Below are 71,113 nucleotides of genomic sequence, written 5' to 3'. Positions count from 1 at the left end.
AAATTCTTACTCTAACTGGGATATAAACAAGTCAATTCATAAGTTAAAATGCTTACTACGATAAGCCCTCAACCATCAGGAAAATTCTAAGTCAACGAAGTTCTTCGTTATATTTCAATTATAATATAATTTTTTGTTTTTTTATTAAAATAATTTAAAATATAAACAAAATACATTCACATATTAATCGATTATAATATGTGTGTGTGTATATATATATATATAATATTATCGTATTATTCAATTAATCTTTGTTGGAGTTCTTACTAGGTCATTTTCTCTTTTCTTATTGCCATTAACTATATATATTATGTCTTGATAAATTTGTTATTTGAATGGTGCAGCCCAATGATTGAGGCATTTTCCTCATATCCTCACGTCTTGGGTTTAAACCCCACCAATACTGGTTATTGATTTAATTTATTTTCTATTCATTTAATTGGTGACATGTGTCACCATTTGATTTGATGGAAAATTTATTAAATTAAATAAAACTATTAAGAAAAAATCCAATCACTGTCACCATTTGACTGAGGATTAAATTTATTAAATTAATTAAAAGTTAGAACCAAATTAATAGAATGTGTAAGTAATGAAGACTAAATGTATAACTATACAAATTTTATTAAATGTCATATCATCTTCTTTGTTAATATTTAACGGCATGTGGCTTGATTGACAAAATTTAAATAATTAGGTGAGCTGATTGATAAAATTGAGAAATTATTGGTTAAAGGGGTAAATAGTTAGGTGGTCAATGGTATAATTTACCCTAAAAAAATAGTGTGAATTATTTCACGAAGGAGTCCCATGTTCCTTGGATTGTAACCAAAGTAGTAGCATCTGGTCTCAGAAACTTGTTGTCAGATGAAACCACTAGATATGTTGGTATTACATGTTATCCAGGTTTAACTTTCTCAAAATTTCCACTGTTTATCCATACGAAATCTTGTCCTAATAACTCGATGCCGTATATTCAACATAAACTTCAAGTCATCTCAACATTTATCCAATATCCATCTGCATACAAATTTGAATTACTCCTCTGCAACACCAATTAGGCATACCAGACACAGGATAACTTCAATTACCTGAGTACTGGCAGAAGAGACCACTCGAATTCAATATGACAAACTAATTAAGAGATGTTGGGGCATTTTTGTAACTCCAGAAGTCTCATGTGTCCGCTCTATCCTCTCATGCCCTTTAATTCACCGCAACTCTTTTTTTACCGTCTTCTCTGTCTCTCGTTTTATCCTCTCATATATATATATATATATACTGCCCTGCAACTTCATTCATATTATATCAATCTTATAACTTGGCAGTTCCAGAGGAGAAACAATGGCCAACCTTAATCTAACCTATTTAAACATTCTGTTCTTCATATTCTTCCTTGCAGCACATGCAATTCAAGGTCAAGATCACCCCTTTATAATAAATGTTGCATTTTTTTTCTTGCTTATGGTACCAATTTTGCAGGATCTAAAACAACTCAAGTAATACTTCCTTGCCAACAAAGCGTCTCTTTCTCGCATCCATGGGAGTTGCAGGTAATGATTACAAAATCCCAGCATTTTGATTTCACTTTCCAGACTTTTTTCTAAACTGCAACATTTCTTAAAACAAAAAAGGGTAGCAATGAACCGAAGATGGATAGACATTCAAGGAGATTGATGATTGGATCCACATCGCCTACCTGCACTTACAATAAATGTAGAGGATGCAAATACAAATGTCGAGCCGAACAAGTTCCGATCGAAGGGAACAACACGATCAACAGTGCATACCGCTACAAATGTGTTTGCCATAGACCATAATTCAAGTTTGAAGGGACAAGAAGAAAGACATTGCACATCAAGAATTTTCCTGCTAGTTGTTTGTCTTGCAAGATAAGAATCTTGTTGGCTTGTGTGTTTCGAAAAGTTGTAGTAATCTAAGTTCATGTAAGAGGAAATGAAGATGCATTTTTGCCTTAATTTTCTTGTTCCATTTTTGTGCAACCAAGCTTTTGAGGAGTTTGTTCAAGTAGAAGATGATGGTCTGCGTCTGCAAGTCGGAACATGTGGCGGCGGACCTGTGCCTCTGGTTAGTACATTTAGCTGCACATTCATGAATCACCTTCTCCTCCATCATCTCTAATTGTAATAAACGTGACGTGATCGAAAATGCTTATCAAAGAGGACTTGAATCAGGAAATTCTGGTTCTGAGGTTAAATTTTTTTTAAAAATGAAACAGTAAAAAATTTAATACTATTTAATTTTAAAATTTGACAGCTTAATGTATAATATCATCGTATACAAGATTGTCACAAAACAATTAAAATAATAACAGCTAAAAAGAATCAAATAAATTTTAATAATTAACTCATTCCTTTTCATAGTTATTGATAATGTTTGTTTTAATTTTTTTTTAAAAATGAAACAGTAAAAAATTTAATACTATTTAATTTTAAAATTTGACAGCTTAATGTATAATATCATCGTATACAAGATTGTCACAAAACAATTAAAATAATAACAGCTAAAAAGAATCAAATAAATTTTAATAATTAACTCATTCCTTTTCATAGTTATTGATAATGTTTGTTTTAATATGTTTAAAGTTAAAAATAATTAAACATAAAATTTGATATAAAAAACATAAACCCTAAACTCTCTCCAAAATGAATTGTAGAGCCTCTACATTTGTCTTTACGGTTTTGAACGTCTCCTAGTATAATTGGACTGTGTGGAAACCGTGAAGTTAATTCTTACCTCGAGTGTAGACTTCAGTCCTTTCCCATTAATAAAAGTCATTTTTTCTATTCAAATCAAGTTTGATTTATGGAGTTTCTTTGGATCCCACGAGAATGTAACACGGTGGTTGACTGATTAGTGAAGTCCGCTTTTGATCACTATCGAGTTTCATTGCTTAATTATGTACCGTCTGACATCCAACTTGTTTCAAGAGATATATCAAGACCTCTATAATGTAGAACTGTTCGTACTTAAATCATTGACTTGAGATCACCTTCTAATTCAAAAGAATACAACTAATCTTTTTGCTATTATAAGAATGTAATATGTAAAATATAAGAAAAAAATCACACTAACAATTAAAATATGTAAATAAATATTAAATTTCTTGTCAATATTAATAAATAAATTTAAGCTTATAAAAGATACAATTATAATTTTTTAAAAAAATCTAATGCAAAGTCGATATCTTAAATCATTCCAACATAAAGCTTAATATTGCATACAATAGTAATTTATCATAAGAAAATCACAACTATATATTTCTAAAGATTAATCAAAAACACCCATATAGTAAATTTCAATCCGAGTAATATTTAAAGACTAGAATTTAAAAATTGTAGTCATATATTTTAATTCAAGTAATGAGTTTTAATAATTTTATTAAAGATTTATAAAAGTTTGAAAGACAACATCATCCTTACAATAATATTTTATGTACTTTGTAAATAATGATAAATATTATAATTTTTTAATTGAATTAATAATCAAATAATTGTTGATATCAAGCTCAGTTAAAGAATTAAATAATAGTAGATATCAACCGAGCTTCACCTAACAATTTTCGGTGTCAACAATTATACAAATTGAAAGCGTTGAACTTTGCCTTTTCAATGGAAGAAGATGAAGATCCAGGGTAATGGCCTTCCTAAACATCCAAAAACAGTTTGTTTATATTTATTTAAAATAATTTAAACTGAGTTTATTTGGATATGATCAGATCTATTTATATCTATTATTTATTCGAATTTATTTGGTTAGATTTTTTAACATTTATTTTTGTATGGTCCTTAATGATATGAAGTTGATTATAGAAAAATAATTATTATATGTTTAATTTACGGTTAAGGTTATAAAAAAATAACAACTAAAAATTATATTAAAAATAACAAATAAATAAAAATATTTGAAGTATTTATATAAGAAAGTAGTTGTTTAAATAAACGAATTAATAAATGAAATAGATAAATTTATTGATGAACGTACATAGGAGAACATATTTTTATTTGAAATCATTTGATTAATTGAATATGTATTTGACATAATAAAATATAAGCCAACTGTCGTAACCGGTTTTTTTCTGAGTACGAATTTTTACTTGGCGGGAAAAGTAAAATGAATAAATAAATGATTTTGATTTTAAAAATGTTTTGGGAGTCGTCATTGACCATTTTGGGTTAGGTAGGTCAAATACTTAAAAACAATCTTTTAAAATAGTTTTTAAAAACAAAAAAAATAAATTGATGTGCGAAAAAATTTAGTAAAAAAGGATTTGTGTCGGTTACGTTTAGGGAATGATTAGCACCCCTATAACGCACAAATTAGTACTCATTAATTATAAATTGTCTATATTGGAAATTTAAGAAAAAAATATTTAATTCATAATCTGGTTATTTCAAATTTATTACTATAATTTAGAAAATAATTATATATTTATATCATAATATAATATTAATAAGATATTTTTACTTAAATATCAGAAATAAACATCTAGTTTTCTTAAGACAACACATTTCTTAATATTAAAAAAAAATAAATATTAAAAACATGATTAAAATAATTTATAAAATAAAAGCAAATATGTATTTTTTTTATAACATGATATTTTTTTAAATACCAGAAAATCTAGTTATTTTAAGACTGCTCTTTCTTAATATAATAATAATAAATATTAATTTATAAAATTAATCAAATAATATATATTAATATGACTAAAATAAAATAAAATATAATTAAACATATTATTAAACATATTGAAATTTAAAGAATAACATTAAATTAAAATAACTAAAGTGACTAAAAAAAAAAATTAAAACTATAGTATTAAAATAAAAAGTAAAACTTATAGTTAAAAATAAATGAAAGTAAAATTAGTGATTAAATTAACATGTTAAAATTAAATGCCCTAATTCGTAATATTATAAGATCTAAGTGATAATGTAATTTATCCTTAATTAAATAATGTTTATTTAAAATTATAGAGGCTAAACATGCTATTTTACCTATATATATAAGTATTATTAATTTAGTGACTGAAATAACATATATAAAATTTGAGCATCAAATTAAAATAAAATATTAATTAATAAATTATAGGGGCTAAATCGGTTATTCACCCTAAAATATATATAATTATTTTAAGGATTAAATTATAATAAACTAAAATTCGAATACCAAATTATAATAAATAAAAACATGCTTTAAGGATCAAATTGCAAAGTTTTAAAATTACAATGGCTACAGGTACAGTTAACTCGTACGCAAAATTACACAAAGACCCTCATTATACCCTATTATAACCGGCCTTAAGGCCTTATTTTTCATTTCTTCTCTTCTTATTCTCTCTCTAAATGAGAGATGAGAACTCTCCCCCTTCTCTCTAGGATTCCCTCACCAGAGGGAATCTGATCGCCGGTGGTCGAAAAACACAAAACTTTCCCGAATGATAGATCTGACTATCCTAAGGTCGATTCTAACCTTTGTTTCCCCTAAATATCCTTAGATTTTCGTAGATATAAAGAAATATCTTCGGTATTTCGGCTTCAACGGTGGCACATATGGGCGCGTGGGAACTCTGGTGGTGTCGCAGCTTTCGGTAAGGTTTCTCTTAATTTTTGTCTCAATATTTTGGTGGTTTTTAGTTGTTGTGTTGCTCTATCTTTCTTGTAGGTTCGGTCGATGGCTTTTATAGCCATCATCGGTGCTTGCCTCGAACCGGGTAAAAGGGGTGAAGTTTGGCGAGTCACCAAACTATAGTGGTGACTCATTGTAGCCTTTAATGTGGACGGTCGGCGTTGAAGATTCTGGAGGCTTTGGAGAACGTCGTGGCAGCGGCTGGAACAACGTGGAGCGCTGGCGACCGCGTGGCCCTAGGGTATCATAACCCTAGGGTTTCTTGCTGGAGCCATCTAGACCGTTGGATCTAAGCCAGATCCAACGGTGGAAAGGAGCGACGGTTGGGCATGAGATAAAAACCCTAAATAAGTTTAGAGTTTTTGTTGGGCCGGTCTGGGTTGGGCTCTTGTAACTGGGCCGATCTGGTTTAGGCCTATAATAATAATAATAATAATAGTAATAAATAAAATAATAAAATTAAAAATAAAAAACCCCAAATAGAAAAAAACTAGTGTCTTCAACTGCCCCTCTTTGCTCATTCTTGTGTTAACGAGAATAGGGCAAAAACGAAAAGACAATAAGTTTTTTTTTTCATTTGACTTCACTTGATTAGGATGGAAATGTTGAACAAATTCTTCTCATTATGAACTTCATATTCTTCTTTGGGATTAGTTCTTCTCATTATGAACTTTTCTACTGGGGATGATAATTTATCTCCTTCTGTGATATAATCTAGCAAAAAGTTGAACAAATTCTTCTCATTATGAACTTCTTCTTCTTCTTTTTTCAGATGATTTCTTCTCATTATGAACTCCTTCTAGAAATGTTGATCTTCGAAAGAGGGGTTGTTAATTCGCATATTGGAATTAAGGCAATGTTGAACAAATTCTTCTCATTATGGATTTTCTTCTCCCTCTTCAGATTCTTCTTATTATGAACTCTCTCTGGAAATGATGCTAATCTATCTTCTTCTGTGATAGCGTCGAGCAAAAGGTTGAACAAGTTCTTCTCATTATGAACTTCTTCTTCCTCTTCCTCTTCAGATAAGTTCTTCTCATTATGAACTTTCTCTGGAAAAGTGTATGCTGATCTATCTCTTTCTGTGATAGATTCTAGCTAAAGGTTGAACAAGTTCTTCTCATTATGAACTTCTTCTTCCTCTTCAGATAAGTTCTTCTCATTATGAACTTTCTCTGAAAAGTGTATGATGATCTATCTCCTTCTATGATAGAGTCGAACAAAAGGTTGACCAAGTTCTTCTCATTATGAACTTCTTCTTCTTCTTCAGATGGGTTCTTCTCATTATGAACTTCCTTTGGAAATGTTGATCCATCGAGTGACGGAAATTTTTGTTTCTAGTGAAACTGTCTCAAGCGAGACGAATCTTATTTTAAGAAAAACAATCTCAAGTGAGATAAATTGTTGTTTCGAGTAAAATTGTCTCAAGCGAGACAAATTTTGTTTTAAGAAAAACAATCTCAAGTAAGATACATTACTATTTGAAAACATTCTGCACTGAAGGTCTTATGGATGGCCCGTAGGACTTATAAATTTGGGAAATAGTTTACTAAGTAAGAAACTTTGGAAATCGTTTTCTTACTATTCAACAATTTCATTTTCAGAAAAGATTAAATGAGAAACTTTGGAAATTGTTTTCTCATTTTTTGAAATAACTTGTTAGTTGGGTAATATACCCCACTTCAAAATAATACTTCTTTTGTGGATTGCATCCATCTATTTTTCAGATGTTTGCGTGATTCCTACATTTTAGGTTTTGAATTTTACCTTCTTATTGTAAGGTATTTTTCATCATGAATCTTCTTTTTCATACGAAGATCTAAAAAAAACCTTATGTTTGAATATAATCAAATGTATCAATGTAATGCATTTTCTTTTATGCAAATGATGTTCTTATGAATGCATAAATATTGATGCAATCTTTATGTGACTTCAAAGTGGCCAACTCGGTCTTCCTTCACTTAATCATTCCTTTACAGGGTTTTCTTCATATATCAGTGTAGCAACATATGCTATCAAGCTTGTATTTCTGAAGAACCATCTGATCAACTCGTATCTTTATGTCTTATTTGTTTCATTAAAGTCTCAGAAGAAATGTTTCATTTATGGAAGTCTTGTCGTAATCAGAATTATGACCTTGATGCCCCATTTTGTCTTTGATAAAATCGGCTTTCTTCGTCTAAATGTGCGTAGAAATACAATAAAGATTTCATCTTTGAAAAGAGAATCTATCATCTTTGAAGAGAAACTATCATCTTTGAAGAATGTAGATGTAGATATGCCCAACTTAGTAGGGATTAATTAGGAGAGTAGAGTATGTTCTGATTTAACTCTTGAAATACATCACAAGGAGGATTTATCCTAATTCCTTTCATGTCTCCACATCTAATTGGATCTCGAACAAAGCCATTCAGACCATATCATGTCGAGATGCTTAACAACAACATGTCGTTCAACCTTAGTTGGCTCCACTAGTTTCTTGTTGTTAAAATATCAGCTTCCTTCTGTGGAAAAAAATCATATCTTACTTCTAACCTTTGGGTTGAAGAAGTCAAACTTCATTTTGGGTCTAAAAATTGAAACCATATGATCGTAACATTGGTTCAGCACCATAATCACTGGTTCGTAAAAAATTTGACAACACATTCATCATTTCTTGTGGCTTCTGCCCAGATGTTCGTAAAGCATTTGACAATATATTCGTCATTTCCTGTGACTTATGCACAGATTTCTGATCAGGGAAGCTCTTTCATAGTGTCCAGAGCTTTTGTATGATGTTACAAAGACATTAATCGCAAAAGTCAGTGTTAATACAAGTGAGATGCTGGTGTATTTCATGTCCAAAAAGTTGGTCAAATTCACAAAATATGCTAGTGTTGAATTGAATAAGAGACACTAACTGATCTTGATATCATCTCGGGCAAGGGCAAAGTGTGATATCGATCACGTTTTCTTCCATAATGAGCGTTGTAGGAAGTAGAAACATATCAGCTATAGGAGCCATGTATGGAAGGAGGTTCATGGAATTCTTGTTGATAAACCAAATAGATGAAAACTCAGTTCACCTTGACTGGCAATGATAACTTCAGTAACAACGGGAATAAGAGTAACATATCAGCCTCTTTCTTCAATGTCATCAAGTAAGCGAAAGTTGATGTGAAAAAATGACTTCGTAACCTCAACAACATGATTAAAATAACTGCTAAGAATCTCAAAGAAATATTTCCAATCATCACCGACACACAGAATACAAAATTCAAAGCCAAGATTTTAAAGAACTGAACCCTGGATCGAATGGTCTACATGGGGACCATCTTTATTCATGTAACTGTGATGTAGCTTAACAAAGAACACGTTGTCATGTGACACATGGATAAGAAGATTGGGTATTTAAAACCATACTTGCTGAGTAAATATTTGTTCAACACCATGACCCTAATACAACTGTCTGATGAACGAAGTAATTATGTATAGTCAGCTCCACTGTCACTGTTTCACCATTTTCATTCATCATACCTTTATGTTTTATTGTAAATATTTACTCAAATCAATGATCTTTCCATAAGATGATATGGACGCTCAACATGCCCCAACATTTGTTGATGTGTACGTTCAAAATGTGTCAACATTCCTATTTTTGATTGAAATGGGCTTTCAACATGCCCCAACATTTGCTTATACAAACGTTCAAAATGCGTCAATATTTCTGATTATGATTGAAATGGGCTTTCAGCATGCCCCAACATTTTCTTTTTTGTTGATGTGAGCATTCAAAATGCCCCATATGAATTATTTTTGTTTGAATTAGGCATTCAAAATGCCCCAACATTCTATTTCTCGTTGAAATGGGCCTTCAAGATGTCCCACATGGATCTTTCTGAATTAGGCCTTCAAAAATACCCCAATATTCTAAACTGTAAGGCTTACTCTCAATGTTTGTTTGATTTGAATTTCCTGATCCCCACGAGGTCCAATTTTGCTAATGCCCCATTGAGGGTACTCGTGATCTGTACAAAAATCTGTTAATCTTGGATGCTCTCATTCTGGTGTCACTAAACAGTAGTGTTGTCAAGTAACTTAAAGATTTTTCATGTTGTTGCCACAAACATTTAATAAGTAATCACTCATTCTGACAGAAATGTCTGAGATATGTGGCTCTTCTTAATGAGGTGACTATTTTCTGGATCTGGAGAGATCTAGTCAGATAGAGTGGTATAAATCACTTGGTAATCCATTCCAGGTCGACACAGTGGCTTATCATCTTTTGGTCTTCAAAGACATGTTCCCCAGGGGTATCAATGTCCTGTCTATTTTCTCTGGGATCTGTGCTGCAGAGGTTTCCTTTTACCGGCTTGTCATACCTTTTAAAGCAGATGTGCAAGAACTGAATGGTGATCGGTTGGATTAATTGATGAGTAGATTTGGCGGATTCGACCTTGTTGTCGGTGGCATCCTGTGTAACAACCTTACTGGAAGAAATAAACATCATCAGGATGAACTACAAGATTTGTGTTAGTGTCTTTTCTTGCAATGACCGCTACAACGATTGACTCTTCTGTTGCTCCAAAATATATCCCACTTTTCCCAAACCATGGAAAGGTTTAGTAGACGGTAAAACTGGTTATCTCTACTTTTGGAATCCTGTAACCAATGTTACCTCATATGAAAGGCCTACAAGTGTAGAATATGTTCCAATATCTTACTATGTGCCTATAAGTTCTCAATTTCAAGTTTAGCAATCTTCTGAAGGACATAATGGATATAATCTTGTCAAGGAAAATTATCAGCATGGAAAAAGCAGCAATGATGTATCAAAACTTGAGCCAGTATCACGGTATAACCAGAGTGCAGGTGGTGGACTTGTTCATTCTTATAATACACCTTAATGGGACTTATATCTCTGTGATGTAATCTTCTAAGGGACATGGATTGGTGACTGAGAAAAGTAATTTGTCTGGTGATGCTTACCGCCATCAGTATAAGATAAGTGTCCCTTTTAAATAGGATAATATTTCTTAATGAGTTGCTAATAATGTCACATGAGAGGATTACAAGTTCAATTCTCCAGATTTTTCTGGACTCTCAGACCCCTTGCCTTCAAGAAAGTGAAATGCTTCATCATTCTGGCCTCGCTCATTCTTTTTCTTCAATAGAGGTAGAATAGGAAACAATTTATTTTAAGGACATTCCTCATTTGAGACTGTCCTGTTTGAAAATGTTTTTCCTCCTTTCTTTATCGAAGAATGAAAGAATTTTGTAAAGTATTACTCCTTACAGGTTCACAATAGAATAAAATCATAAAACATGAGTTTAATAAATATCAAATAAATAAATTACACTTTTAAATCAAAAAATCGTAGTCCTATGGAAAGTGTCAAAATTATTTATTGATTTAAGGTGTAGGTCGATTCTGGTAAAGTAAGGTCTATCAGGTTGATCCAACATATATGTCACTTTGAGCTTCCACTAACTTGAAGAAGTAGTTGCTATGCTCATCTCATAGAGATACTTATTGATTCCAAAATTTCAGGAACGTCTTTGGGATGTGCGGTGCTTCATCAAGAGCTTAAGATCGTCTCTTATGTTGTTGTTTCACCATTCGATATTCGAGTCGTCTTTTTAGGTTTTCGACTCAAAACCTCCTTTGGTTTCAAGATGTTATTTAGAAATTTTACGTCTTGAACCCCCTTTTATCATTTTTCATATCATGCATTTAAAGTTTTAAAAAAAACCAATTTTGTAAATAAAAATCAATCCTGAGAAGCGGAATGAAATCTGAAGATAGTCTCTTTCACATAGAAATCCATGTATGATTTGAATGGACTTTTCAGATACGTAACGTAGGCCAGAGCTCATGGTTGTGAAAGAAAGGGATAAAAATGCCCAAACAAGTATTTAAGGGTAATTGAACCAATGATCAATTCATTCTGATGCCTTCAATTTTGCCTTGCTTGACTTGGATTTGCTTTGCTTGCTAGTCTTTCATCATTTCTTTTTATGGATCCCTCTAGACTGCCAATTTTTTAGTTCATTTTCATTTTCTTATATTTTCAGCATTTCTTGCGCTTCTTGTTGAATATGAATCTTTGAACTAATTGCACTTGATCAATCTTATAGCTTGAGGCTCAATGAGTCACCCATCTTGATTCAAATATTTTTTTCTTCTTTCATTTTCTCTTTTTTTTCATTTTTCATTTTTTCTTTTTTCATCGTTTTTTTTTCTTTTTAGATGAATTTCTACCCCCCCCAATGTGGGGGTGATCCTTGGTTAAGGTTGAATCAGGAAAAAATATTAGAGGCTCAAAAGGGGACAACAATGGATTTTTTCTCCTTTTGCGAAGGGATAAATGAAAGAAAACGTTCATCATTTCATACACATAAACCTTTGTAAAAAGAGGTATCCCAGGGGGATGAATATTCAAGATTAATATTTATTTACATGAAAACAATGTAATTAATGCATGATATTTATCTAAATCAATCTTTTCTTCTTCTTCTTTGAGTATGCCTCAATCACTCGAAATTGTCTTCGATAAGTTGGTCCATGATGCCTCATCTCGTCTCTTCTTGCAGGAAGATCCATGGATAATTGAAAGTTTGGTTCTTTGGAGGTCTTTTGGTTTTACCAGTATGCTGGTTTTGTATCTGAAAGGACAAATGTGATTTTGAAGTCGTATATAGTGGAAAGTATTATTATAAACAAATCAATTCTACCTGAGAAGGTAAATATGTATTTGATGTCTCAAAGCAGTAGAGACATTATTTCAAAGTCTCAGAGATTTGTGGGGTCAAGATTTGGTTTTGGTAAGGAAAAATAGGTCATTTCTGTATTTCTGCTTTGGACGGGATATTGTTGAAAAACATTTTGATGTTTCGATATAACAAATTAAGTTAAATGAATTTTAAGATTTTACAAATGATTTTTCTAAAGAATATTCAATTTATTAATCGAATATCAAATTATTACTCCAAATCTTTCAAGATCAATTTCAAACTTTACTAAATGTGTAAAATTGTTTTATACTTAAACTATTTTAAACAATTTTCACAAAGTATTTTGAACCAAAATCAAGCCTAAAATCAATTTTTCAAAGTGATGCACGATGCACCATGGATTAAATTGACATCGAATGCATTTTATGCATCGATGCACATACCATGCATCGATGCACTCAGTGCTTTTGATGCATCGATGCACAAACCATGCATCGATGCACTCTGGCTATTTTGAAACATCGAATTCATTTTGCATCGATGCCCTCTTAGTGCACTGATGCACTAAGGGTCCAACAGTCAAAATATTTGAATTTTACACTTGATGCACCGATGTACCATGGGTATGCATCGATGCACTGACGCTCCCAACTACTTTAATTAATTGTTTTCACACTTAAACGGCTCTATTGACTCCACTAACCATCCCCAACATTCAGAATCATTTGAAGGAGTATTTAAACAAGTCTAGAAGTCATTGATCAAAAACAATCAAGAAGAAATCATTGAGAAACAAGAGAGAAAGCATCAACACAAAGTTTGTGCAATTCAAGTCAATTTCCTTTCAATATCATTTTTCTTTCAATAACACAATTTGTGCTCATTTGTAATCATCTTGAGTGTTCTTATCTTGTTCTAGAATTGTGCAAACATATTACCTTGTGAGGTTTCCTTGTAAGTTTGCAAATTTGTGTATTTCTCTTTGAGAAAGAGTGTTCTCAAGAATTGGGTATATTCTTGAGAGAGTTGTAAGGTTATCTCTTTGGCCTAAAAAAAGAACAAATTAATGAATTTGTTGGAAAATCCTTAGTGTGGATAGCTAAGGTAGTGGACGTAGACTTGGTTGAGAAAGTCGAACCACTCTAAATCGATGTGCAAATCTTTTCAATTTTCTACAAAAGCTTCCACCAAAATTTTAATTGCCAATTCACCCCCTCTTGGCTGATTCCATCAATCGATTAACTCAACATATATGAAAAGTCTAATTTTACCGCTTGCCAAAGATCTACGATTCTTGAGAAATTAAAAGAATATTTAATTTACTTTATACTCAAAACTTTAATATTAAATTTGATTCTTTGCTCATAACATAAAACAACACAAATTTATTTATTGCACAAAAGGCGGAGAAAGGAACAAAAAACATATTCAAACAAGATGCTGAAAATAGAAAGTACTATAGTGGTAGATAACAACTTCCACTTGTTTATTTAGCTTGCTCTATCATTCCTCAAATGTTGGGTGTGTACTTGGCCCAGGATTTTCATCTTTATTTACCCCTTTCTTGATCATTTCTTATGTCAAGACTCCCTTGTCAACGAGCGTCTCTATTTCTTTTAATAGTGACCAATAATTCCCTGTTGAATACCCAAATATCCCTAAGTGAAAATTATAGAAGCTATTTGATCATAGCAATGGGCATAAGGCTTTGGTGACACTTTCACCAATCTTGGTGTAATGTATTGACCTTTAACCAAATGAGGGTACAGATCTGAGATAGATTCTTGAAACACCTTCAAAGTTTTCTCGATCGAGATACTTTCACTTTCTGTCGTTCTGAAAGACTAATTGCTCTTTTGTGATCGTGGGGGTTCTAGATGCTCATTTCAGCTATAATTGGGGTAGTATTTACCATACTCCTTAAATTGCCCATTGGGACCAAATCTTGAAGCAATCTTAAATTATCATCCTCCCTAATGGTTCTTGATCATCAGTCAATATCACTTCGAACTCATCATTATCATTCAGAACCTATTCACAACCTTCACAGAGGGATCCTCTAAGGGTTTCTCTCCAGGGATCATATCATTCATCATGTCCATTAATTTGGTTATTTGTTCTTTGAATCAGCCTGAAACTTTTTTATATGATCAGTCATTTCTTGTTGAATCTTGATAAATTGTTCTTGCGGTTTCTCGATTCTACCAAGCCTTGCTAAAATTTTACTCATGGCTCTTATCCTTCTTTAGGAAGACAAAGTTAGCTCCAATTTGATTTCAAAAATTCTGTCATGGAATCCTCCACGAATTATTCCAATGTTTTCATGATTAAATACATGTAAAATAGTTTGAAACAAAATGTAATTATGCAAATATACAAATGAAAGAATGAAAATGTAAATATACGAAAAATGCAAATATGCAAAATGCAAATATACAAATGCAAATGCAAATGCAAAGATGTGAATGTAACATGAAAATGCAAAAAAAATGTAGAAATACAAAAATATGAATGCAAATTGTGCAATACAAAAACAAACATAAAAGTATGAATGCAAAATGAAAATGCAAAGATGTGAAATGAAAATGCATGTATGAAAAGCTGTTACTCAAGAGTGATCGTCTTAAAACAGATTTCATTCAACACAAAAGTTTCGGTGCATCAAACAAAACTTTACATATATGAGACAACTTTCATCCTAACTTCAACAAAACTTTACGTATAGGGGATAACTTTCCTCCTAACTTCTCGTATGAATGCAAAATGAAAATGCAAAGATGTGAAATGAAAATGCATGTATGAAAAGCTGTTACTCAAGAGTGATCGTCTTAAAAGATTTCATTCAACACACAAGTTTCGGTGCATCAACAAAACTTTACATATATGAGACAACTTTCATCCTACTTCAACAAAACTTTACGTATAGGGGATAACTTTCCTCCTAACTTCTCTAAAGCTAAGTTAGTTTTCATTCATGCTCAAAAGTTGAGTTATCAGTCTGCTTCAATTCCTTGTAAAGTCAGCTTAGTCCTATCAGCTTATGGGCCATATTGCTTGTCTGGACTGCAGCTTCTTCCATGACTTCTCTTTTTTCCTTCATCTTCTGTGTCAATTCTCGGAGTTGTGGAATGTTGCTCATTCTCCCTTGTAAGAGTACCTTTGTGTCCAAGAATTCTGGACAAGATCTTCATATATGTTGCAGTCTTTTTCAGTTTGGTGACCCCTGTTATCCACTCTTCTGGGGTGTTTCCTATACCAGCATTTTGAAAGGCTTGACTAATCTTTTGGAAATCTTCATGCATGGTTTCCATTTTGTGCTCAATTTCTTGTTTTGATCCTTCAAATAACATGCTTGAGCTAAAAAAACCTTTTTATTCTGAATGCCCTGACTGATACTCTTACCGTAGATGCTTTGGTATCAATCTAACAGAATTTTTGTGGAATACTTTGGTATTAATATAACATGATCTTTGTGTGCATAGCTCTATTCTATCCTTGGAGTTTCCTCAGGATGTCTTTCCTTGACTGCTTCATATTTTGCTTGATCATAAAACTTTTTGTCCATTTAGGAAAACTTTTTAATTTGATGAACACTCTTTCGAATCAACACTTTCTGGTTATGCCTGATCATGCAATGCAAACAAAGAAATCAATATAAACAAATTAAAGCAAAATAAAATGTATAAAAAATAAGAAAATAAGAAATATAATAAATGGTTAATACCATAAATAAAAAGAAAATATTCTATCTATCATGGCATAAACCTCATGCTTTCTAGTTCCATACTTTGTTGAAAACCTAACCACGTGATTTCTAGTTCGCATGTATTTATTCAGAGAATAATAATAATAAATTAAATAAATTAAAAGCTAGAGCTTATTTCTCTTGTGTACACCTATGGACAGGGTTTCAGCATTGTCATAGATCAAGAATTTCTAAGGTTTATATATGCAAGGTTATGGTTTATGAGTAAAGGTACTCGAATGTCCTGTTGGTGCCCCCTTGAGCTGCCAAACCCTCAATCATGGTCCATTACAGACTTACGCGAATCGAGTTCCATTCGAGGGGACACATTTCTCTATACCTGCACGGAGAATAAATTTACTAACATAAAGCATATGAACCCCGAAAGCTACTTGCTAGGTCTGACGCGAGAATAAATTCTCACGAAGACGTCGCTTTCACTCCCACTTAAAAGGGAAAGGAACTCAGGTATAGAGCTTATGTTATGCATGCAAGTGTTGTGTGTGAGGAGAAATTTTCACACAAAAATTAATATCTAAAAACAATTAAAATAAACATATATAAGTGTAAAAATAAATTGAAATAAATAAAAAGAATAATAAATTAAATAAAATTAGATTCTCATTCTAATTATAGAGACAATATATAATCAACTTAGGTTGACCAGAGTCCCCAGCGGAGTCGCCAAGCTATCGTAACCGGTTTTTTCCCGGGTACGAATTTTACTTGGCGGAAAGTAAAATGAATAAATAAATGATTTGATTTTAAAAATGTTTTGGGAGTCACCATTGACCTTTTTGGGTTAGGTAGGTCAAATACCTAAAAACAATATTTAAAATAGTTTTTATGTTTTAAGAAAACATAATTTAAAAGTAAACTGATATGCGTATAACAAAAAATTTAGTAAAAAAGTATTTGTGGTGGTTGCGTTTAGGGAATGATTAGCACCCCTATAACACCAAAATTGGTACCCATTAATTATAAATTGTCTCTATTATTGGAAATTTAAGAATTCAAAAAAAAATATTTAATTCATAATCCGGTTATTTCAAATTATTACTATAATTTTAAGAAAATATATTAATAATTATATCTTAATATATATATATAAACTTTTTATAAGATATTTTTTTACTTTAAAATATCAGAAAATGATGTAGTTGCTTTAAGACAGTCCCTTTCTTAATATTAAAAAATAAATAAATATTAAAAACATGATTAAAAATTATAAAATAAAAACATATATATATATATATATATATTTATAAACATGATATTATTTTTTTAAATACCATAATAAGACATCTAGTTTTTAAGACTGCCCTTTCTTAATATTTAAAAATATATAATATTATAATTTATAAAATTAATCAAATAATATATATTAATATGACTAAATAAAATAATAATAATAAAATATTATTAAACATTGAAATTTAAAGAATAACATTAATTAAAATATAACTAAACAGTGTCTAAAATAAATAGAATTACAACTATAGTATTAAAATATAAAAAGTAATAAACTTGTAGTTAAAAATAAATGAAAGTATTAAAATTAGTGATTAAATTAACATATTAAAATTAAATGCCCTAATTCGTAATATTATAATATCTAAGTGATAATAATGTAATTTATTCTTAATGTAAATAAATGTTATTTAAAATTATAGGGGCGTAAACAGCTATTTTACCTTATATATATATATATATATATTATATATATATATATTATTATTTAGTGACTGAAATAAACATAAATAAATTCAAACATCAAATTAAAATAAATTAAAACATACTTTTGGGATTAAAATATTAATAAAATTATAGGAGCCAAATCGGTTATTCACCCTAAAATATATATTATATTAAGGATTAATTATAATAAACTAAAATTCGAATACCAAATTAAATAAATAAAAACATGCTTTAAGGATCAAATTGCAAAGTTTTAAAATTACAGTGGCTACCCTAAATATCCTTAGATTTTCATAGATCTAAAGAAATACCTTCGGTATTCGACTTCAACGGTGGCGCGTATGGGCGCGTGGGAACTCTAGTGGCGTCGCAGCTTCCTCGGTAAGGTTCTTCTCTAATTTTTGTCTCGTATTTTGGTGGTTTTTTGATTATTGTGTGCTCTCTCCTTTTCTTGTAGGTTCGGTCGATGGCATTTATAGCCATCATCGACGCTTGTTGCTCGGACCGGGTAAAAGGGGTGAAGTTTGGTGAGTCACCAAACTATGGTGGTGACTCACCATAGCCTTTAACGTGGACAGTCGGTGTTGAAGCTTCTGGAGGCTTTGGAGAACGTCGTGGCAGTGGCGAAATAACGTGGAGCGGCAGCACAGAGGCGGCGTTGCGTGGCCCTAGGTATCATAACCCCTAGCGGCGGTGCGTGCCCTAGGTATCATAACCCTAGGGTTTCTTATTGGAACCATCTAGACCATTGGATCTAAGCCAGATCCAACGGTGGAAAGGAGCGGCGGCTGGGCATGAGATAAACCCTAAATAGGTTTAGGGTTTATATTGAGTCGGTATGGGTTGGACTCTTATAACTGGTACCGGTCGGTTTGGGCCTGTAATAATATTAATAATAAATAAAATAAAATATATATAATAATAATAGAAATAGTAAAAATAAAATAATAAAAATAAAACCCCAAATAAAAAAAACTAGTGTCTTCACCAACAATATACTAACCATTCACTAAATATTCATTAAACACTCCATGCGTTTATAATCAATCATTCGTAATTATATAATAAAGTTTTTCTTAATTAAATTTATTGTTTCGTTATCATCCAGTTCGTGACTAGATATCAACAAAGCACTTTCGTCTGGAATTTAGTAACCAAAATTCAATAATGAATTTAACAATTTTGTAGAACATCCCTGCCTGCAACATAAATCAAGCCGATACGCATTTGCTGTTGTCACTAGAAGTTGGTAATTAATATATTTATCTTTTGAAACCTATATGTTTTGTCTTTAACAATGGAGGATATGTTTTTGAGGTTTGACGGTGACATGTTCACGACCGGCGACCAGGTCCAACGCGATGACTAATAAAAGATGCCGACAAAGACAATCCTTAAAGATGATTTGTTTTAGTGACAAAAGGGTTATTTTTGTCCATATAATAGACCCAATTTGTTATTTTCGTCCTTATCGTATTTTTGTATTAATTTAGTCATCAAAGTTGCTCAATTGTATCATTTTATACCCTACATCTCACTTAAAACCTTAAATTGAGGGTTTTAAGTTTAAGATTAAGGTATAATGTTTAGGGTTTTAATGTTATGTGATTATGGTTTAGGGTTTTAAGTTTGGAATAATGTATACAATAATACAATTAAACAACTTTGTAAGTTAAATTAATATAAAAATATGATAGGGATGAATAATAAATTGAGTCTATTATAGAGTCAATCTCAGGTTGAAGACCAAGGTCGCGCTCCCATCCAATGGATGTTTCTATGCAATTTGGTTTCTGATTTGATTAAAACAATTCACTTTCGGTCTGCTACATCATTTTCATATCGATATTGACATTAAAATAAAAAAAATTGATCGGTCGATTAAATGGACTGATTTATCCATCCATATGATACAAACTTATATTATAAATACAAATTGACAATTACATATAATCGTTATTTTTGTGTGTGTTTAGATTATAATTGGCTGGGATTTAATATTTAAAAATACCCCAAGACAGCTGGAGTGTACATATAATGATTCAAAATTGGCATGACTTAAGTGAGGTTTCAGTTCAACAATATAAAAAGCAGATATGCATGAACAACAAAATCTAATCTACACACAATTTTATAAAAGATATATTAAGACAAAATAAGACTACATTGATATATTATTATTAATCTAAACGGGGTTGGAATCCATCACCCATCAGTCAAATGACCTGCGTATCTTGATGAAACATTTAACCCAAAATACAAAATGACAAACATAAAAAAACCACAAATCTCTTATCATGCAGTTTTGTTTAAACAAGTATGTGAAGTATAAAAGTCTTTGACACCGATTAATAGTCGTTTTTCCTTTAGTTACAACTCTCCATTTAAATAAGAAAAGTTAAATCATCTATCATCATTGTGATGAATTTATTCTTATCAATAAAGCAGAACTTGTAAATTAAGTTAATAGACAGAAGTTGTAAAGATGATTTGTTTGTCTGTTAATGGTGGATGAAAGATTCTAATTTTGATGCTGACAAAGTCTAATTAACTTAATCAGATCTCTAAAAAGTATATGATCATATAATCCTTTTACCACAGTAATTTCATAACTAAATACTTTATGAAAACAAATGAACTTTAGTTTAGTTTTACTAAATAATTGATTGACATGTTCCTTGACGTACTCAAGTCCATGGGATCATTACTCGACAAAAGAAAGTGTGAGACTTGAAAGTGAGTTGCTAGCATACCCATTTTGGAAAATCGTAAAAGGACAAACAAGATAAGTTCACTTTTGCTCATATAAAGGATTCACCATCATTAAAATACCAATTGGTCGTCGCACGGGAATTGATGAAAATTTATAGACTTGTTTGATAATCTATGAATTAACCCGGAGTTTGACCCGGTTTCGGTGCCGGTGCCGGCTCCGGCAAGGGGCAGAAAGCAGAGGAAGGTCAGCTTTCTTGCCAAATCAAACAAGCTCCATGAAGGTAATGAAGAAGAAGAACACGTGGTTCATACAAAGAAAAGAGGCTGCCCGAGGAATCCTTGTGGTCTACCGACACATGGCATTATGTATTGTCAGGGTTGAATGTTAAAGGTCGTATGGTCGTAGTCAGGGATGGAATAAGGGAAGGAGGGTGGTCGTCCTCTTGAAAAAAATTTAATTTTTTATATATTTTAATTTTTTTGTATTTTTTATTAAAATTATGTTTTCGTTTTTTAAAATTTTGTAATATTTAAAATTTTATAAATTCATTCTTATTAACATAAAATTATGTGTCCATCTCTAATTGTAACTGTTCATGTCTACGTATATAGCTTCACACAGGCTCAGTGGCTAAATTCTCCCTCCGCTGAATTTGTCTCGTGTTTTATATGCTGTAAAAAGTATAAAGATACACGTATATTAATATAATATACACAAAGCTTATTTATCATGTGCAAGTAAGTTCAAAATAGAAGATAAAACTTACTAATTAAATGCAGAAACTCCTTTACACAATAGAACATCCCTTTTGTTTTCTGGTCTCTTTCCCCACACCCTCTTTTTACAAGAAACTGCACTGCCTCTCTCAAGTCTCTAAATTTCATCCTTTTATCAACCCATCTTTCGCTTCTTTCCTTATTCCTTTCTTCTTTTTGCATTTAAACAAAGGAACGATGACTGGGGGAATTCAGGAAGGTGATCAAAGTGTGAGGCTTGATCTTCTTAAGCAGAAAATGGCCAACTTTGCCAAGGAAAGGGACTGGGATCAGTTCCACAGCCCTCGAAATCTCCTTTTGGCCCTGGTATATTTCTTTATCTCCCTTTAGGGGTATGTTAAACAAAGCTTCATGACCAACGTTACTATCTCTCCCTCTATGTATTTTTCTCTGGGTTTTCAAGTTTGTCTTTGAATATTATATAGACCATAGTTTCCATTTCCATGAGACAATAAAGATGAAAGGTTAGCGGTTACTGGTATATATTATTGTTTATTGTAATCGTTTCCATGGCTTGCACCTCTGCAAGTTGCCTTTTTTTTCTGTTTTTCTATTATTAGTTTACTACTTTTCTTGATATACCGGATAGGGTTTTAAACCTTTCTTTCAACATGGTCTGCAAGTGCTTCACTTTTTTGTGACGATTCATGTAGGTGGGTGAAGTGGGAGAATTGTCAGAGATATTTCAGTGGAAAGGGGAGGTACCGAAAGGGTTGCCTGATTGGAAAGAAGAAGAAAAAGTTCACCTCGGTGAAGAACTCTCCGATGTTCTTCTCTACCTTATAAGGCTGTCTGATATCTGTGGCATCGATCTGGGGAAAGCTGCTTTGCGCAAACTAGAACTCAATGCTATCAAGTACCCGGCTTCCAAGAAAAACTTCAACAATGGCATTGCAGAGAGTGCTTGATCATTATCTATTTAAATGTTCGGTTTTCTTTAAGAACTTGTATTTATATTGTAACAATACGAAACTTTAATTATGAAAAGTGTTTTACTTTCGGAGAAGGCTCTTTAAACTACTAAATTTTCGTCAATAAAGGTTCTATTCTATGAGCAGAGCTTTTAGAAATTCGTCGTAGGCATTATGCTATCTTCGAAATCATAATCATTCTCCAAAATTATACTCAATTTTTTATGACATTTAATAGAACCAAATCTGATAGTTGACAGAATAGTGTACATTCGTATTTCTATAGTCTGATCTGTTAACAATCATGGTGACCTTAACATCAACCGTAAAAAAGGTAAGCATAAAAGTCTATCGGACAAACCTGATGAGATGACTTTCTCTTTTCCTACTCTCTTATGTACTCTATTCATCTTTTTTACCTTCATTCCTTCTTCTCACTTGGATCAACTCTGGCTCATGATCGAGTTACCATCAACGACGAGACAAGCTAATTTTCTTAACAAAAAGTGAAAGTTAAAAAGATAATATTAAAGAAAATTAAGAGCATAATTGGATTCCTTGATGATTGGTATCTCTTACCTACTTTCTCTTTGAACTCATTTGATGAAGCACCCCATCTCTTATAATCATGACTACCGCAAGCCTCATTTTAAAAGGGGAAAGAAAACCTTTTTTAATCAAACTTAGAGCATCACGATTATAATAATTAACGACCATAATGACCATCATCATTAATGAAACCCTGCCCTATCTTTACACTCAATATATAAGAAACCGAGTTGCGAATTGGCTGAAACACTTTGCAATCCGCATTAGCACCAACCGGTCTTTCCCTTTTTTTTCTCTAAAGGATGTTGAAAAAGGGTTCTATGACCGTATTAATGTTTCCAAACTCAACGCTGTTGGTGTCGTGCTGCCGGGGACGGAGGCGTCTGAAGAGGAGACGGGGAAGCACCATACGGCTCGGGAATAAGGCTAAACGTCGAGGGTTCTGGTTAGGGTCACGCCCGGTGGTTCGATGGAGTGTCGTGGTTGGTCCTCTGAAAATGCTGAAAAAGATCATTTCGGAGATCACGGTCAAGGAAAATCTCATACAGGCTTATTATATGTACTTGCCCTTCTTACGCCCTCAATTGTTTCCCTTTTGATATATAATTTGCATATATTCATCTCCTCCTCCTCCTCCTTTCTTATGTTAATTTTCTTTTGCCTTTTCACACCAATTGGTATTTGAATTTAGTGACTTCTATCAAATAAATACTTTAAAAAAAATCTCAAATCAATACTTATGTTGACTTTTTTTTTTTTTGGATAAGTAAGTTATATTCCATCCAAAAGAATGCAGCCAAGGCTGCTACAAACCGACACAGACATACAAGCGCAAAGACTACTTACATCCTCAAATCAGAATATCCATGCCTGTACATCTTAATTTTTACAGACTCTAACAGTCTATTTACAATTACATCTATCGAACGAATCAAATTTCTATGATATCTATGATTACGTTCCTCCCAAATGAAGTAAAGAAAACCAGTCCACACAAGCTTAAGGACACGAACTCTAAGAGATTTACCTTTGAGGTTAGCCAAGAGCCATTGAAGGAGATCATCTCAGGAACGAGCCACAAACGAGAGGCTACAAGCATTCAGAACAACCCCCCAAACACCTCTTGCATAAGAACAGTCAACGAAGAGGTGGTCACGAGATTTCAAACCAGCACCACACAAGCCACACCCAGTATCCACAGTCAGTCCAAACCGAGCAAGCCTATCTTTCGTGGGTAACCTATCAAGAATGACCATCCAAGAAATTAAAGAAAACTTAGGAACATGGCCCGGGAACCAGATAAGTCTATGCCAACTAACTTTCTCCTTGCTTTCACAAATGCAATCCCAAATCCATTTCCCATTAACAAGATTCCAGTTAGCCTCATCTCTCAGCTTCAGAAATTTGACTAATATCCAGCTAAAGTGGGGTTTGCAAACAACCTCCCAGTAGCTCACAGATTTAAAATCATTAGATTAATGATGTGATATTGATCGATTGATCAACATGATAAAATCATTAAATGTGATATGTTATAACTTAATTGGTTATTAGAATACCGCACTGGTGTTGGCTATCAATTTGAGAATTTCCTATTCCAAATTTATGTATCATTTTGAGATTTTTTTTCAATTTCAAGTACCAATATGCGACAAATATAAATTCAAGAACTAATTTGGAAATTGTTGCAAAGTTCAGATGCGAGTATAATATATTTTTTTGCTAAAGACTCAATAGAATAAACAATATTCTATAAACCTTAACATAAAAGAAGAAACAAAATTAAATTTAGATTTCATTAGAATTATAAGAGAAATTTCAAGCTTAGCTAAATCATTAGATGCAAGAACTGCATTCAAGGGGTACTTGGTTCAATCATAACAATTCTATTGTCTGTTAAGGAACTGCGTCACACATTTCGCGAGGAAAACAAATGCGCTAATCATTTGACAAATCTAACTCAACCAACACGACAACATAATAATCTTAGATGAACCTTCAACTAGTCTCCTCTTACTGAACATGGACACTAGGATAATCTGTACTTTGTGATTGTAATTTTCTCTTCTCTCTTGTTACTATACAAAGAAAAAGAAACAATCTCGTTGTTTGTCGACACAAAACTTATTCAAATAAAACTGATAATATATATATATATATGTCGCATTAAATATATGCTTTTGGTAACCAAAATAGATTGGTCTCTTTCCGTAGTTTCTGGAGAGAAAAAAGAAGGAAAAATTTCCCAAATATGTCGTTTCTCAGCCAAACCCTCCTTCTCCGAGCTTCACTCCACCTTCCTCCAGGAAACCCCAATTCTGCAATCTTCTCCTTCAACCACAGCTTCGTTCCCCGATCTCTCCCCCATTAAACCCTCGAAGTCGATCACCAAACCCCCCAAATTCACCCCTTTAGCTTCAGTTGCAAATCTCCCGAAAACCCAACTCGGTCCCCACTCAATGGTTCCACTCTAACCCTCAAAACCCTTTTCTCCTTAGCACTCTCCACCACCATTGTCTTCACCAAAATGATCCAGAATTTTGCTCTCAACGCAATCTACCGGAACCGGAACGCACTTTCCAACATGGGGCCTCTTCAAGCTTAGCTAAATCATTAGATGCAAGAACTGCATTCAAGGGTACTTGGTTCAATCATAACATTCTATTGTCTGTTAAGGAACTGCGTCACCATTTCGCGAGGAAAACAAATGCGCTAATCATTTGACAAATCTAACTCAACCAACACGACAACATAATAATCTTAGATGAACCTTCAACTAGTCTCCTCTTACTGAACATGGACACTAGGATAATCTGTACTTTGTGATTGTAATTTTTCTCTCTCTTGTTACTATACAAAGAAAAGAACAATCTCGTTGTTTGTCGACACAAAACTTATTCAAAAAAACTGATATTATATATATATATATGTCGCATTAAATATATGCTTTTGGTAACCAAAATAGATTGGTCTCTTTCCGTAGTTTCTGGAGAGAAAAAAGAAGGAAAAATTTCCCAAATATGTCGTTTCTCAGCCAAACCCTCCTTCTCCGAGCTTCACTCCACCTTCCTCCAGGAAACCCCAATTCTGCAATCTTCTCCTTCAACCACAGCTTCGTTCCCCGATCTCTCCCCCATTAAACCCTCGAAGTCGATCACCAAACCCCCCAAATTCACCCCTTTAGCTTCAGTTGCAAATCTCCCGAAAACCCAACTCGGTCCCCACTCAATGGTTCCACTCTAACCCTCAAAACCCTTTTCTCCTTAGCACTCTCCACCACCATTGTCTTCACCAAAATGATCCAGAATTTTGCTCTCAACGCAATCTACCGGAACCGGAACGCACTTTCCAACATGGGGCCTCTCTTCTTCGCTTCCTTAAAGGTCCGTCCTAGTGGATACCTCAACACGCCGTTGACGGTGGTTGCTGCTGGATTAACTAAGTGGCTCGACATTTACAGGGGTTTTGATGGTTAGAGTTTTGCTCAGTTGGTTCCCTAACATTCCCTGGGACAGGCACCACCTTTCGGCAATTAGGGATCCTTGTGATCCTTATTTGAATCTCTTCCAGAATATAATTCCACCGATATCTGACACTTTGGGTGTTAGCCCGCTTCTGGCTTTTGCAGTGTTGGGTACTCGGGGGTCGATTCTCAATAGCAGTAGAGGAATGTATTGGTTGCTTGCGCCGCAAGGAGAGTGAGTAAGAAATGATAATTCAATGTTGGATTATCTATTCTCAATAGCAATAGAGGAATGTGTTGGAATCCTTGAATTATATACAAATTTTGTCTGCTTAATTGAAATGCTCTGTTTCTGTTTTAATTGAGTTTATTCGGAGGAATGCAGTAGAACTGTTCTTGTTTATTGAACTCTAGGACTGTTGAAATGATAGAACTCTGCATTTAGTTGTTGTAATGGGAATTCTTTCGAAGAATTCTTTGTAATGCATTCGAACAAAACAGGTTTCAGTTCAAGCTCTACTGAAACGTGTTGTAATTCTTCCCCTGCTTACAGGTTGCTTTTATCCCACTTCTATGGGAGCTTTTGAAGTTGCATCTGATATTATGGCTTGGAGTATATATAATATTTTGTTGAAATTGCTGGGATTTCTCGTTAAGAAACAATTTAATCTTCTTCTTCTTCTTCTTCTGAAGTGAAAATTAGCCCAAGTGGATGGATCATGGAGCCCTTAGCAGGTTTGGGTGGTTTTGAAATCATTGTCACATGTCCCCCTAGCTGTTTTACTTTACTAGATATTTTGTTGATGAGGTTGGCCAATGCACCTAAAGATTGTTTTACCTTTTTAAAATTTTTGGTTCAAAGTAGATTGAACCTTTTTTTTTTAAAGATCATAAAATGTCAAGTCATTGTCTAATTAGGCTAAACAGTGTGTTTAAAGAACTTTTTCGATTGTTGATCATTTGCAGCTATTAACATTTGAGATGGGTTGAACACTTCATCCATGATACAATTGCAAGTTGCAACCAAGTTCCATGGCCAAAACTCTAACCTAGGGGTGAAATCAATTCGGTTAAGTTTACAAACTATTTACTATAAATATGTATGTAATCCAAATTGAAATTTAATTTTTAAAACAGAACTTTGAATTAAAAATGCTACATATTCAATTTTATTGGAAACCCATTAAAACCATTATCAATTGGACTTCATATATCAATTTAATAAATAGATGGAGAAATTCCAAAAATATAGGGATATATTTTCAAAAGTGTAAAGAGTACAAGGACTGAAAGCATAATAAAACTTCCTTTAAGGAATGCGGTTTGGAGTGGAGTAGACCTAAAATATTAGAGTTAACATTGCCAAGAAATCCCAACGTCTGATTCCATAATAATCTCCATGCTCTCCTCAAAGCGACTCCACACTCTAACCCAATGCCTACGTTCCGCCACTCACCAACTCTGCTTCGCTAGAACTGATGCCGCTTCCTCCAAGCGGCGGTCCAGGGGCCCAGGCTCAGGATTTTCCTTCACGAAAACGGAAGACAAATCCGAGTGGTGGGTGGTGGACGGCGAGATGCACGAGATAGGCGATCATGTGCCTCCACGTGAGCGCTTCGTCATCCCCAGAGACAACATCCCAAACAAGCGTAGGAAGCAGCTCAGGGAACAGTTCATGCGCCGAACTCGCCTCGCTATTAAAGAATCGGTTAGCGATAAAACATAATTATAAGTGCTCTTAATAATGCAAAATAAACTGAAAACTGCAGCTGATAGTATGTTTTCTTTCTGGGTTTTGTTTGTTTTACTGAAGGAGCATGAGCCCTGGTGCAAAAAGTACATGGAACTGTATAATGAGCTTAGAGAAAATTGGGAGAGGTTGTATTGGGATGAGGGTTACTCCAAAAAAATTGCTAAAGATCATGCCAAGTATGAGTCCGCGGAGGAGGACGATCAAGATTTTAACCCTTACAGGTTTCTCCTTGCTAGTTTCTTCTTCGTCCTCTGTTAATTAATCGTGGGAACAAAATACTTAGGGTAGATTCCTTTCCATTTGTAAATTTTAGATATCTTGATTGAGGAAGTATTCATTTGTCATCATCACAATATTAATTTGTCTGAGTATTCAACTCAAAATGGTATGCTTAATCATACTCCCTTTGTTTCATCTTATAGGATCAGGGGACCTCGTGCAGATATCATGAAGGTGTGAATTTTTTACACGATTTGTTGGTAGCTTAACTTAAGATAAACACTTAATTTGATCAGATCATGGCCGTCCCATGTTGAATACATGAACTTTCCCCTTTTGTTATTATTTTGGAACATATCTTCTTCTTTACATTACATTGGATAATGTATTCTGACTGCAGGATCAAGGTTTTGTGAGGAATAGGCAAGCTGATAACTTAGGGAAAGTCAATCAGCTTCGGGATAAGTTTGAATTTGATAGAGAGAAAAGAATGAGAGAGAAAGGTATGCTCAGTTCTTTCAACTTTCAAGTTAATTTTATGTTTTATACAGAAATTTTTATGTGCTGCTTATGCTTCTATTCTATAGATCTAGAGGTAGTAAAAGCTGAATTGAACCAATCAACTTGCAATACATATATCAATGAAACTAAATTTACTAGGGAAGACAATATCTTGAATGTCATGCTCTGACCTGAAACTTAGCATGGTTTGAATCCAAACTTGATCGCTATATGTCTGTTGTTGATAGAAATGCATGCATAGCATGCAAATATCATATGCTGTGTATTATATTGCTTACATGGAGCACCAGTGTACATGTATTATGCAGAAAACTTATATCAATAAACTGAATTTACCAGGGAGGACATGATTTGAATCCAAACTTGATCACAATATGCATGTTGTAGATTAAAATGCATCAAAAGTTTATCTAAACTTGAAAAAACAAGCTTACAAATCTGCAAGCTAACTTGAATCGACTTAATAGGCTAGTTACCAAAACCGATCCAACCAGAAACAACCTATTTGCCAAATTACCACCTCTATGTAAATCCCTTGGTCCCAATTTGGCGGAAGGGTGCCCATATTCATCAAAGAAGGCAACTAGCACTATAATCAATAGTTGTTTGAGTTATTTTGTTTATTGTTTGTTATTTAAGTGATGAAAGCTTTAGCCCTAGTTCTTAATTGAGCTTGAGTATCTCATAGTTTTACTCTGTTAGGCTTGTAAACTTTTTTATGCCACTTGTGAACAAAATTATATTTTGAGCCCTTCTTCTGCATTGTCTTCCTTTACTGGAGTTTTTGGGGACTTCAGGGTAATAGTTTTGATTGTTATTTCACTTAACAAATGAAAATGCATTGAACTCGTTGCCAATGGTTTGATGCGGACTGTCACAAATAAGCTGCATTTTGCTTCAATATGCACTTCCAACGAGCTGATAAATTGTTTCTTGTGTTTGATTTACTCTTTGAATATTAATATACAGAAAATTGAATCATTTCATTGTGTTTTCTTAAACATGTGGATGGTTAGGTTTACATGAGAAATTGGAGCCTAGATATATCCATGAAATATTTCACTTCACGTAATGTAAAATGCATGAGAACTTCAGTTATGTACAGCATACAAATATTATATGCAATGTATTGTATTTCTTATATGGAGCACCTGTGTGTATGTATTATGCAGCATTTGCACCAATGAATGAACAAATTGCCATGGATGGCTACAATGCGAACTCTGGGAACCAGCCATTTGACACTCAGAGATACTTTTCTGATAGTGACTAAGAGTATAATGAAAGAAAGGGTATTAGCAAGCCACGACTGACAGCGGGGTTCTTTTAGCTGATTCATATCCGTAATACCCTTGAGCAGGTGTTGCCTGTCACACAAGAATGCAAAGGTTTTTCATGCTTGTATTGCGGAATGTTGTACTTGTAAGCAATATGGATGAAGTTTTGATTTTATACGAGATCTTCTCTCAAGATGTTTTCTTTGTTGCAAAAGAGGTAGTCTGACTATAAAGGAGTTGTAGATATTGGATATGAACTCAAAATATGCTGATAACCTAAAGTCTTACTATAAGCGCTACGATTAAGATTTGACTTGATGTTTAATGAGATTGTCCATTGAAAAGAAGAACGAGGTAATTGCAGGAAATAAAACAGTTCCACTTTCTCATGGCGAGATTCGAATCTCCTGTTTATTGAATAATTAACTTCTATATGATAACGATTGTATATACGTGTATAGATTTGCCGGGTCTTTCAAGGTGTGATAAATCCAGATTGAAAATGCCCAAATATCAAAAGAAGGGGCAGATCAATGTCCTGCCCAAATATCAATTTTGTTCAAAGATAAACAGACATAAAGGCCAAGCAGCATCCGTACCCACAGATGCAAGAAAATAAGTGGGACGATATGAATCATAAAATATCATCTCATCTGTTGCACAGTAAACGAGACTGATGATATTCAAAGGAGTAAATGGGAAATAAATTAAAAGGCATTAATGGAACACATTTACAACTTGGAATGTTGCAGAACACAAGTATAGAGTTGCTTCAGGAAATAGATTTCAATTTTCACACGAGATGGAGAATTTATATATCTTATTGACAAAGATTGATTGCCACTGGTTGGTTGAGTTTTTCTTTTCTGACATTTATGAGCTGCAGCTGTACCGGTTTCTGCTGGCAAAAGACCTTTAATAGATTAATCACGAACTGCTTTGGGTCGGGATCCCTCCTCACATATTAATCAAGGAAAAATCCCAACTTTTAGATCACCATGTAAATTTGGTATCTTTTTTAACGTCAAATCACATTTACTTTGAATGAAAAAGAAAAAGAAAAGAAATCAGAATCTCCTTAGGAAAAGAAACCTGGAGTAATCAAGTGTGATAATGCCCCCCTTAATGCTGTTTAAAACCTTAAACTTTGTTAACAGGACTATCACTTTCTTTTCCTCTCTTCTTTTACACATTATATCTTTTCTCTGTTCCTTTCCTGTAAAGGCAAAGGCTATTCTTTATATTCACGTTACCTATTTGTTTTGTTTCAACTTTTTCAATCACTAATCCCCCTTTAATAAAACAGAGTCAAATCTTGTGCTAAATACAAAATGTTCGAAAAATTAGTGATAAACAGGTCCGTGATCATCATAATAATAATTTGCAGAGATTAAGACGTGGCCCGTGATGTTACCAGAAAACCAAGAAAAAGAGCTGCCCAAGGGCCAAGGTATTCATGTTCCAACCACTCTCAAAAGTCTTCCTATTTTCCTTCAAATTCCATTTTTTTCATTAAAAATCATCGAAAAGATAGCCTTTCAATACAAGAAACAGCACCTCAACAACATGATTCTACCTACAATAACCCTCACACAATAACAGTAGTAAAAAAACTATCTTAATTCTCTTTTTATCCCAATAATCCCCTCAATATCCAGATTAAGGGCGAGAGGGAAAGAAGAACACATTCCCATGCCATTATCCCATTCTCATCATCCTCTTAAAACTATATTTACTTCATCCTATACATGAAAAAGATTAAGCATGCACTTTGGCGATGGGCAAAACAGCTAGCTTCACAACACACAAGCAGGAACCATGCAGCTCGAAAAGAAGCTCAACCCTCTCTTCTGCATCACGAAAGAGACAAAGGATTAGATACATTCATATATAAAAAGAATGACATCAATACGAAGAAGCTAGAGCATACTTTTCTGGGTTTTGCGTAAAGGAGATGTGGGGAAATTTTATAGAGGTCTTCATCAACTGGTTTGGGTGTTGGCCGGTGATGGATGGGAGTTGAACTTTGTGGTTCCTTCACGTCATTGATCTCCCAGCTTTGCCTTTTTCTTTCTTTAACATTCGACTGTCGTACTTTTGTCTGCAAAATTTTCATTCATCTTTATTACCAAAAATAACTCATTTTCATTCATTGAATCAATGCATGCTTATCAATTCACCATCGTCATTATTTCATCACATTGCCATTTTAGTTGAGGGACAAGATTTTCTTTTTCTTCTAAATTTTTTTGGACAACTTAACTCAAAATTACTTTTGTCTATAGAAAGAAAAAAAAAGAAGCTTCTGCCTAAGACACATGAATGTTCTTAGGTCGTAGATCTTTCATTTATGAGCATGCCAATATCCTTTTCTCATCCTTCCAACATTAAAATAATCTTAAAGCAATGAACTCAAAGTAAACTCCTTTACATGCAATTTTCTTTTACTTTTTTGACATTTTGGACCCTTTTGTTGTAACAAGCATAAAAACAAATGAATCAAACTAAGTTAATGAACATGAGCAAGTGAATAAGAAAATAAACTGCTATGGTTTTTAAGGTTTTGTTGTTGTTAAAACTTAGAACGTTACCCTTCTGCGAGGAACAACGATCATGGCAGGAGTAACAACATCATTATCATAAAGATCACCAGCAACATACAGATCACGATCCTCGGAGTAGCTGTAACGAAGCAATCCAGTTTGTCTTGCTGATTCGAAACACTGAGTGAAAGGGAGGTCGTTGTTCCAATCCCAGCTGCCAAAAGCTGGAACATGGCTCCTTGTATAGTATTCCTACAACACAAACCTCATAAGCCACAACAACAAAACATTAAACTGATGAGCTTGAAGTATAGATAAACATAGAGGAAGAAAAGGGTACGCTTTACTTACATCCATAATGTTACACGGAGAAAGAGAGAAATGTTAGAATATCTTGGAGATTCTCAAAGAATTCTAGGAATTTAAAAGGGGGAAGAGGGGTTATGAAAGAGAAAGAAGGAAATAGGTTAGAGTAGGGGAAGGGGGAGGAGTATAGGGGCATCCAAAGCAACAAAACTTCTGTTAGGTAAAAGGCAAAGAACTCACAGTAGCAGACAAAAGGACAAAGAGGTAAGGTAAAATAAAGGGTGAAAACCAGAGAGAGAGAGAGAGACAAGACAAGTAAACCACTAAAACATGGTTATCAGAGATTAACTTTGCCTTTTGATTTTTAAAAGAATGCTTAATATAAAAAGAATTTTTTAAATTGATCGTCTTTTTATATTTATGTGTATAAATTAAAGGAAAATAAAATTAGGTCACTTGTTATTAATTGATTAATTGATTTTTAACGATTATAATGTATTAGATACTTAAAATAATAACATTAAATATGGTAAATATTTATATTAATCAAAAAGAATTTAAATATTTAAATAAAAAATTGATATAAATATCAAATGCAACTAGGGATGGCAAAAAAACAGCACCTGTCGGGGAAAATTAAAAACTGAATTAAACGGATTGAGTTTCAAAATGATACACGGATGGGGAAAAATTGAATTTTTTTAACAGGGACGGGTTTGATAATCCCTGCCCCGATTACTCGAATACCCGGCCCGATACCCTGCTAATAAATATTAAAAATAATTATTTTATATATATATAATATTAATAAATTTAAATTAAATTAAATTAAAAATATATATAAAGGAGATTAGGATTTAAGAGAACACATCTTGATCTACTCGTCATTTTCCCTGCTGCTGCTCTTAAGTCTTGTTTCGCCGATCTTCAATTTCTCTACTCCGCTACTGGTGACTTCACTTCGCCGGTCGATCTTCCTTTCCCTCGCCACTAAGGTAAACGGTTATTTAAACGAGTAATTTTCACCGTAGTTATTCCCGCGGTGAAAATTATCCGTTTATGCTAAACGAGGATATCCGTTTCCTCGTGGTTTTCCCGATTACCGGATGGAGATCCCCTTTCAAATCCCCGCGATTTTTTAAACGGTGACTGGTACGAGTTTTTTAAACGAGAACATAGACAAAGGGATCAATCTCCGGCCCGAAACTACCCTGTTATCATCCCTAAATGCAACAAACTGAATTAAAAGAGTAGAATGTGATATTGAGCATCTAAAGTTTGAACTTGCTTTTATCAGGTTGCCTACGCACTAGTTTGTCGCTGATGAAGTTGTATATTCCAAAGCTTGAAAGCTCCTTGATGCCTGTTTTCTCTTTTGTTTTTATTTTTATTTTTATTTTGTGGGTTCTTTTGGTTTTATTTGTTCTCAAATCTCGAAGCAAAGGCTATGGATTGGCCTTTTATTTTGGCTTTTTTAACCCCACACGCATTACCCAGTAAAAACCTGGTGCTTTGTGCGCACAAGAGAATGGCTGAAATCGAAAAAGTTGAAATTTTTAAAAGGCAGAGAAAAAAAGTGTTTTTTAATTGGTGAAGGAAGAAGAAGTAGGTCAACACACTCAACAGTTTACACCGAACAGTAGCGAAGGCAACAGTATAATAAAAGCAGAAACATGCAGAAGACAAAGGCTCCTTGAGTAAAATAGAATAAAATATGGTTTGCATCAGAGAAAAGGACATGCATGTGCACTATGCAGACAAGCTGTGGCCTTTGCTTGCTCCCTCGGCTCAGCTTTTTAGTTCATACATATTTATAGATATACCAGTAATTCAGTAGTAATCCGTCTTTTACACACTGACATTTATCCAAGGTGAAAATAAATGCTTTGCTTTTCTTACTTCATGAGGGTGTAGAAGGACATTAATTATATATGGCAGTGACAGATTGAAATTCTAGACCCTAAAACCAATAACTAATTACAGAAATTCAACATGAAGACCTTGAAAAAACTTGATTACACCGTTCAGTAAAATAAATTCAAACAAAAAAGCACTCGAATTAACTTGTATTTATTAAGAGAGAGAGAGTGGTATGGTCAACTGTCATGAAGATTCTTGCGTTAGGTTGAAACCTAGAGCTTAGCATTGTCGAGAAATAGAATAAAATGAGTAAATATAAGATGGAGAAGAAAAGGTTTGATATAGAAGTAAAGGGGCCCTTCTTCTTTCTAGTGTGATGGATACGTATTCTTCTTTATTCCATATATTTTGTCGCCTATATATGCCAAGAATCTTTTGCAGCACCTTCTTGTTCAAATTGCGTACTTTCATTAGTCGAAGAAATACTTGATAGGTTCTAGCTCATCGTAGTAAGAAATCTCATTTAGGGACAATTCCACATAGCGTGCGAAAACATCTCATTTCGAGGTATAATTATCTTGCTCTAATAAACATCATATATTAATATCGACTTTTAAAAATATGAATTGACTCCACTTGAATGTAGAAGATAACATGAGTTGCCTATTGGGTATTATCCAATGGGTCAATATTATGCGTAGAATTTTGGGGCAAGCGAAGCAAAATGTACAAGTTTGGGTTCTTTTTTATTACCAGAAAACAATGTGATGAGATGAATTAAGCTATACCAACAATCCTTTTTTAGTTTTGTTTCATAGCCCCATTCAGGATCTCTGTTTTTATACATAGTCAAACTAGATTTGACAATAGATTTTATTTCACATTTAAATATTTATATAAGTGATGTTATAGTCCTCAGTTTATGTAGTGAACCGGGATAAATGAAAGCTAATTTAGACATAGGATAATGGTTTAGGGATGAAATTAGAATGTTTAAAAGTATAAGGATTAATTTAGAATGAGAATTGTAGTTTGAGGATGAAGTTAGAATATTCAAAAATTTAAGGATTAATTTAAAAAAATGCATAATTTAAGGACATGATACAATTATATCTATAACAATTCATTTATATCATAACTTTTACTCGACACAAATTTAGTTTATAATAAATAATCTTATAACATAAATAATAAATACCATATTAAATTATTTCTACTTCGAAAATTTAATAAAACGAAATATTAAATATAAAACTAAAATATTATAAATATTTTTTTTTAAAAAATAAGAATATAAACAGGTCTAATAAGTTTTGATTATTCAATTATAAATGTGTGCTTGATAAAATTTAAATCTTATATTTTAAATCGGGCTAATCTTGATGCCAAATCAACTTAATCTATAAATAGTTTTACTTTATAATATATTTATTTCAAGATACAAAAATATTTGAAAATATAATTACTTTGTAACGTTTTGACAGGTTAGACACTAATATTAGTTTTAAAAAAGATTTAAGAAAAAATATGTTTGAGAAAAGTATAATGATAAAAATTACTTCTAATGTTTGATTAAGTAGACATTTTAATCTTATTTTTTTGGAATATTTTGGCCACAATGTTTTATTTTATGGCAAAAAAGACTTATGATGTTTGATTAAATAGTCAATTTAACACTTATTTTTAGGAGTATTTTGGTCTATAACATTTCTTTTAGGCAAAAAGATTCCTAATCTTTAACTAAATAGTTACTTTGACACTTATTTTTTAGAGTATTTTGACCCCTAATATTTTATTTTAGGGCAAAATGCCCATATTTTGGAGCATTGACTATTTATTGAATAATAATTTTCATCCACAATGAGATTCTTTTATCCCAAAATAAAACGTTATAAACCAAATTGCACCCAAAAAAATGGATCAAACTAACTATCAAATTAAATATTAGAGATGTTTTCATTATATCTTGATTAAAATATGGATAGGTCTCAAAATTCAATATTCAATACCGAAGTTTAACCTATTCTCAAATCTTAATATATTGATTGTCACTTAATTTATTTATCATGTAATTATATGATATAAAAATATTACAATATTATCTTAATATATTAATTGTTTATATGTAAAAAAAAATTAATTAGAAATATACAACGATAGAAAAAAGTACATATATAATGGATTAATGTGACCAAACAAAGTTTGATGGCCATTCAAGCCGGACCCAGCTCGAGCAACTATATATAGTATTAGCTTGATATGAACTCAATTCATGGACGATTCAATTCAAAACCAATATAAATTAATATTCGACAGATTGATAATATATAATTTTATACATTATCATTGAAATTATATCGACATCCATGTCTGACAGATTATCTTTCAGATTCGGTGTTTCGGTTACAGAAATAGAGCCCCGAGCTAAGCTAAAAAAGCATATTAAACAAAACCAATGGCCAATCCACAATCCAACAAAGCCAGTGGGCCAAGAACAACCCGTGACTATGAATCCCGACAAATCTCATTCACGGGTCCAAGATTCCAGGCAAATTCCTCACATTATAAAACCCCACCGCCAAAACATTTTTGCAAACACACAAGCTCACCGATCACCATTGTTTAGCAGACTACGAATTGCCATGGCGAAAGGGAAAGTAGTTTTAATGATGATAACGGCGGCTTTAATGATGGAGGGGTCAAGGGCAATAAGTTTGTGCGACATGGACGATGAGGGTATCGAGGCGTGCAGGCCATCTGTGACACAGCCGAATCCAGTTGATCCGACGCCCGAGTGTTGCGAGGCTCTTAAAGGGGCTAACCTCACATGCTTGTGCTCATATAAGAATTCGTATTGGCTGCCTTCACTTGGTATTGACCCTGCACTTGCCATGGGTTTACCCCCAAAGTGCAAGCTCGATATGCCCCCTGATTGCTGATTAAGGTTTCCTGGGAGGAACATCAACCGTGTTTTGTCAGCCTTTCACAAATTGTAATCTCTTGTGTGTGAAAATCAAGTTTGCAAGTCTTCTAAAAATGTGTGTTAATTATTATTTGGTTTACCAAAGTTGTATGAATGGATGCAAATCATGTCTTTTGGTTTTCGATTGAAGGGTTTGTTAATAAGGTTAACTCACTATTCATTGTATGGACTTAGTCCATACAATGAACTGTGTCCAATGTCCAATATCGTATGATTGATTTGGGGAAAGCGAGAAATTAACCTTGGCCCACTAACTTAGTCCAAAAGCATCACAAAACTGAAACTTGTCTATCTCACACAAATAGACGAAATTTGCATTACATAGATCGGGCCGACTTCATGCTCTTTTTTTTTGTTTCAGGACTCGATACGCACAAGCCCACTGCATTTCAGAAACCACTACTCACCTTTTTCATTAAGATTTAACACCATTCAATTCATTTCGGTTTTCAAACATTTTACTTTTAATTGAATTTTAATAATCAATGGCGTACAACACCTTTTGTTCTAAATTTAATGGTGCATATTATATATCCAACGTACGTTTTATTTATTTTCCGAATATCTATTAAACACACACACACACACACACGAGAATCTCACCTATTCCCGTCCCATCCTCCTTTGGAACCACAACAGACGACCCCTCTTATCCATTTCCCACGATCTATACTACAACTACGCGTGCCCTTCTCTTATTCGTTTCCCTAACTATGCATCAAAGTTATTACTTTATTCCCTCCCATGCATAATAATACCATTCCTCGAAAACATTTTATAATTTTAAGAACCAATGTCTCAAAACCATTTTATTACACTCCTACCACTAAATATAGCACAAAGACAAACACAACTAAATGGTAATAAAGTTCAAAAATACCATACTTGAATTAAATTATAGCACAAAGAAAAAGATAATTAAGTGGTACCAATCTCGTTGACCCAGACAGGAACCAACGAAAAACCACCAGAGCAAAAGCTAAACCACATCAGTTGATGTTTCTCGTTGGATAAGTACACGTAACGAGAAACTTGTTGGGTCTCAACTGAACGAGGCTCAAATATTACTGTCACTGCTAACAAATTATATAATAATACTTCAAAATAAAGAGACTAGAAATTCTAGTGAAATTCATTTTAGAGCAACTGACAGCTGGAGGTTCATGAAGAACAGTATCAAAATAGTAAATACCAAAGGTCTCACCATTGATAGCCTAACGCTACCGGATAGAAACCATTTTTTTACTGATAAGGAGCCCACCCATCACAGAAAAGTTAAAGCTGAGAATGTAAATCAAAAGATCCAACGGCATCTAAGCCTCCACGTCTACGCACTTCTTGGCAGGGGAGCAGATAAGCCAAACGTATCCGTATGGATCCTTCACCTTGCCCACGCGACTACCACAGCACGCGCCGTCGCCCTCAGTTATCTCACCCTCCGCAACACCTCCAACGCTCACAGCCTTTGCGATAGCGGCTTCTACGTCCTCAGTCTCGAGGCAGAGCACACATCCTGTCCCCTCGGTTTTCACCCTGCATAAGTGAAGACAAACGAGTTACGACACCATAAAGTGTAACTAACCAAAGCGTCAAAAATGGCGATTGAACTAACCTACTGCAAAACTCAGTCTAAATAAACAGTTCTAATAACCTTAAACATTTTTATATTATAATCCCCCAAAAATTTGTTTTAGGCGAAATAAATTATCAGTTGGAGCCAAACAAGTAGAAAACATCAAAGGGGAATATAAAAAACAAAGAAAAAGAGGATAATATTTCACAACGATATTTAAATTTATCGGTATTACAGATCTAAGAAACGGGAGCTCCAAACAAAAACACCGCAAAAGCAGGAGTCAGATGCAAAATAATAAACCAGAAAAGAGAGAGAAACGTGAAAAAAAATAAGCTTCCTACCAAACAAGAAGATCTAAACGGGCTCTCTTATCCATGGCATAAACGAAACCTAACAGACAGTTTATAACTCAACGATGACTGAACGCAAATGATCACAAGGAGAAATAACCGAAGATTAAAAGTAAAAGAAAGCGTACGTAATAAAAAACTACAAAATAGAGAGGGGGAGGTAGGAGCGTACGGATCAGAGTTTTCAGCGATGTCAGAAACGAGAATGGTGGAGCCAGCTAACTCAAGTTGAGCGGAGAGGATGTGAGGGAGCTCCTGCTCGGCCTTGCGCTTAGGGTGCAAAGTACGGTCAACCTCAACCGCGCCGAAAGCAGACTTGTAGAACTGCACCGCATCAGCTGCCTTGGGTGCCTCCACCATCAGCTGAGGTTTCACCGCCGTGAACGTCACCGCCGCTACCTTCTCGACTCCTCCGTTCTGATCATCCTCCAGGGCCATTGTTGAAGCTGAAACAAGAAAAAAGGCTTTCGCAGAAAAACCAAAAACCTAGGAAACAGAAAACGACAAAAGGAAAGCCGAAAACAAAAAGAGAGTGCAATGAAGAAGGTAAAGAGGTGAGCGTCGGGTGTACTTATAGAAGCGGGGATCAGGAACCGCTTAAGGATAATATTGGTATTTGAAATAATTTCTGCGATTCCGATTTTGTCCTGTTATTCATTGTTTTATATTTTTTGCGGACGAAAAGGCCCTTGGCGTGTCATATACTCAAAGCTCATTGAGATTCAATGTTTGTTGGTCACGCTCTTCTACAGTACTTCCGTTGGACCTGAGATGGGCTCGTTAAGCAAGTAATCCAAACCAAATTTGGACTGGGTTTTGTCCTTTGTTTACTATATTCTCTTCATCATGCTTTCTTGGGATATTTACTAAAAAAAAATTAGCTAATCTTATTCCCATATGTAATAGGATAAGTGGGAGGTAGGGTAGTAGGGTATCCCAACTCCAGGTTGAGAGCAGCTTTCGTGGAAGACCTCCGTTATGAATTGCCCTCAATGAGACTCGATCCCACGACAACAAGATTAAGAGTCTTGTACTCTACCAACTGAGCAAGACGGACAATTCGCTTTCATAGATATTTACTGTTTTCATTATTTTTCCTTCCCTCGATGAAATGATTTCTGTTAATAAAAAATACATTTAAATTTACGATACTTTGTGGTGAATTGAATTAAGATTATTTTTTATAATTAACAATCAAGAGTAGTTTAATTTTGGGGGGGGATAATTAAGAATAAAAAGTAGTTTCTTAATTGATAGGGAGGAAAAGAGAGCAAACATAGTAATAATAACAACTGGGGGAAGAAAAAGAGAGGTTAGCACATGGTCAAAGTTTGGAGGAAAGCATCAGAATAAATCCAAGATATTGCAGTTTAGGCATGCGGGAGACATTTGGTCATAGACTAAAGCAGCGTCTGATTAAAAAATAAAGGATTGGAATACGGAATTGTTTATTATTTTACCCCTCGCTTCTAAATTCCACTGGAATTATTTCCCATATTAAGAAGTACTACTTGACTAAAATAATGATAATTCTGTTTTTATTTATCTTGTCACGCTAGTAACCAACTATAAGCAGAGAGGTCAGATGATAGCGTTGTTGTGGGTGTGGAGAGTTGGGAGCCGTCGGATCATACACAAGCTTTTCAACATTTTCACGGTAGGGGTTAGGGATAGGATAGAGGTGGCTCTCCGGGAGGCTTCAAAGTGTCACAATCTGCCCACCCATTTGCTTTTTCTGAGGTTATTAGTTTTTTTTTAATTAAAAGTGAATAAATTTCAATTTGACACAAAAAAATTAATTTTTTATTTAATTCAACTTATAATTTTATAAATTGAATTCAACTTTAAAAAAATTCAAATTCAAATTGAGTTATAAAATAAAACTTGAATAACTTAAAATATTTTTAACTCGATTGGATTAAACATGATCACCTATTTACAGTATTGTGTGCATATGTCACACTGTCATTGGGCAGTATACACTTTTACTTTATCCGAAAACAAAAAGGTTTTCGGCCTTGATGAATGGAGTGGAGTAGGCTTAGCCACCATACATAAACCTCATTTGGGCCTTCTGAGAAAACACTGACATTGCCAAAGTTTGGGCTATATTCATTCGCCTTGCCTCAGCTTTTGGATTTAAATCACGTTTTCTATTACTGGTAGGGTATATTATTTTACCCAGTGAGTTGAATTGCAGGTTGCAGTCAAAGAAATTAAAGTTGAGAATTATACTATCTCATCCGGTCTGCTCATGTAATGCTTACTTGTGATTTCATTTTGCTGTTGAAGAGTCTTGTTCTTATTGTGGGTCGTATTTTCAAGTTGCTTTTATTCTTATTTTGTTTACTACCTAATACCTACATTGATTATTTTATTGGTTATTTTGTTGGATAAAAAGACAAAATATAGCTCACAACTGGTGCAATCTTTTTTTTATTAAGTAAAAAAATTATAATTTCTTGTCAAATATAAGGATTCGAACTCACATAAAATGAGACAATAACTGATACATTCATTTTGCTATTTTTTAATATATTACTTCTACATAGTTACGAATATAATGTGTATCATATAAATTTGTGATCCTAAAATTGATATGTATATCTTAAATTTAAGAAAGGAGAAGATTTTTATTATTTTATAATCATTAAGTCAGTCTACTTTCCCTCCTGTTTATTTATCAAGACATGATTAACAAATAAAAATTAGAATATATATTTTATTAAAATAATATATTTAGAGAAATTTGTTTATTTGCTCACAAATAATGTATTTGAAATAATGTCCTTATCAAATTTTTTGAAAAAAAAATGTTTTCTTTCGTTTTTCTTTTAATTTTGATGGGATAGATGTTCACCCACAAACTAATTTAAGATTCATAGCTAGATAAAAACATTTATTATAAATTTAATTTTATAATTTTTAAAACTATTTTATTAACTATTACGTAAATAATAAATAATTAAACAAAATTGCTAGTAAGTTTCATCCAAGCCGTCTTAGCTCAGCCGGTAGAGCGCATGGCTTTTAACCATGTGGTCGTGGGTTCGATTCCCACAGACGGCGTTTTGAGCTGTTCTTGCAATTTCCTCTCATTGCTGACTGTTCAAGGTTAGGTTATCTCTGTAATTATACTTTTTCTCAATCTCCAAAACCAGAAATCTTGCACACTGCTTTTCAAGTTCTATTTTCTAGGAAATGATTAAAAAAAGAGTATTGGTAGGAAAGAAGAAGGTGCAGACTACTCTGGTTGCTGGTAGAAATGAGCACCATTGAAATTGCAGAAAGGTAATATATATACTGCAAAATCCCCATTGTGCTTACATGCAATAACAAACACTAATGGCCCTCTTTTTAGTTTGCATTCTCAGGCCTCGGAGTTGGTTTAATTATTGAATCATCTGCTTGCTAACCCCTGAAAATGGATCTCTATGTTTGACTAAATCATTAACTTCTTCTGTTGTCCTTTCCCCCTCACACCGCATTCACTGTTTAACAAGAGAGCATTGATGTGATTTTAATGCATTCACATACCATGAATTGTTGACCATACTTTGTGGATCAGCCTCTAGGTGTTTGATAATTGATTGACAACTTTGTCTTGAAGGTACTTACTATCATCATCAACAACAACAAAAAAAGTTATTATTACTCCACCATCCCCACATCTAAAAGATTTACAATTTGTTTTATCTTCATTCAATGCTTATCATGTCTTACCCCCCAAAAGGGGGGAAAATCAATGTTTACCAGGAAAACAAAATCTGGGTTACATCTGTTTTTCATTGTTTGCAAGAATTATTCTACTTCTTAAAGTTGTTTAAATCAAAATCTAAATGACCCATGCTTGTAAGTTGTAATCCAAATCGAATCAGATAAACAATGATGAAGATTCACAATATCCAGTTAACAATGGCGGATTACCATGTGTGGAAAGGTCCCACACTTGATAGCCATAGCCATGGCCATTGTTATATATAAAACATAAGGATCAAGGAAGAAACTTTGGTAATGATTTGAATGTTGTGAGAAGTAGAAGCAAACACAGCAAGGATTGCCTACATATTCCTTCAATAATTTTGGAGACCTTTTTCCCCCACTAAACCACCCTCTTTTCCTCTTTCTGCCTTTCTTATAAAGCAACTATATTGTGCATCAATGAAACAGCAACCATATACGATTTGGGCAGCATGCCTTTCACTAGGGCAGGGTCGGCCACCCCTCTTTAGGGTCGCCCCTACATTGGCCTACCTAAGCTGTCTTCTCGTGCCACCCCTGTTTCTTTGCCCTCCTCTTGTTCTTTCCCAACCTTCTTTTAATCAAGCAAAACATACTTTGGATTTTACCCAAAGTGACAACTTACTTCAAATTTGTTGTCAACGCTTGGTTTCAACTTGTTCTTTTTTTTTTGTGCCTTTTTAATATTAAGAATTGTTACTCACTTAAATATTTCGATTTTTAGAGATATATACACATACATATTAATAATATAAAATATTTATACAAAGTGAGCATAAATAAAACTTTAAAATTTGTATAATCATAATCATTTGAAGAAAATTTAAATTTTAAAGTAAATACTTGTCTATCCTCGTTAAGGTATGGATCTGCCACTATCCTAACATGTCGGAGATTAATTTAGTTGAATAATCCGATAAATAGAAATGATTTTATTTTCAAAATTAAACAAATAGAACTAATAATATTTTAACTTTTCTTTTTAATATTTATTTATAAAATTATTATTAAATTAAACATTTATATGAAATTAACTAGATAACTGAATTAAGTTAACTAAATAATTATATTTTTAATATTTATTTATAAAATTATTATTAAATTAAACATTTATATGAAATTAACTAGATAACTGAATTAAGTTAACTAAATACTTATAAATATTTTTAATATATATAATCTTTGTGAACTTTGTGGTAAAATAATTGCTATTATTCCTTGAGGTTTCGTATTCGAGCACAAGAATATCAAAGGTACGAGCTTTCATATCAAATGGTTAAAAGTTATTTTTTAATATATACTACAGTGTACTTACCCTCGAGTTGTAAAAAGAAAACTAGGGTTGACTAAAGTAGCGGACAATCTACTTTTAAAAGACGGGGAAAAACAATTATATCGTATAAAAACTTGAACAACTTAAATTCACGTAGTAATAAATAAAAATAATATTTTTTTATTGAATGAAACAAATATTAAATTTAAAAATATATAATTTTTTATTAATCTAAGATGATTTATAAATAATATTTGTTTTAAAGATTTTCAACCATCGTTTTAGGGATAACAATATCCCTTAAAAACTGAGATAGTTTGATTCATGCAGTTTAAAAACATATATAAAAGCAAAGAGATGAGAACAATCGAATAATAACATTAGGTCAAAATTAACTTAAATAAATATTCTTGATTAACTTAAATCCATCTAATTCCTTGAGAATTACACAAAAAAAATACAATTTTCATAATCAAAGAAAAAAAGTAAAATTAAATATAAATGTAGATTATGTTTATAATCGTACATTAGGGCATGTTTTCATTCTTGTTCTTATATATATATATATATATATATATTAATTCTATTAGAATATTTTGTCGATGTAAAATGATTTCTAGTTTAAACTTTTTCTATGGATATGCCACTTAACTTTCAAAATTTCACATTTTTTTAATAATTTTTCATTTGGGGACTAAAATGAGACACACAAAAGTTAAATGGGCATAAATGTAGTTTATCTTAATTAAAAATATTTTATCTAAAAATGAATTAAGAAAAAGTTGACGATAACAATATTTTATGAATTATTATTATAATTATTATTATTAGAGTGGGTTGGATTATTTAACCCAATTGTCTCACATCATATGAAATTGTCAAATTTACGCTTCTTTAACCGTGCTAGTAATAACGGATTCATAAATATTTTTTTGTAGATATAGATATATTAATAATAAAAAAATTCATATAAAAAACTATACAAACACAATTTTAAAATAGATATCATTAATAAAATGAACAATTAACATAAAAATATTTAAATTTTAGAAAGAATATATCCTTACCTGAAATAGACGTACATCCCCATCATCTTTCATAACTGCCCTATCTTATGCATGTCCCATAAACATGTGCACCTATTTCCTGTATCATCTTCTGTCTGTTCAAATCCATTATATTCTTCTTCTTCTTTTCCTTTTCTCTTGAGACAACAGTCCTTTTGTTTCTGTAAATCAGACGAAAACAATTCTTATTCATAAAATTTAAATATTTTTAAATAATAAATGTCTGTACTTGCCCTAAACATTCTAAATTTATTTCAAAAATTAAATAAAAAATCTCCTCGTAATAAATATGATGCTGAAAATTATTTTTTTTCTTTTTACAAATTTTAATTCTAATCTTAGTACTACCTAGAGAAAAGAGGAAAGAGAACAATAAAGAAAGGAAGTAGGTGTTTCTAGTGAGTCTAGGACCATGACATAAAAGATAAGAAACAAAGACGAGCAATTTGATCAAGCAATCAAATATTTAATTACATTGGAATAAATATATAAATGATCCAACATCATTAATATCATCTTCCTTGAAAAAAAAAACAAGAATGATACTTCATTTATCTTTTCCCTCCTCTCATGTCATTTCTATTATATGATTATGTGGTTTTAGAATTATTAAATATAATACTTAATTATTATTTCGATTAACTTTAATGCTTTTAGAAACTTTAATCAATTTTATTGATTGAGTTTCCGGTTTAGTTTGATTAATTTTATTATCAATGTAATATATAAAAAGATATGATATCAAACATGTCTAAACACTCAATATATTCTAAATTAAGAAGTCTGGAAAATAATGATATTGAATAAAAAAATATGATAGATTAAAAAATTGATTAAATTATTTTTTTTAAAATAATTTCTTTTTAATTAACATATGATTAAGTGTGAACATAGATTGAGTGAGGTCAGATTTTGGTTGTCATGTTTTGAGAATTATGTATCTTAATTTGACCTCCTATTCGATTTTAGAGGAGTTTTACTAATCCTAAACCTGACCCAATACTTAAAAGGTAAAAGTTCGCCCTTATCATATCCAACTCGATATCACTTCAAAACTCTAAATCATCATATCAAAAGTTAACACTATATATATATATATATATATATATATATATATATATATATATATAACTACAAACAAGATAAAAAAAAGAGTTAGAAAAAGGGAAAGACATAATGACAAAAAAACTTTTAATGTTTGGTTAAATAGTCACTTTGACTCCTATTTTTTTTAGTATTTTAACCCTAAAACAAATACATTTTTGCCCTAAAATGAAACATTGGGGGAAAATACTATAAAAAAGAATAAAGATTAAAGTGACTATTTAGTAAAAATATAGGAACCTTTTTACCCAAAACTAAAATATTGAGACCCAAAATACTTCAAAAAAGAATAGGAGTCAAATTGACTATTTAGACAAATGTTAGAGGTACTTTTTGTCATTATGCCAAAAAGAATTAGGAGGCTTGAAATGGGTTGTTGAAATTTTTTTAAGTTCAACTGAAATTGATAATAACACAGGTGCAACGACTAGTGGCAGACCTAGAAATTAAAAAACATGTGTCCAAAATTTTAGTTCTCTTTTTTTTTTTTTTTTTTTTAAGAAATAGGTATGCAAATTTCTCATTTCCCCCTCTCCTCTCCCTAATATGCTAAACTAAATTCAAGAGATTTTTTCAAAATAATGAGTACGCAATTGTTCTCGAGGCTTAGTGCATACACCCTTGATGATGACTGATGATAATTTTAGGATTTTTAGAATTTGAGAATAGAGAGATGAGATGATTTGTGGGAGGAGAGAGAGAGAGAGCAAAGAGAAAAAAAATAAAGAATTAAAATTAAAAAAAAATTATATTCAAATGTTTTAGGTCTAGTCGAGTAAAATATTTTTATCTTAAACCATACTTTAATCTGAATTTGATTATTACTCTTTTAAATTCCACACCCTCACTTGAACTCAATTTTAGAAGAAAAACTAACTCTATAGATGGGATTTTTTACCCTAAATCATCTTTTGATCCAAACTCGATTATCACTCTTCTAAAATTCAACTTATCTCAATCCAAACTTGATTATCATTCTCCCAAAATTTAGTCCACCCACCTAAATAAGTTTTAGAGAAAAAGTCGGTATTATAAATTCAAATCAGAATATGTTAAATCTGGATTCTATAATCATACATACTTATAATGTTGAAATAAAATAAAAAATATAAAAATATCAACCAAATGTAACGTACATACATCAACTGGTCACTACTGTGTAAATCATATGGGGAAAAAAGGTAAGCAATGAGCACTCCGACACTTCAAACTGAAAATTAAATTTAAAAATCAATGATTTTAGTTGGTTACTTTGTAGTTGTACGTAGAAATAACAATATTAAATAACTTTAATGATTTTAAGTTTGAGTTTAATAATATATAAATTTCATTTAAAGTTATTTTAATTTTTTATACATATAGAGTAAATACAAGGTAATATATGTTTAAAGACTTTCAACCAATTGACTATAAACCCTCATAATCCTATCGGTATTCAAACCCATGACTTTTGGAGAGAATAATGAGTTCCTTAATCAATTGGTTTGTGCTAAAGTTATTTCAACTTTTAATTGAATTACTAATATAATTATTTTTAATAAATTATTTAAAAAATTGTAATGTACTTTTTCAAAACAGAACTTAGGTAATAAAATTGGATTCTCAAAAGCCATATTGCAGAGTTGAAGCTAAAAGGGCCCCATAGGGAAAAGGCCCACACTCACCACTCATTTGTTCAAAAATAAAAAAAAAGGAAAAAAAAAAGGAGAGGACAAAATGGTCATAATTTGAATTCTCAAGAAACCAACTTTGAACTCTTGACAGCTGCAATTCCGTCCCATTCCCACAGTTCAAATCCTGAAAATACAGAAAGATAATAACAATCCAAGGACAACTCTTTGAACACAATTAATCAACCAGTTATTAGATTTTGATCCAATGGCTGGTTACGTCGGCATTTTGGTCTCAGATCCATTGCTGCAAAATCAGTTTACTCAAGTCGAGCTTCGGAGTTTAAAGACTCAAGTAAGTTGATAAATCATTCGATTTTCTTCTTTTACGTTACGAATCTGTTTTGATCGTAACTACTAACATTTTTTGTTTGTTTTGTTTTTGCAGTTTATGAGTATGAGAAGAGAGAGCGGGAAGCTAACGGTGGGAGATTTAGCATCGAGAATGTCGAGGTTGAAAGTTGTGGGAGAGAATCTGAGTGAACAAGAACGAGCTGGATTTATTGCTGATTTGTATCCTGAGTCGAACGATGAAGTCGATTTCGAGTTCTTTTTGAAGGTCACTTGATGTTTCTTTACTTTGAATTTCAATCCGTTTCCCCCCCCCCCCCCAATAAGACTTAAAAAAATGAATTTGGATTGCTCTGTTTTTTTATGGTAGCATTAGCAATATTTCAAATTAACTTTTCAGAAAAAAATTATTTTCTCTTTTCTGGTTTTCTTTTATTATCCAAGAAAGTAGCATTAAATCATTCTTTTCTTTTAATCTAATTTCTGTTTACACGTATAGAATATTTTGTTGATCCGAACATAAAAGAAGCAACTTTTTAAGATCATTTGAAGATTAACTAAGGCTTGGAGGAGAAAAGCAAATGATCCACTTAAATTAGATATATATATTATTTTGAACTATTTGGAATTTTGATTTCGTGAATAGGTTTATTTGAAACTTCATGCGCATGCAAGTTCAAGAACAGGAAGTCCTGCAAAGAACTCGTCAGCATTCCTGAAGGCAGCTACAACTACTCTGCTTCACACCATTAGCGAATCTGAAAAGACATCCTACGTTGCGCATATCAATAATTATCTTGCTCAAGATGGGTTCTTAAGCAAATATTTACCCATTGATCCTTCCTCCAATGATCTCTTTGAGATTGTTAAAGATGGCGTTCTTCTTTGGTAAATGATTCTTATAAATTTTTAAGCTGTTGAATTTGTGCTTCCGTGATTCAAAAAATTTGAAGCTTTTATGCAAAACAAATGTAGCAAGCTTATAAATGTAGCAGTTCCGGGTACGATTGATGAAAGGGCTATTAATACTAAGAGATTGCTCAATCCATGGGAAAGAAATGAAAACCACACGCTATGTCTCAACTCCGCCAAGGCTATTGGCTGCACTGTAGTCAATATAGGGACACAAGATTTCATTGAAGGAAGGGTATGAATATACTATAATGTTGGTTGTTCCGTTATTGAAATATAGTTTATTTGATGGTTGGTTACCACTTAAGTTTAAGAATGACTTTTGGATATAAGCAGTTTATTTTAAAGCATGCTTCATTGCTCTTGTTGTATTAGCAAAGTCCACAGCTTTACACAATGTGGTCATCTTAAAAGCTGTTCTTGTGCTTATAAACTGCTTTTCCATATGATAATGGCAGTTGGGATGCTCACTGCTTATCATACTTGGCTTGGACTAGGTAGAGGATTTCATCTAATTCCCTAGTTCCGAACTCATTCTCCAGTGGGCGGAATTTATGTTCTTATAGCTCATTTTTGGATGTGGATTGAAATAATTTTAATATGGGTTTTTTAAATACTAAAATGAATCATTTATGAGTGTAATTACTTAAAGTTTGGATTTTGCAAGTGATTATTGGCAATAATGTCATATCTGGCTCCTTTTACAGAGGCATCTTGTGCTTGGATTGATTTCTCAAATTATCAAGGTAATTGGATCTATCAAATAATTAGTTATGCAACCTTACTACTTATGAATAGCATTGGCTAATCTTGCTAATGGTCATGCTACTTTAGATTCAACTATTGGCAGACCTCAACTTGAAGAAAACACCTCAGTTGGTGGAGCTTGTTGGTGACAGTAAGGTTGGTTTGTGTAACATTTTAAGAAAAAGTTCAATTTTTAGGAAGCTAAACTATCTGATCTTTTGTGATGAATTATGGTTAATATGCCCACTAGAAATTTGCATTTCATTTACACCCCCTTTTAAATTTTAACAAACCAGACAGAACTTTGATACTTTTTCTGGGCATCTTTGATAATATTTCTGTTCCTAAACCAACAGGATGTGGAAGAGTTGATGAGTTTACCACCAGAGAAGATCTTATTGAGGTGGATGAATTTTCAATTGAAGAAATCCCCATACAAGAAAATAGTGTCAAATTTCTCTACTGATGTAAAGGTAAGGAAGAAATTCATTTTAGCACATTAAATTTTCCATCAAATATATTCTCTTATGCATGTTTACTGTTTAGCATCCTCATATGTTGCAATAAGCCATTCTGTTTTTTTAGTTAGTATCTAACATAAGGACAAAGTTCAAACGTCTTAAAATCACCATATAGAAATCTAGTGTGAATTAAATGAGATTTCTAAGCATATATAATTCTTTTGCTTTCTCAATTTGTCTATGCCGACAGTAGATGAAAGAAGTGACTTGGGTTTATTTGGAAGCTGCAATAAGATATAGGGACTTTATTTAAAAGAAATATTTCTTTCCACTTTTGATTATATAATATTCAATCCGCAGGATGCAGAGGCTTATGCGCATCTTCTAATTGTTCTTGCACCTGAGCATAGTAATCCCTCTACATTGGCTGTCAAAGATCCATTTCAGAGAGCAAAGTTTGTTCTTGAACATGCAGATAGGATGGGATGTAAGAGATACTTAACTGCAAAGGATATTGTGGATGGTTCCCCAAATCTTAATCTTGCTTTTGTTGCCCATATTTTCCAGCACAGGTGAGACTTGGTAGCCTCCTTTTCTTTTTCCGGCAGTGATTCTTAATTTAAATATAAAGTGAATTTATTTTGTACTTTTAATATTTACGGTTCTATGTTAACTTTTATCATCCTTCACATATGTTATATGTTCAGTTTGGCAGCATGGGAAAGCTAGATTACTTTCTTCCAAGACATTGTTTCTAACACAAATTCTATGATTTGGAACTTTTTAATAATTTGGATTTTAGACTATAAAATTTCAAACTCATTAATGTAGAAATCAGAGTAATTCTCTGTAATTTCTTATTTTTTTCAATATGACAGATTGCATATTTATATACAAAATATCTCTCTAAAGTAAGAAACTCTAAGAAAGGAAAAATAATAATCCTAGGATATGATCCCTTAAAATAAGGGATTGTAGAAATCTATTTACAAAATCATATCTCTATAGGAATGGTAACAAATCATATCTCTATAGGAATGGTAACAAATCATCTCTATAATTCCTACACTCCCCCTCAAGTTGGAGAATATACATTGTATAATCCCAGCTTGAATAGGAATTTATTGAAAACAGGCTTTGACAAAGCCTTAGTAAGAATGTCTGCAACTTGTTCTTCTGAAGGAATGTATGAAAGTGTGGTTGTCTTTTTGTTAACTTGATCAGCAATAAAATGCCCATCAATCTCAACATGCTTTGTCCGATCATGTTGAACTGGGTTCTTGGCAATTTGAATAGCAGATTGATTATCACACAAAACTTCAAAGTGATCCTCTTGATTAGTGACAAGTTCTTTCAGTAGTTTAAGTAGCCAAATTCCTTCGCATATTCCCAATGCTAGTGCTCTAAATTCAGCTTCAACACTATTTCTTGAAACGACAGATTGTTTCTTACTTCTCCAAGTTGTAAGGTTTCCCCAAACAAAGGTGCAGTAGCCACTAGTGGATCTCCTTTCAGTAAGGTCTCCGGCCCAACTAGAATCTGTAAAGATCTTAACAGTTCTGTCTTGTGTCTTCTTAAACATTAAACCGTGTCCTGGAGTTTTCTTCAAGTACTTGAGAATTCTATTTGCTGCTGCCATATGCTCTTCAGTAGGATTAGTCATGTGTTGACTTATCACATTTACAGGAAATGCTATATCTGGCCTTGTCAAGGATAAATAAATTAGTTTCCCAACTAATCTTTGAAATTTCTCTTTGTCTACCAATGACACATCTTCTTTGTTAAATTTCAAGCTTGCCTCCATTGGTGTATCAATCGGCTTATAACCAAGAAAACCAGTTTCTTTGAGTAAATCAAGTACATATTTTCTTTGGTTGATCACAAGTCCTTCTTTTGACCTTGCCACCTCCATTCCTAGGAAATACCTTAGCTTTCCCAAGTCCTTGGTTTCGAATTCCTTATTTAACAACTTCTTCAAATTGCAAATCTCTTCTTCATCATCTCCGGTAAGAATTATGTCGTCCACGTACACAATAAGGATAGCTTTCTTATTTGTAGAAGTTACCTTGATGAAAAGAGTGTGATCGGCGAGGGATTGCTTGTAGCCGTTTTTTAGGATGACTTTAGTGAACCTCTGGAACCAAGCTCTGGGTGATCGTTTTAACCCGTATAGAGACTTGTTGAGCTTGCACACCTTGTTACTTCCTTCAACAGACTTTAAGCCAGGTGGCAACTTCATATAGACTTCTTCTTCTAGCTTGCTATTAAGAAAAGCGTTTTTTACATCAAGTTGGTGTAATTTCTAATCGCAATTTACAGCCAAACTTAGGAGTACTCGAACAGTATTCAGCGTCGCCACAGGTGCAAAAGTTTCTGTGAAATCTATCCCATATGTTTGTGTAAATCCTATGGCCACTAGTCTCGCTTTGTATCGTTGGATGCTACCATTTGAGTTGTACTTTACAGTAAAGATCCATTTACAACCAACAGCCTTTTTTCCTTGAGGAAGGACCGTAACAGTCCAAGTAGCATTTTTCTCCAGTGCACAAATTTTCTCTTCAACAACCCTTCTCCATTTTGAATCCTTTAGAGCTTCAGCTATGCTTGTGGGAACCTGTTCTTTATCCAAGTTTGCTGTAAATGCTTGAAAAGACGGCATCAATGAATTATAACCAGCAAATTTTTCAATAGGATGCTTGGTGCACTGTCTAACCCCTTTTCTAATAGCAATAGGGAAGTCATCTAGAGTAAGGGAAGTGGACTTACTGATTTCTTCTTTTATTTCGGCAGCTGGACCCAAATCCAATTCTCAGCAAACATCAAATTGCAAAACAACCTCAGGAATATGTTTTCTTTTCCTTGTATAGAAACGAAGTTGTTTGATTGGTGTTGTTTGTGGAATATTTTGAATGGGAGTAGGTGTATTTTCATGAAGGGTATTTAAAGTGGGTATGGTTGAAGTAGTGATAGGTACTACCGGTGGATCAATGGGAGTAGTTACAGGTGACAAATCTGTAGGTAAGGACAAAATTGGTGGCAATTCTGAAGGTTGAGAATGAAGAGTAGGAGTAGATACCTGATGTGGCTGAAAATCCTTCCATGTCTCCCCCTGAATTTCAGCCTGAGTGAAATAGAGATCCTGCTCATATAATGTTATATCCATAGTGGTAAAAATCGTTTTGAATGAGGATGATAGCATTTATAACCCTTCTTAAGTGAAGAATACCCAACCAGTACACACTTTAATGATTTAGGATCTAACTTGGACTTATTAGGAGCAATGTTTTGAATAAAAACAGTACAACCAAATATTTTAAGTGGAAGAATGGAGGAGATAGGTTTAAAATGGGGAAAGTATTGCAAAAATATAGATTGAGGTGTTTGAAATTGTAAAACCTTACTAGGCATTCGATTTATTAAATATGTGGCAGTTAATAAGGCTTCCCCCACAAATATTTTGGAACATTAGTGGTAAATAGAAGAGAATGAGTAACTTCAAGGAGGTGTATATTTTTTCTTTCGGCAATACTGTTTTGTTGTGGGGTGTCAACACAAGAACTAATCTGAACTATGCCATTTTCCCTGAAAAACGCACCCAAAGACTTAGCAAAAATTCACTGCCATTATCAGATTTAAAGAGCTGAATTTTAGACCCAAATTGAGCGAGAACCATGTTATAAAATTGGGTAAAAACACTTGCAGTTTCAGATTTATCTTTTAGCAAATAAGTCCAAGTTATCCTACTGTGATCATCAATGAAAGTGATAAACCACTTACAATTATCAGCATTCTTCACCTGAGAAGGACCCCAAATATCACTGTGGATCAAAGCAAAAGGGTGAGAAGACTTATATGTAGAAGGAGAATAATTTGATTTAGTATGTTTGGCAAGAGAGCAAACTTTGCAAGAAAAAGAATTTGACCTTTTATGAATGAATAGAGCAGGAAATACTTTTGCAAGATAGTGAAAACTAGGATGACCTAAACGATAGTGCCATAACATAACATTATCAACTTTTTCTAAAGCAGTGAAAGATTTCGAGATTTCGGTTTTAATAGAGGCAGGAAGAATGTAGAGACCATTCTGCAAGCTGGCCTTACCAATCATCTTCTTCGAGTTCAGTGCCTGCAAAGTACAATTAATATCATTAAAAATTGCAGAGCAGGCAAGTCAGTGGAAAGTTTACTAACGGAAACAAGATTGCAAGCCAGATTTGGTACGAAGAGGACATTTTTAAGTACAATCTGGTCATTGAGAATAACAGTGTCATGTCCTTCTATTTTGCACAAAGAACCATCAGCCGTTTTGACAGCTTTACCAAAGTTTGGAAAAAAATTGCAAAACAAATCCTTATTACCAGTCATATGATCCGTAGCACCAGAATCGAGGGTCCAATTAGGGGACGACTGGGAGGAGAAAAAAACTATAGCATGAGGTTTACCTTCTGGTTCTTTCATGACCAAATTACCTTCTGATTGAGCAGCAGAACTAGAAAAATTTTCTGGATTTGAAGTGATCTTCGGAGTAGGAGAAGAAGTTGTGGACATCATCTAAGTTGGAAAGAAACCGTAACCTAAGCTGATACCATGTAGAAATCAGAATAATTCTCTGTAATTTCTTATTCTTTTCAATATGACAGATTACATATTTGTATACAAAACATCTCTCTAAAGTAGGAAACTCTAAGAAAGGAAAAATAATAATCCTAGGATATGATCCCTTAAAATAAGGGATTGTAGAAATCTATTTACAAAATCATATCTCTATAGGAATGGTAACAAACCATATCTCTATAGGAATGGTAACAAATCATCTCTATAATTCCTACAATTAAAACTACTATAGAGCAATTATATTGTATTATATGGTATGGCCATACACGTCACAACAATTATGGATGAGGTTTGATTTGATACTTGACACTTGACATGTCTTTCTTTTACTCAAGTTTATAAAGGTAGTTTTTTCTCCGTGCGTATGCATTCATCTTCTTCCTCCATGTAGTTCTGGTAGAATATGTCAACTCTGTTATGTGGCATCAATTAACAGGAATGTGAACTGTCAAAAACTCATTTGAATATTTTACATATACAGAAGAATACAAACTGATGGCTAATGCTGTTTTTGTTCGGTAAGTCTAACTAGTAATGAGTTCAAGATATAAAAGTTAAATATTGGTATATGTTAATTGCAGGAATGGCCTTTCAACCGAAACAAACCAGATATCTTTTCTGGAAACTCTACCGGATGATGCCCAAGTTTCTAGAGAAGAAAGAGTATTTCGCTTTTGGATCAATAGTCTTGGAAATTCAACTTACATCGACAATGTCTTTGAAGATCTCAGAAATGGGTGAGTATTACATAAATCATACTAAATTCTTTCACGGGTCTTATCCTGAGCTCTTGAAAGGAATTAGGCTTCATAGATTTGGGTGCTTTTGCTTTCTGCATTGCTTATCTTTTTCGTTTTGCTTGCAAATGGCAAAAACATCAGATCCTCTATTCTATAGGTAAATTGTACTGTTATTTATGTTTCTGTTTGAAATTCAAACATTTTAATAAACTATGTGAGACATAGCTCTGCATGATTTAAATGTCTATGAATATTCCATTTAAAACCATATGATGGTTTACAAATAGATTAGTCTCCATTTAACGAGCCTCCCTTTCTTGTAAAAAAAAAGTCTCCTGTATGTGAAATGACTAATTTGTTCCTTTGCAGGTGGATACTTCTGGAGACCCTTGACAAGGTGTCACCTGGAATTGTTAATTGGAAGATTGCTAACAGGCCTCCTATCAAGTTGCCATTCAAGAAAGTAGAAAACTGTAACCAAGTGGTTAAAATAGGGAAACAAATAAAATTTTCCCTGGTTAATATTGCTGGAAATGACATTGTGCAAGGAAATAAAAAACTAATATTGGGTATGTTATCTACCATGATAATCTGGATTTTCATTGCTGTTGTGAAAGCAATTCGGATACATTTTTGGCGTACTTGAACATGCATTGCCAATTGGTTTACTCCTGTCTTGACAGATTCAATGTTGGTTTTTTTGTTCAGCTTATTTGTGGCAATTGATGAGATACAACATTCTTCAACTCCTGAAGAACCTAAGATTCCATTCACATGGAAAAGAAATTACTGATGTTGATATTCTTAGGTGGGCTAATACAATAGTAAGCGGTTCAGGAAGGCAGAGTCGCATGGATAGTTTCAAGGTATGCTTTCTATAGCATTGCTTAAGATCAAGGCTTGAATGACTTTAACTGGACTTAATGCAACGGCCCTGGGATATTATATATCTCATTGATTTCCATTTTACAGGACAAGAGCTTGTCAGATGGCATATTTTTTCTTGAGCTGCTAAGTGCTGTTCAGCCTAGATCTGTAAATTGTAGTCTTGTTACTAAAGGACTGACTGGTATGTTCCAATTATTCTTTGATAAAGTTCTTATGTTCGAGTTTAGCTTTTTTTTATCCCTTTTCGACGTGTGAAGGTTATGCATTATTCGACATGTTGGTGTCGTCAAACTTCAGCAAGCTAGTTTATTCAAAGTTTCAGATTAGTTCAATGAATTACGTTTATTTTACCTAATTAAACTTTGTGCATCCTGCATAACATACGGTTTTATGCTAATAATTTCTCATGTTTCCTCCAACTTTGAATATTGCAGATGAGCAGAAAAAGATGAATGCTACCTACATCATTAGTATTGCGAGGAAGCTTGGATGCTCGATATTTTTGCTTCCCGAAGACATAACCGAGGTATCTTTTCCCGTCGATGCAAGCTTCTTCCTCTTTATTTTTCTAAAGCAAACACTCGTAATGTAGTCATGAGATGATCAATGGAATTTGACATTACAAATAAATACATTTCTTCTCCTTTAATTTCCAACATGCCTGGGAACATCATTTCAGGTAAATCAAAAGATGATCCTCACATTGACTGCGAGTATCATGTACTGGTTCTTGAAACAACCTGTTGAAGAGAGACCATCTGCAACATCAGATAGTGAAAACGGAAGCCAAGTGGAAACAATTTCTAATTCGACAACTGATGACTCGGCATCCGAGTCGTCGGTAGAGTAGAATAAGGATGTGTAAGGAAGTGCTGAAACCTTGTTTCGTTTTTAATGTTTCTCATAAACACTCCCGTTTTGGATTGAATTTGATTGCCAAGGTTATTGTATGACATTACAGAAATCGGGGTGTTTCAAGCAAATTTTGCAAATTGCAAATGCATATGTGAATATCATTTCCGTTTTATCTCCTTTCTGCTCTTCTAGCTATCTTATATTTATTGCTTCTTATTTATTTATTTATTTTTTCTTTATAAAAAAAAAAGACAAAAAAGAGTATTTTAGTTTATGCAGTATACTTAATTTGTTCATTTTTAATCCTTCTATTATAAAAAGGACATTTCAATCCCTGTATGTTTAGAAAGTCAACATTCTGGTATAAGTTAGATTTATTGTTAATCGACTTAACTATTTTGATATAAACACATTTTCGGTCTCTCTCAATTTTAAACTTGAGAAAAATAATCTATTTTAAAATATTTTTTGTGAATTTTCGTGTCGTTCTTATTTACTTACTTTTAAAATATATATTATATAAATTACTCTCTTTTTTTAAGAAAAAATAATTTCTTAAATTTTAAAATTGCCAACTAACATAACTTAAATTTTGGATTAAAAATTCACTTTTCAAAAGTATAAAGATTAAAATATCCTTTTTATAGTATAGAGGCTTGTACTCACTCATTTTCGCCCGGAGCCTATTTAGTATAGATATAATATATAGTTTTGAAAACATTTTTAAAAACGTATAATATATGGTTTTGAAAATATTTTTGAAAATGTATGGTTTTGAAAACATTTTTAAAAAACGTATATAATATATAGTTTTGAAAACATTTTTGAAAAACATATAATATATGGTTTTGAAAACATTTTTGAAAATGTATGGTTTTGAAAACGTTTTTGAAACATATATAATATAGTTTTGAAAACATATATATATATATATGGTTTTTTTAAACGATTTTTGAAAACATAATATATATTATATAGTTATATAGTTATTTATTTTCATTACATTATATATTATATTTATATTATTTATTATTATTATTAATATTATTATTATTATTATTATTATTATTATTATTATACTTATATATATATTATATATATATTATATTTATTTTTTTCATGTCCAAAGGGAGCCCAGTCCAGCAAAGGGGACCAACCTAGCGATACAAGTCTGACCCAGCAAAGCAGGTCTGGTTAGGGGGCCTGACCCAACCCAAACATATTAGGGTTTTGTATCAAAAGAAGGCGTCGCAGGGGGAGCGTGTGGAGGCCATGCACTAGTCAAATCCAGAAATCGATCGGGATTCTTGGCACCAGAAATCGAAAAGCACAAAATCGAGGAGTGGATAGGAGGAAATCTCTCCCGTTTCTCAGTAACCAACACCGAAAATCGACCATGCAAGCCACTAACCGAAGATCTCACTAGAATCAAGACTGCACCATCCCCATTTTAGCCATAAATAACCTCTGGCGGTGGGGTATAAATTCCCCCACCTAATCTGTCAAGAACAACAAGAGACATCAAGCAAAAATCCAGCAACACAAGCAGCAACCGCACAAGAGAAGAACCAAGAACAATAATACACAACCAAATCAAAAAACCAAAACAAAAAACAAGCAGTGTTCGGTCAAAATCGAAAGTCACCAAGCCAAAAAACAACCAAAACAACGTCGAGTAAGGCATTTTTGCAAGCTCCAAAATACGATGCAGCGTCTGTCACGGTTCGAGAAGGGAATGAGGCCAGAAAACGAAAGGTTTTTCATCAGAAATAGGTAAAAACTTGCGGCTTTCTCCCTAGATCTACACCATTTTGGACGTTTGTGGAGGGTTTTGGCGTTGGATTTGAGTTTAGGAAGTCGGGAGAAGCATTTTAGGGGAGTCTGGTGTTTTTCGGCCACCGCCAGTGGACGGACAGCGGTGTCTCGCTGGCGGGTGATCGAAACTTGGTCGGATGGGGAGAGGTTTAAAAGAATTTGAGAGGGATGAAGAATTTTTTTAAATGAATGAAACATGATTTTTTTAATTTTAGGGTATTTATAGGGGTCCTAGGTTATAATTTTGAAAATTTTAAATTATTTCCGTAGTCCCTGGACTTTTGATGCATAGTTTATTTTGGTGACCTATTACAATTCTGCCTCTGAATTTTCAATTAATACAATTTAATCTTTTATTATATTTATTATATTTTGCAATTTAGTCCCCTAACCTTTTGTTTTTTTTTTGTAACTCATATTTTATTATTAATTAGATCCATAAATTCCAATTTATTTCAATTTGATCCTTTAATTTATTTATTTACTCTTTTTTCGTTTACACTTTAACATGTTTTTTAGTATTATTATTAACATTTTTTCTCTCTTTTAACATGTTTTTTTCTATTTTTATTTCTTTCAAATTTTAACATTTTCTTCTTTTTTATTTTTTATTTATTTATTTTAAATTTAATATTTTCTTTATTTTCTTTATTTTATTTCGTCTTATTTTATTTTTTTAAACTTTTTTTTAAACTTTTTTTCTTCTTCTCTTTGATTTACTTAATATTTATTTGTTTATTTTATTTTATAATCTAACATTTTTTTTACTTTTTTAGGGGTAATTTTTTTGATCAAATGTAAGTAATTCGAATCAAATCTTTAAATTTCAATTTAACTTTTAATTTTCTCAATTAAGAAAACTGAGAAATTAAATTGGTACCGAAAGGGCAATACAAGGGTGTTAACCATTCCTTGACTGTAATAGACTCCCGAATCCGACATATTTTTGGTAAAATACAGATCATGTAAGATGGTAAATTAAGTTGTTCGGTCAACCTAATTATTTTAAATAAATGATCGGTGGCGGCTTAATCACATCGAAATTAAGTCGGAACCCAATTCTGGGCCCACCTGAGGGACGATAGCGACAGCTTGGCGACTCCACTGGGGAGACAGGTAAGTGAGTCAGGCCAAAATTAATTTTCGGTTGTCTTCTTAAGCGAAAATTGTAAGTTTAAATTTTAATTTCTCTTTTCGATCCTTATTATTTACATTCGATTATTTTTTCAAATAAATAGTTGTACTAATGTTTTTTTAATGATTTCAGCTTTTCAAAATTTCTCCCAGGCTCTATACTCGAGCTCCAGACCCTTTCATAAGTGTAGATGAAAGCGACGCTTTCGTGAGAATTTATTCTCCGTACAGGCCTAACAAGTAACCTTCGGGATTCATATACATTATGTCTTCATGTGAATTTATTCTCCATACAGACATAAGGGAATATGTCCTCTCGAGTTTAGCTTGGTCCACACAAGCTTGTAATGGGCTTAGGACTGAGGGTCTGGCAAGCCCAAGGGGCACCAACAATGAGAACTTGGTACCTTTTTAAAACCTAAACCAGAAGACTGCAAGGAAATAGAGCCCACCCCGAAACTCCATTTCAAAACCTAGAATGCTTGAGTTATTTCCTACTTTATTTTATGTTCAAAGTATGCAAACTAGAAATATATGTGGTTAGGATTTATTCAAAAAAATTAACATGCGGGATAAAGACCATGTCAGGGTAGGAATAATAAGCATGTGGGGTAGGAATTTTTATTTTTCATTATTCTTTTTATTGTTTTTATCTTACTAACTTGTTTCCCTTTCATTTTTTGTTTTCTTTTATTTTTATCATTCGCATCATTTAAAAGAGGTGTTGATCCGCAAAAAGTGTTTGTTAAACCCAAATAATCTGTATTAATGGACAAAGGGGTTGTACTGTGAGAGGTGAAAAATGCAGAGGTTTGGTTATGGTCAGAAAAGACTTAGAGAGAAAAGGGAGACAATCTACAAGGTAACTATGTGCCAGACCTGGTTTGTTATGCTTTTGTCAGGCTTAAACAGAACAATGTTCAAGAGTTGTGGAGCATTTGGGAAAGTTAGAAAAATGACAAAAAATAGATATTCTGCCGGCGATATGGTGATATTGCACATCTAATCTATGTTAAGATAGATGAGCGCCTAGTTCGAGCCTTGGTACAATTTTGGAATCCGAGGTACAACTATTTTACATTCAACCAGGAAGACATGGTGCCCAAAATTGAGGAGTATTTTACTTTACTACATTGTGAAGGAATCAGAATATACCGTGTCTACACCAAATATATCAAGAGTCGGCCCTTCAAGAATGGACTGGCAAAGGTTGCAGGGATAGATGAAAAGTGGGTAACTGACAGGATTCAGCACAAAGGTAAAAGATAATGAATTACTTGGACCCACATCAAACAATTAATGAAGAATCATCCAGATGATTGGAAGGTGATTGACCTTTTTGCACTGAGTATCTATGGCTTGGTTATTTTCCCAAAAACTTTGGGATACATCGAGTCAGCTGTGGTGGAACTGCTCGAACAATTGCCTAAGCGAGGGAACCCTGTACCAGTAATCTTAGCTGCAACGTTTCATTCACTAAACCATTACAGAAAAACTGGGGGATGAAGAACTATAGGGTGCACATAACTTCTCCAGGTTTGGATCCATAGTCATTTCTAGAAGACTGATGGGATTTCTTACCGCCGATTCAGCACCACTTACTCTCCTTTGGAAGAATTCCTTTCGCAAAAGTGACGAGAAGACATTCCGAAGGAAAAATGGGTAAAGGTATTCACGCACCTTCAAGATAAGGACATTGTCTGGAGAGCCCCTTGGTTGACCTATAGTGACATCCTTTATCGATGTGGAGACTCATGAATCATAATGTTTCTTGGGTTATGGGGAAGAGTTGGTTATTATCCGCTTTGAGCACTTCGGCAGTATGGGCCACGTCAATTTATCTCCGTTACACATGAGATATTCGGATCAGAATTTTCATACTAGAAGGACAACTATAAGAAGAAGGTCAAAGATGTAGCTGAGTCATGAAAGAAGATATTTCGTACGAATGTCGTGGCTACTAAAGACATGTTTACTCTAGATTATTTAGAATGACAGAAGCTAAGGAAGAATGACACTGATCCCGTACCAGATCATAAAGATACTCGGACCATGGAAGAGCATATTAAACCAGTTCCCTTCAAATTAGAGATAGCAAAGAAAGAATTCGAAGCTGAAAAATAGGAGCTTAAACAAAGACTAAGGAAACTCGAAGCCAAAAGATTCCAATGGAAGTTAGATGTTGATACTCAAAAGGATCGAGCAGACAGGCTAGAAAATGAACAGAAGAAAGTCTGCTTTGAGTTGGAAGATTTGAGAAAAAGGTATCAGAAGCAAGCTCAGAACAATTCTAGTTTGAAAAGATCTTCCGAATACTGGAAAGGTGAAGCCAGCAGCCTGAAAAGGAAGCTCGAGGGACAATATGAAAGGAAGACACTGAGGGAACAGTTAAAGACTTCCCAAAAACGTTTGTTAGAAATCCAATACCAGAAAGAGTGATTGAAGACCAAGGTAACTGATCTGGAGAGGTCTCTTTAAAAATAGCAAGAATAGGATGACAAAACTATAACTGAGTTGGAGGTCATTGTTGACAAATTGAAAAAGAAGACAAGTGAACTTCAGATAGTTCCTTTTGATAGAGGACTTCAATGGCATTTTTGTTGGGAACAAGCTCAACAAAGGGTGAAAGCTAGAGATAAGGTTATTTGAGACTTCTTAGAGCAATTACAGAAAGTGGCACGCCACTTGCACTGCTTGGCAAGGAAGCTGGATTGGTTCGATAAGGTATTCAGCCAGTGAAGATTGAAGAAAAAGACTTGTCAACCTATAAGAAGTTGTTCGGGGTTGTCGCAACCGTCTTTCGATTGGGTCCCGGAATTGGGCTTCGACTTAGGAAAATGTGGATTGGAGTAGACTTATAAGTAAAATATTAAAGAAATATATATATATATAATAAAATATAAAAAAAATAAAATGAAAATAATTTAATATATATATATATATATATATACGTATAATAATAATTACATGAATAATAAAAATAAATGAATAAAAGATCCATATAATAAATAAAGGGACTAATATAGATTTTTAAAAAGCTCATCCCCTCCTTTAACCGAAAATCAAACAGGTTTTTCAAAATAAGCCTCGGGAAACGTAGATCTAAGAGAAAAGATTTTGGTTCCCTTGTGTTCATCGGCACTTTCAAAGTAAAAATGGAAAAGAAGAAGTGAAACAAGCCACATGCAAGCGAGAATCGAAGCAATATAGGTAAAAATACCTCTTTTATTTCTCTGTTGAAAATTACAAGCAAATCTTTGGGGCTTCTTGCGTATTTGCTTTGGGTATTTTTTGTGTGTGTGTAATCCCGTATGATAATCGTGTCTTCAAATGGGAAGTATTACATGTATTTATAGTGAAAAAAACTAACTAACAATAGAATCCTAATGCAACTAGACTTCTTGCTCGGTTGTTGCACCTTTGTTGGTGTGGTTGTTGCTTTAAAAGATATGGTGGTGGAAGAGTCCTCTTAGGAGATGAACTTTTGCTAGTTCTATCGTTTAAGAAAATTGGTGTATACAGTTGCCCCACTTTGGTCTTCTTCTCAGTTTAAAGACCTTGGCTAAAAATTCGACTAGAAAGTAATCCCTTGACTCCACAATGTGGTTGATATGCTCTTGAGCTGAATGAAACCGAACTCGAAAAGTCTTCGTTGACAGATAGCTTTTCCTTAAGCTATGCTGACGGAAAAAAGGCTTCTTGCTACTAAGGCACGACTAACCCAGATCTTTTTCTCGGCTTGAAAACCTCGATTGTAGCCGGATAATAGTATGAATGAGGTGTCATCGAGCTGAATAGAATCGAACTCGATAATTTTCGTTGACAGGTAGCCCTTCTTGCCTTAAGCTATGCTGCAAATTTGATTTACTTCTGAGCTGAATGTAATCGAACTCGAAGGTATTTGATGATAGATAACCCTTCTTTGAGTTGGATATCATTCGTTGTGAAGTTGAAATCCAATCTAGAGATGGATGCTGCTTGTGTGCACGATTCCCCTTCGTCGTGAAGTTGAAATCGAAGTAGGTAGTATTGTTCTGAGTCCAATATCCTCCGTCGTGAAGTTGAAATTGGCTCTGAAACTGGGAAATTGTTTGTTGACAGCCGGCCGCCCCTTCGCTGTGAAGTTGAGCTTGTATTGTCTCGAGTTCAATATCATTCGCTGTGAAGTTGAAATTGGCTCTGAAATCGGGAAATTGACTGTTGACAACCAGCCGTCCCTTCGTTGTGAATTTGAACTTGTGGCGTATTGAGTCCAATATCCTTCGCTGTGAAGTTGAAATTGGCTCTGAAATTGGGAAATTGTTTGTTGACAACCAGCCGTCCCTTTGTTGTGAAGTTGAACTTGTGTTGTCTTGAGTCCAATATCCTTCGCTGTGAAGTTGAAATTGGCTCTGAAACTGAAAAGTGGTTTGTTGACAACCAGCCGTCCCTTCGTTGTGAAGTTGAACTTGTGTTGTCTTGAGTCCAATATCCTTCGCTGTGGAGTTGAAATTGACTCTAAAACTGGGAAATTGTTTTGTTGACAACCAGATGTCCCTTCGTTGTGAAGTTGAACTTGTGTTGTCTTGAGTCCAATATCCTTCGCTGTGAAGTTGAAATTGACTCTGAATGAAACTGAAAAGTGGTTTATTGACAACCAGCCGTCCCTTCGTTGTGAAGTTGAACTTGTGTTGTCTCGAGTCCAATATCCTTCGCTGTGAAGTTGAAATTGGCTCTGAAATTGGGTAATGGTTTGTTGATAACCAGTCGTCCCTTCGTTGTGAAGTTGAACTTGTGTTGTCTCGAGTCCATTATCATTCGCTGTGAAGTTGAAATTGACTCTGAATGAAACTAAAAAGTGGTTTGTTGACAACAAGTCGTCCCTTCATTGTGAAGTTGAACTTGTGTTGTCTCGAGTGGTGTGATATCCTCTGTCGTGGAGTTGAAATCGTGGATGTGTGGGAACGATATCCTCCTTCGTGGAGTTAAAATCGCCCTTCGTCGTGAAGTTGAGCCTTGACTTGAATATCCTTCGTCGTGAAGTTGAAATCCAAGTATTGTGAAGTTTGGCTTCGAGCTAGATATCCTTCGTCGCGAAGTTGAAATATACTCTCGAGTTGATTGTGAAGCAATATCCTTCGCTGCGCAGTTGAAATTGACTCTAGCTAAAACCTGAAAAAGTTATGCATATATGTGATGAGATAGATGCAATGCTCTTAGGTATGCCTAAAATGCATATGCAACATATGTTATTTTTGGGCTTAGGAGAGAAATCTCGATCTCCGGTTGCTTTTCTGGAATCTTAGTTCTGGAATCTTCAAGTTCTGTTCCCTGATCTCAAATTCTTCAAATGTTCAAATCTGATGTGCACATTCTATTTTTTTGATTTGAGAAATGCTTTCGACCATCCCAAGTATGTGCTTGAGCTGAGTGTAACGGTTCAGATGATGCTGCAAGAGAAATTGTCTCGAAAGAGACAAAATTCGTTTCAAGGGAAACGATCTCAAAGATATCTGTTGTTTCATGAGAAACGGTCTCAAGGGAGACAAAATTTTGTTTTAAGAAAAACTGTCTCAAGAGAGACAAAACTTAGTTCTAAAAGAAATTGTCTCACAGAGAGATGAAATTAGTTCCAAGGAAAACATATTCAAAGATTTTGTTTCAAGGGAAACTGTCTCAAGAGAGACAAAATTCATTTCAAGGGAAATGTTTTCAATGTTTATGTTTCAAAGGTTTTTGTGTTTCAAGAGAAACAATTTCAAAAGTGTTTTTCCAAGGGAAACTGTCTCAAGAGAGACAAAGTTTGTTTCAAGGGAAACTGTCTCAAGAGAGACAATGGTGAGCATGATTCCCTTCGTCGTGAAGTTGAAACCGTGGGTGGCCCCTTCGCCGTGAAGTTGAGCCAGGAATTGGATATCCTTCGTCGTGAAGTTTAAATCCAACTTGAAAATATGAACTGGATCAGTTCTGAATTAGCTCTCGAACTCGTCTGAAGTTGATTCTATGATCTGTTAATCTTTCAATATATCAAATTAGTTGAGTTGTAGCTCCTTGCTACTGAGTTAAGCAACCACTATCGATTTTTATAAACTCTTTTGAATCAGATATCTTTCGCATTGAAGTTGAAACTTGACTCTAAAGCTGCAAAAATTATGTATGCTAAAAATGATAAATGTGATGCTCTCAAGTATGTCTAAGATGCATGCAACATGAATTAATGTCATTTATCTCTTGGATAGAGCCTCATTTTTGCTTGCTTGTTCCTACATGTGGAGGAAATGCCTTCAGAAGGTCTGATAATTCGCATTAGGATATTAAATCCCCAAAGATGCCCCAATATCCAAAAATGCCCCAATATTTGATGTTGAATCTTCAAAGATGCCCCAAATGTTCCTCATTTCTTGCTTCAGCATTGATTCTGAGCACGAACTTTGTGTCTAAGAGTCGCATGTCATTTACCAAGATCCACTCTAGAGAGACTGTATTGTTTGAAAAAAATGTTTTTCTTTCTCTTTTATTTTCAAAGTTATGAAAATATCAATTAAAAGAGTTTCGAAAAATGTTTAACCAAAAGTTTTGAAAATATTGTCACTTTTACGGTTTTACAATTGAGACGAATCATAAAACTAGAGTTCATCAGATATCAAAGAATTAATTACAATGTTAATCCTTCAATAAATTATAGCTATTTGACAAGTGTCAAGATCAAAGCTATCTTTGGGAAATGGTTAAGTAAGGAACGGATAAAAAAGTCTCAGATTATCGTGTTTGGTCAAAGGTTTGGCATTTTATGCTCAAATGATTGATGGGGTAGCTTGCATGTTTCTCTGTTGGAAGTGTTCTTTGACTCCCAACCTTCGTTGTCACACTCGGATTGTGCGATGCCTTATCAAGGAATTTGTGTGATTGCCTCAGTTGCATAATTTTTATATTCGAGCCGCCTTTTCAGGTTTTCAACTCGAACCCTCTTTTGGTTTCAAGACGTTATTCAAGATTTACGTCTTGAACCCCCATTTGTCATTTTTCTCTACCATGCATTAATTACATTGTTTTTTTGCAAATTAATCCTGATGGGCGGGATGAAATCTGAAGATAGCCTCTTCTGTTTAGAAATCCATGTATGATTAGAAGGGACTTTTAAGGCTCGTAATGTAGGCCAGGGCTAATGGTTATGCAAGAAAAGGATAAATAGGCCCAAATAAGTGTTTCAGGGTATTGAACCAAGGATCATTCATTCTGATGCCCTCGATCTTGTCTTGCTCAAAATGTCTCTTTCTCCTGATGCTCTATGATCTTCGAGTGAAGTGATTCAGTGATTCAAGAATGATTGTGTTTGATCAATCTCATAGTTTGAAGCTTGATGTGCCATTTGTCTTTAGGGAATCTTTGCATATGCTTTTTGTCCCTTTTCCTTTTGATTTTTGCTTCTTTTCTTTTTTGTTATTGATTGAATCTTCGCAATTGGTATTTGGCCCACCTTTTGGTATTTCCTTTGGATTGATGTCTTCACTCATGTGAGCAGATTTCTTCCACCTTGCCCCCCAGTGTGGAGGGTGATCCTTGGTTAGGGTTAAATCAGAAGAAAAATACTATAGGCTCAAAAGGGGACACAAGGGATATATTTTTTCTCCTGTTGTGAAGGGATAAAGAAAGAAAGTCGTTCATCATTTCATACATGGAAGTCCTCACAGAAGAGGTATCCCTAGGGGTATAGATTTTCAGGATTAATTCTATTTACATGAAAACAGTTTAATTAATGCATGATATAATTATTTCGGATGAATTCTTCTTCTTTTTCCCCCAGATGTCTTAATGTTCAAGCTCCATGCGAGATGCCCCAAGTTATGTCTTAGAAGAATGCTCATGTTCAAATGAACAACTCGATGCTGTGGGCTTTAATGGTGTAAAAATGTCAATTTTGAGTCTAAAAAGACAATGGTGTGATCTTATTGACTCAAAGAAAGGTGTGGGTATATCAATAAGATAAAGGTAATGTTCAAGAATTTTAAACGGAGGTAATGTCAAAATTTGGTCTTTTTAGTAATGACCATGAGTTATTTTGGGTAAAGAATCAAGGTATTTTGTTTTGGGGTTTGAGATAGGATAAGAAAGGTATAACCTTGCCATATGTCAAAAATCTATAATTCTTGAAGAATTAAAAGAATCCTTAATTCATTTAATATTCGAAGAACTAAAGATTAGAATTTGTTCAATTGCTCTACCTTAGACAGTAACATAAATTCAATCCTTTAAAAGATTAAGCAAACGATGAAAGATTAGAGAAGAGTTTAAACAAAACAATCCTCTAAGTGTAAATGGTATATGCCATGCCCCATTCTTCGGCTGTTTATACCCCTGAATCCATCAGGTTTTGGATCTTGCGCTTCAGTGCCTTATAGTTCTCAGAGGAATGTTTGGGGCTTCTTATGTGGTAACAGCTAACAGCTTCAATATCGCAGTCCTTAGGATATGGGGATTCTTTTCTTAGATCATCCTGGCCGGCTTTGTCCTACCATCAGTTGATCAGGCTCTTTAATGTCACAATCTTGCTTCCATGTGGTTAAATCCACTTCATCGAGTCCTTCATGACTTAATTTCATGTTTGTGAAAATGCTTAAAAATATAGATGAAGATGCAAAAAGACAAAAATGCAAAATGCAAGAATGCATGAAATGTTCGAGGCATTGATCCAGAAAAGTGTCCATTATTATAAATAATCTTTACTTAGAAAAAAATGTTTTATCTTGTAAGAGACATAAAAACGATGAAAGGTATATTCGGGCTAAATCCTCTAGACCCCGAACAGCTTCTAGTAGGTTAACAAGTCTTCTCTCTTCATCTGTCACTGGTTGTATGCCTTGTCGGACCATTCCAGCTTCCCTTGCCAGGTCGTGTATATGACGAGCTGCTTTCTGTACTTGATCCAGGAAGTCTCGGATGATTGCGTCTCTGGCCTTCACCCTTTGTTGTTCTTTCTCCCAACATAAACGCCACTGTAAACCTCTGTCGAAGAGCACTATCTGAAGCTCGCTCACTTTCTTCTTGAACCCATCTACAATAGATTCTAACTCAGCTATTGTTTTGTCATCTCTCTCATGTTGTTTCTCCAGATCAGCCATCTGGATTCTCAAGCATTGGTTTTGATACTGACTGTCTGCTAAGTGCCTCTAGGCAGTCTTCATCTGTTCCTTTCAAGCTCTCTCATCAGGCCCTTCGAACTTTCTTTTCAGGCTATGAGCTTCGTCTTTCCAGTATTCAGAAACCACTTTCAACTTGGAGTTATCCTTGACTTTATCTTGATACCCATTTCTCAAGTCTTCGAGCTCAAAACATACTCTTTTATGTTCTCTTTCTAGTTTGTCTGCTCGATCTTTCTGAGAGTCGGCATCTAGCTTCCACTAATAGCGCTCAGCTTCAAGTTCCTTTATCTTCTGCCTCAGCTCATTATTCACAGCTTCAAACTCTGTCTTGGCTATCTCGATTTCAGAAAAGACGGGCTTGAGATGTTCTTCCAGAGTTCGGGTGTCCTCATAGTCTGGCACCGGGATATTGTCATTTTTTCTCAATCTTCGCCACTTCACATAGTCCGGAGTAAGCATGTTTTTGGAAGCTACAACATCCATCTGGAATACTTTTTTTCATGAATCAACTGCTTCCTTGATCATCTTCTTATAGCTATCACCGTGATACTCAAACTCTGATCTGACTAGTCCGCATGTTGCTCGGACAAACTGACGTGTCTCATACTGTCTAAGTGCTAACAACGGAGCATACCTAACTGCACCCCAAAGTCCAAGTAAGGTCATAGTGTCAGAGTCCCCACGTCGAAAAAGAACGTCACTGAGGAACAACGAGGGGGCTCTCCAGGTAATATCCTGATCTTGGAGATGAGTGAAGACTTTCATCCACTTCTCTTTTGAAGCGTCTTCTTGCCATTTCATGGTGATGAACTCTCTCAAAGGTGAATACGTAGTGCTAAATCAGTGGTAGGCAACCCCATTAGTCTTCCAAAAGTGGCTGTGAATCCAGACTTAAAGGAGCTGAACACACCCAATGAATCTACCTCCGCCAGCTCTTCGGTAATGGTAGAGAGACCGAAAGGTCTAGGATAAGATGGTCGGTGCTGGGTTGACTCGTTTCGAAAGTTGCTCAAACAATTCCACCACGGCTACGTCAATGTACCCCAAAGTCTTTGGGAATATAATCAGG

The 71,113-nt window shown here is 33.6% G+C and overlaps 7 protein-coding genes, 1 non-coding gene and 1 pseudogene across 8 annotated transcripts; 7 read left to right on the top strand and 2 right to left on the bottom strand.

The window, feature by feature from the left end:
- The first annotated feature begins 1,344 nt into the window (after positions 1 to 1,344).
- On the top strand, positions 1,345 to 1,827 carry LOC120143551 (EPIDERMAL PATTERNING FACTOR-like protein 9). The gene is made up of 3 exons (XM_039157851.1): positions 1,345 to 1,417; positions 1,483 to 1,553; positions 1,635 to 1,827. Exons 1-3 carry the CDS (start codon positions 1,345 to 1,347, stop codon positions 1,818 to 1,820), a joined length of 330 nt encoding a protein of 109 aa, XP_039013782.1. The 3' UTR covers positions 1,821 to 1,827.
- Positions 1,828 to 21,358: 19,531 nt separating this feature from the next.
- Positions 21,359 to 22,301, top strand: LOC120143578 (dCTP pyrophosphatase 1-like). The gene is made up of 2 exons (XM_039157886.1): positions 21,359 to 21,607; positions 21,955 to 22,301. The coding sequence occupies exons 1-2, from the start codon at positions 21,479 to 21,481 to the stop codon at positions 22,207 to 22,209; spliced, it is 384 nt and encodes a 127-aa protein (XP_039013817.1). The 5' UTR covers positions 21,359 to 21,478; the 3' UTR covers positions 22,210 to 22,301.
- Positions 22,302 to 25,741: 3,440 nt separating this feature from the next.
- LOC120143575 lies at positions 25,742 to 26,595 on the top strand (annotated as a pseudogene).
- A 985-nt stretch (positions 26,596 to 27,580) lies between these two features.
- On the top strand, positions 27,581 to 30,232 carry LOC120143574. Its single transcript, XM_039157884.1, has 5 exons — positions 27,581 to 27,932; positions 28,038 to 28,198; positions 28,400 to 28,430; positions 28,597 to 28,699; positions 29,891 to 30,232. The coding sequence occupies exons 1-5, from the start codon at positions 27,624 to 27,626 to the stop codon at positions 29,989 to 29,991; spliced, it is 705 nt and encodes a 234-aa protein (XP_039013815.1). The 5' UTR covers positions 27,581 to 27,623; the 3' UTR covers positions 29,992 to 30,232.
- A 1,222-nt stretch (positions 30,233 to 31,454) lies between these two features.
- LOC120143577 lies at positions 31,455 to 33,083 on the bottom strand. Its single transcript, XM_039157885.1, has 4 exons — positions 32,890 to 33,083; positions 32,587 to 32,790; positions 31,926 to 32,096; positions 31,455 to 31,845 (listed from the first exon to the last, which is right to left on the bottom strand). Exons 1-4 carry the CDS (start codon positions 32,893 to 32,895, stop codon positions 31,792 to 31,794), a joined length of 435 nt encoding a protein of 144 aa, XP_039013816.1. The 5' UTR covers positions 32,896 to 33,083; the 3' UTR covers positions 31,455 to 31,791.
- Positions 33,084 to 37,303: 4,220 nt separating this feature from the next.
- Positions 37,304 to 37,809, top strand: LOC120143499 (putative lipid-transfer protein DIR1). The gene has a single exon (XM_039157804.1). The coding sequence runs from the start codon at positions 37,347 to 37,349 to the stop codon at positions 37,641 to 37,643; it is 297 nt and encodes a 98-aa protein (XP_039013735.1). The 5' UTR covers positions 37,304 to 37,346; the 3' UTR covers positions 37,644 to 37,809.
- Positions 37,810 to 38,948: 1,139 nt separating this feature from the next.
- LOC120143491 (uncharacterized protein At5g48480-like) lies at positions 38,949 to 40,092 on the bottom strand. Its single transcript, XM_039157798.1, has 2 exons — positions 39,786 to 40,092; positions 38,949 to 39,220 (listed from the first exon to the last, which is right to left on the bottom strand). Exons 1-2 carry the CDS (start codon positions 40,049 to 40,051, stop codon positions 39,001 to 39,003), a joined length of 486 nt encoding a protein of 161 aa, XP_039013729.1. The 5' UTR covers positions 40,052 to 40,092; the 3' UTR covers positions 38,949 to 39,000.
- Positions 40,093 to 42,609: 2,517 nt separating this feature from the next.
- Positions 42,610 to 42,682, top strand: TRNAK-UUU. Its single transcript has one exon. It is a non-coding gene; the product is annotated as a tRNA-Lys (tRNA).
- Positions 42,683 to 48,578: 5,896 nt separating this feature from the next.
- Positions 48,579 to 58,146, top strand: LOC120143513 (fimbrin-2-like). Its single transcript, XM_039157819.1, has 14 exons — positions 48,579 to 48,763; positions 48,857 to 49,027; positions 49,406 to 49,647; positions 49,735 to 49,906; positions 50,379 to 50,417; positions 50,506 to 50,574; positions 50,775 to 50,891; positions 51,240 to 51,451; positions 56,075 to 56,230; positions 56,603 to 56,802; positions 56,942 to 57,099; positions 57,206 to 57,302; positions 57,556 to 57,647; positions 57,801 to 58,146. Exons 1-14 carry the CDS (start codon positions 48,677 to 48,679, stop codon positions 57,969 to 57,971), a joined length of 1,983 nt encoding a protein of 660 aa, XP_039013750.1. The 5' UTR covers positions 48,579 to 48,676; the 3' UTR covers positions 57,972 to 58,146.
- Positions 58,147 to 71,113: the final 12,967 nt, after the last annotated feature.

The sequence above is a fragment of the Hibiscus syriacus genome, unplaced genomic scaffold (genome assembly GCF_006381635.1).
Source record: "Hibiscus syriacus cultivar Baekdansim isolate YM2019G1 unplaced genomic scaffold, ASM638163v2 tig00110858_pilon, whole genome shotgun sequence".
NCBI lineage: Eukaryota > Viridiplantae > Streptophyta > Magnoliopsida > Malvales > Malvaceae > Hibiscus > Hibiscus syriacus.
Note: the sequence above shows the minus strand (reverse complement) of the source record. Positions and strands in the feature narration are given on the sequence as shown.

What these genes read in the sequence shown, in the direction of transcription:
- LOC120143551 (XM_039157851.1), top strand. Translation starts at nt 1,345, where the DNA reads ATGGCCAACCTTAATCTAACCTATTTAAACATTCTGTTCTTCATATTC. An exon ending in TGCAGCACATGCAATTCAAG is followed by an intron (nt 1,418 to 1,482) that starts GTCAAGATCACC and finishes CCAATTTTGCAG; the next exon opens with GATCTAAAACAACTCAAGTA. An exon ending in CGCATCCATGGGAGTTGCAG is followed by an intron (nt 1,554 to 1,634) that starts GTAATGATTACA and finishes AAAACAAAAAAG; the next exon opens with GGTAGCAATGAACCGAAGAT.
- LOC120143578 (XM_039157886.1), top strand. Translation starts at nt 21,479, where the DNA reads ATGACTGGGGGAATTCAGGAAGGTGATCAAAGTGTGAGGCTTGATCTT. An exon ending in GAAATCTCCTTTTGGCCCTG is followed by an intron (nt 21,608 to 21,954) that starts GTATATTTCTTT and finishes CGATTCATGTAG; the next exon opens with GTGGGTGAAGTGGGAGAATT.
- LOC120143574 (XM_039157884.1), top strand. Translation starts at nt 27,624, where the DNA reads ATGCTCTCCTCAAAGCGACTCCACACTCTAACCCAATGCCTACGTTCC. An exon ending in CAAGATTTTAACCCTTACAG is followed by an intron (nt 28,199 to 28,399) that starts GTTTCTCCTTGC and finishes TTCATCTTATAG; the next exon opens with GATCAGGGGACCTCGTGCAG. An exon ending in CTCGTGCAGATATCATGAAG is followed by an intron (nt 28,431 to 28,596) that starts GTGTGAATTTTT and finishes TTCTGACTGCAG; the next exon opens with GATCAAGGTTTTGTGAGGAA.
- LOC120143577 (XM_039157885.1), bottom strand. An exon ending in TCGTTGTTCCTCGCAGAAGG is followed by an intron (nt 32,097 to 32,586) that starts GTAACGTTCTAA and finishes AAAATTTTGCAG; the next exon opens with ACAAAAGTACGACAGTCGAA. An exon ending in TTTACGCAAAACCCAGAAAA is followed by an intron (nt 31,846 to 31,925) that starts GTATGCTCTAGC and finishes TTCGTGATGCAG; the next exon opens with AAGAGAGGGTTGAGCTTCTT.
- LOC120143499 (XM_039157804.1), top strand. Translation starts at nt 37,347, where the DNA reads ATGGCGAAAGGGAAAGTAGTTTTAATGATGATAACGGCGGCTTTAATG.
- LOC120143491 (XM_039157798.1), bottom strand. Translation starts at nt 40,051, where the DNA reads ATGGCCCTGGAGGATGATCAGAACGGAGGAGTCGAGAAGGTAGCGGCG. An exon ending in ATCGCTGAAAACTCTGATCC is followed by an intron (nt 39,221 to 39,785) that starts GTACGCTCCTAC and finishes TCACTTATGCAG; the next exon opens with GGTGAAAACCGAGGGGACAG.
- LOC120143513 (XM_039157819.1), top strand. Translation starts at nt 48,677, where the DNA reads ATGGCTGGTTACGTCGGCATTTTGGTCTCAGATCCATTGCTGCAAAAT. An exon ending in AAGATTTCATTGAAGGAAGG is followed by an intron (nt 49,907 to 50,378) that starts GTATGAATATAC and finishes CTCCTTTTACAG; the next exon opens with AGGCATCTTGTGCTTGGATT. An exon ending in AAATAAAAAACTAATATTGG is followed by an intron (nt 56,803 to 56,941) that starts GTATGTTATCTA and finishes TTTTTTGTTCAG; the next exon opens with CTTATTTGTGGCAATTGATG.